The 71,436-nt window shown below is 40.9% G+C and overlaps 4 protein-coding genes and 1 non-coding gene across 12 annotated transcripts in view; 3 read left to right on the forward strand and 2 right to left on the reverse strand.

Annotated features, from left to right (window-relative positions):
* Positions 1 to 3,797: 3,797 nt before the first annotated feature.
* trnaq-cug (transfer RNA glutamine (anticodon CUG)) lies at positions 3,798 to 3,869 on the forward strand. Its single transcript has one exon. It is a non-coding gene; the product is annotated as a tRNA-Gln (tRNA).
* A 1,076-nt stretch (positions 3,870 to 4,945) lies between these two features.
* Positions 4,946 to 9,846, reverse strand: exosc9 (exosome component 9). The gene is made up of 12 exons (XM_061679738.1): positions 9,719 to 9,846; positions 9,422 to 9,516; positions 8,335 to 8,454; positions 8,141 to 8,243; positions 7,924 to 8,061; positions 7,641 to 7,723; positions 6,995 to 7,127; positions 6,789 to 6,877; positions 6,555 to 6,701; positions 6,302 to 6,465; positions 6,117 to 6,195; positions 4,946 to 5,306 (listed from the first exon to the last, which is right to left on the reverse strand). Exons 1-12 carry the CDS (start codon positions 9,782 to 9,784, stop codon positions 5,243 to 5,245), a joined length of 1,281 nt encoding a protein of 426 aa, XP_061535722.1. The 5' UTR covers positions 9,785 to 9,846; the 3' UTR covers positions 4,946 to 5,242.
* Positions 9,847 to 10,239: 393 nt separating this feature from the next.
* Positions 10,240 to 29,480, forward strand: clgn (calmegin). Of its 4 annotated transcripts, XM_061679568.1 has the most exons (16): positions 10,456 to 12,177; positions 12,757 to 12,978; positions 16,165 to 16,425; positions 16,512 to 16,585; positions 20,579 to 20,637; positions 20,793 to 20,934; positions 21,114 to 21,195; positions 21,401 to 21,593; positions 22,598 to 22,787; positions 22,896 to 23,009; positions 24,684 to 24,840; positions 25,671 to 25,886; positions 25,980 to 26,096; positions 26,177 to 26,321; positions 26,403 to 26,566; positions 28,308 to 29,480. In XM_061679568.1, the coding sequence occupies exons 3-16, from the start codon at positions 16,165 to 16,167 to the stop codon at positions 28,377 to 28,379; spliced, it is 1,986 nt and encodes a 661-aa protein (XP_061535552.1). In that variant the 5' UTR covers positions 10,456 to 12,177; positions 12,757 to 12,978; the 3' UTR covers positions 28,380 to 29,480. The 4 variants fall into 4 exon arrangements, with proteins under 4 accessions (XP_061535551.1, XP_061535554.1, XP_061535552.1 ...); XM_061679567.1 differs by lacking the exons at positions 10,456 to 12,177; positions 12,757 to 12,978 and adding an exon at positions 10,240 to 10,439; XM_061679570.1 differs by lacking the exons at positions 10,456 to 12,177; positions 12,757 to 12,978 and adding an exon at positions 10,240 to 10,439 and having other exon boundaries at positions 26,406 to 26,566.
* Positions 29,481 to 29,544: 64 nt separating this feature from the next.
* scoca (short coiled-coil protein a) lies at positions 29,545 to 39,376 on the reverse strand. Of its 4 annotated transcripts, none has more exons than XM_061680327.1 (4): positions 39,180 to 39,376; positions 34,881 to 34,952; positions 34,724 to 34,804; positions 29,545 to 30,859 (listed from the first exon to the last, which is right to left on the reverse strand). In XM_061680327.1, exons 1-4 carry the CDS (start codon positions 39,265 to 39,267, stop codon positions 30,717 to 30,719), a joined length of 384 nt encoding a protein of 127 aa, XP_061536311.1. In that variant the 5' UTR covers positions 39,268 to 39,376; the 3' UTR covers positions 29,545 to 30,716. The 4 variants fall into 4 exon arrangements, with proteins under 4 accessions (XP_061536311.1, XP_061536314.1, XP_061536312.1 ...); XM_061680330.1 differs by lacking the exon at positions 39,180 to 39,376 and adding an exon at positions 36,882 to 37,039; XM_061680328.1 differs by lacking the exon at positions 39,180 to 39,376 and adding an exon at positions 36,996 to 37,017.
* Positions 39,377 to 54,817: 15,441 nt separating this feature from the next.
* maml3 (mastermind-like transcriptional coactivator 3) overlaps positions 54,818 to 71,436 on the forward strand; it is a 141,132-nt gene continuing 124,513 nt past the window's right edge. For both annotated transcript variants that reach the window (XM_061679345.1, XM_061679346.1), the window contains exon 1: positions 54,818 to 55,923. In XM_061679345.1, coding sequence (XP_061535329.1) covers positions 55,546 to 55,923 — 378 coding nt within the window. In that variant the 5' untranslated portion in view covers positions 54,818 to 55,545. The remainder of the gene's footprint in view (positions 55,924 to 71,436) is intronic.

Consider the following 71,436-nt stretch of genomic DNA (forward strand, 5'->3'; position numbering starts at 1 on the left):
TGAGAATGAAATGATCTGGATGAATGAGAATATTCACAGGCAGTGCGAATGGCTTGTTTGTCTGGCAACCAGTCCAGAGGGTACCCGACCTCTCGCCAAAAGTCAGCTGGGATAGGCTCCACATCATCCAGCACCCCAATGAGAAAATTGATGGTTGAAATATTTACAGCACTTTATTTCTCAGCTTAATTTCCTTCTCTGTCAATGCGGTTTCAAAAACCAGTTTTGCATTCCTATCGTTATCATTTGTTTTACTTGAACGGGCCCTCCTGATGACCTCGTATTCATGCCCGCTAATCTTGAGCAGTTGATCTGAAATGTGACGCACTCATTCAGTCATTTGAAACCTGACATCTGGGTCATGCCGAGGCCTTCTTGGAGAGGACACAACCCCACTCGTGATATCTTTTCTGTACAGACCAAATCCTTTGAAACCCATCTAGACCAAGTTTTTATATTAATCTTAAATCCTTCCGTTTTCTACACTGCTTACAGAAAATATGACTACATTGTCTGCATAGAGACGATTCTGATTATTGGGGAAAGATGATTGAAAGATTGACGATTTAGTTTACATTTATAACTCATGATTCTATTAGGTGGCCTTACCATCGTTCCATTCGTTTTCTATACTGTACAGTAGTGCAGGTCCACGTTTGGCTCACTGCTAAATTGAAGCACATCCCATTTAGCCTGATCGCTCGTGAATCGCCATTCACACTCACATTCACACCTTCGGGAAATTTTGCGTCTTCAGTTAAGAAATGTAGAAGGCAGCTGGAGTACCTGGAGAAAAACTCACACAGTACAGTAACTTGACACGGCACGATATAATGAGTCATTTCTGCTGTATTGTGACAACAGTTGTCTGCAAACAACTTTGGAACCAGAGCGTGCCTGGTTCAGTTTTCTCCTATGAAAGAACAAAAAAAAAACAAGAGATAAACTAGATCACTGGAGACATTCCACTTTGCCATTTGGGGGCTGTCGAGGTGCTCCTAAGCAAGGTACCGAACTCTCTAACAGTCAAACTGCTCAAGGCAGTCTTCGTGCGTGGACCCTGACATCTGATCCATTATTGAAAATCCAGTTTGTGCATAGCTTCAATATACTATAACAGGGTGTCAAATTGAATTTCTCCTTGAGAGACTAATCAAGGGTTGTTGTTGGTTCTCTACGTGCAGATACAGAAGGGGGCTGCCACTGGTTTGTGATAGTGCATGCACACGCCTCGTGCTGCTTTGTCCAGTACTTTTCCATTCACTGAGCCACGCGCCTGCATGTGAGTGTTAGTATGCGTGCGCAGGAGGTGAAGTTGGGGGCAAGTGCGCCTCTGCGGGAAGAAAAAAAACCTGTTGTGTTTGCTATATGTTAGAAAGGGGGAAAATAAACGTTGTGATTGTCTGTGTTCTCAAGTTATCATCAATCAAAATGACATTCACAGGAAGTGTTAGGTTGGCGCAGCTGCATGCCTATCACTTTACTTGGCACTCTAATGGCACATGGGTTTGCATGTTCCATTTTTTCAACCAGTTCTCCGAACTTGACAATTGTGTAATTGCCGTACGTCGACGTATACCACAGGTGACACTCTCGTCCATTTAGACAAAAGCACGGGTAAATATAAAAACACATGGTCACTTTGTGTTTCTTTGAAATGTGTCATCAAGTAATTTCTGTGGAAACCTTGCAGGCTCATTGAAAATGATTTTATAACTATTTGTTGTGCCCCTGCCCTGAGCGTTAATGATTATTACATTTCTTAAGACGTACACAAGAGATTGACAAGCTCTTTCCTAAAACTGTGTAACAATAAGAGGATGTGGTGATATTTTATTTGGACATTTGGTACTCTTTTGCTGACGGAGCCCCAATTCAGATCAGCAAAAACAATAAAAGGAATGGTCACGTGTCGTGTGGTGGTGCGGTGGTTGAGTACCATCAATTCTACAGTAATCACACAAAGGTTGCAATCATTTGTTTGACATTTGGAATGAGTTCAGACAAAATGCAGAGATGCCCTTCATTTTACAAACCAAAATCTGAAAGTAAACTTTGTCTTATACAGCACTACATGTGTATCTCTTCCTGTGGAGGCTCACAATCTAATTGGTTGGGAGGCAGGCTGCACCCCGGACTGATCGTCTGTCAATCAAAGATTAAATAAAGAGAGAATATGCAGTCCCCCCACAAAAAAAAAAAAAAAAAAAAAAGCCTAACCTGTGATACTTCTAGACGAGTTCACAGCATTACTGTGCTTCCTCGGACTGCCCCAGGGTAGCTGCGGCTACACAAGTAACTGACCACCACCAGAGAGTGTGGCTGTAGAATGAAGGAATAGTGTGTGCAATTATGAAGTGCTTTCAGTGCCTTGAAAAGCACGATAGAAGTGGAATGCATTATTATTATTATTATTATTATACTGACATTTGTGGAATGTATTCTACATTACAACTGTGATATTAATAAATTCCTTTACATTCTGTTAAACAGGTAGAACAGAATAGAAGCCTATTGTCATTGTATGCTGCGGATACAATGAAACTGGGAAAATAGATTTTCTTCTATCTATCTGTCTATGTCTGTCTGTCTGTCTTATCTATCTAGCTATCGCTGTCTGTCCGTCTGTCTATAATGCTTGAGGCGGCTTTTAGCTTTCTAATATGTATCTTTTGATTATTCTTCCTTCCTCCCAGAATGAGTATGAAAGCATACTCATATTGTGCATAATTAAATGGCGTGTGCTGAAACAACCATTACCATTGCGTGTGGTCACGTGCATATAGGTGGCCTCAAATTCTTACTCAAGTCAAACCAGTTTCAGGAGTACCTAAGCCATGTGCAGCCTCATAAACATGTCATCGTGAATTGTAATATCAAATCTAATATACAATCATTCCCTGTTTTACCCTGAAGCCTGACTTGGGCTGTGTGCCACGCAAAACAGTACAGAAAATGGATGGATGGATGTGTTTCCGTTTAGAATTGTACATCATCCACTGTAGATTATTACTCCCTTGGGTGTAAGGTAGAATGTGCACATCAGTAACAACATTGCAGCTGTAGAGTACACTGAGATCCAACACAAGAGCAATATAAGAAATCTGCCTTGACAACAATTTTACCCTTTTTTCTTTTTATTTCCCTGGATGTGCATGACTCGCAGATTATCCTATCCTATGTTTTTCGCTTAAAAGCTCACCTATTTGCTGTTTTTGAAGCTCCGGTCAATGCCTTGTCTAATAGAAAAGTAATGCTTTGGCACCATCTTGTGGCATCTCGGTGCCAAGGAACAAAATGATGTAGAAGTGAGTCGAGGAGCTTCACAAATAGTGCTTTGCTGTCGTCTTGTGGCATTGATGTGCAATTATTATGGTCATTACAGAATTGAGGGACATTTCTATCCTCACCGGGAGTTTTCAAATAATCCATACACAAAATACAGAAGCATGCATTTCTTGCAGAAATTATATTGGTCCTGAGACAAAACTAGAACTGTATTCAAAGTAACTTCTAAATATTAAAAAAATGCGCTGCTCACATCGACAGCTGAGTGTGCAGTGTGTCTGTAATAAAGACGAGAAACGTGGGCAACAGGTAACCACCAGGAGGCCATCCAGGAGCCATGTGGCGGTGTCGGCGGCCAATGCCAGCCATGGCGTGCGTGCGGCTGAGAGCGATGGCAAAGAAGAAAAAGAAGTATCCATATTTGAACACACACAAAATCCAGGTACGAGATTCACGCATATACAACAGATTTTTATAAAGCAGGTGCAAGCGGCACAGCGCCCAGCCAGGGTTCCATGGTGTAATGGTTAGCACTCTGGACTCTGAATCCAGCGATCCGAGTTCAAATCTCGGTGGAACCTGCAAAGCTTCGCTTTTTCCCCTCCCCCCTCTTGTGTTGTGATTCAAGACGATTATTTTATTACTTTTTCAATTCGTTGACATTGTGTGGTCTTATTCATCCCGGCAAGGCTGCATTAAATAGACACTTTTCCAGCCACATTTTAAATCAAGGGAGTTGGTAGCTGGCCCTTAATTGTATTCTTATTTTCCTTACCAAGACCTTTTCGACAATTGGTTGCTTCCAACTTTGTGGGACGAGTCTGGTGAAGGTGCCCCAATGCATTGAGCAAGGTTCAAAAACGGCTTAACACGCATCATTTTGCCTAGTCCTTCGCTGCCGGTAGTGAGTTTTCCGTATCTGTGACCGTCTCTCTTTCCAAAGCCGCCTTTCTGTTACCGTGCACCGGGACCATCGTATCAATTGTCGAAATAAACTTAGTTTAGCTGTTGTAGCCGCCATACATTTTATATAAAAGACCCTGGCTTGAAGTGGGCCGGCTGGCCCGCTGCGGGCCTTGAGTTTGACACCTGTGCTATAGAGAGACTAGCTGAAAAGCCTTTCCCTGTGACAGCCGCTTTTTCAGCACTTTGGGAAATCTACATCATATCAAGTATCGTTTAGTCAAGTTTCCAAAGCAACTAAAAACACTTAATTCGAAAAAGGCTAATAACAGGTAAGATTTCTTTGTTTGAGAACAGGTCTAACCATGAGAACCTACAGCATTATGCACATTTTGGACTTCATAACATATAGTCAAAAAATAATTCTGTTTTTAAACATATCTTATGAGCGTTGCTACATACGGGACCACATTATATGAGTCACAAGATCAGCTCTTTCTATTTTAAAAATGATGTTACGAGTGTTGCGACAGCAAAAGACTGAGGCATTCGCTGATAATGGCAGCGACGTGCGTGCCCGACTCCAGTTTCAAAATGTTCCTTCCCTTTCCCGTTATGACACAGAAGTGACGCTCCCTGTCGACCATTCTTTGGAAAGCAGCGTGTTTATCTCCACACCCATGGTGGGATATTTCTAAACACTTTACAATGTAAAATGCTTACAAAAAACATCTGAGGTGGCTGATCATCAAACTGGAGATCAATTGAACCATTTAATATACAAAAATATGTGACATGGTTTGGGGAAAGTGGTCGTCTTCAACTGCGGTTGGCAAGAGTTGGATTCTCGAGTCGTTCCTGATGCTGTGTCATGAGAATGTGACTGAGCTGGTGTATTTCCCAACAATTTAAACAACAAATTCAGATGATTCAATCTGGCTAAAACTGCACAAGAGCATGTAGCAATTTGTTGCTCTTGCATAGGAGCTTCTTGGCCAAACCGCAGGTAAACTTTGTCCAAATCTCGATCGAGCTCTTTAAATGTATTCTCTCATTTTCTGTGCCGTTTCTTTGATGTCACTGGCCCCTTCTGGTGGGAACTTGAACTTGTATTCCTGTAAGCGAGGAAAAAGTATATACAGTAGATATGAGCTACAAGTCTACACAGCCTGTTCAAATGCCAGGTTTTGTTGACATAAAAGAGCCCAACGCAAATCATTTCAAAACTTTGTCCAGAATTATTGTGACCTTTTCCCTAGACAACTCAGTGGGGGGAAAAATGAAATCTTTTAGAGAGGGTAGGTAAAAATAAACAAGATAAAGTGGTTGTCCAAGTGTGTGCACCCTCTTATAAACGGGGAGGAGGCTGTGTTCAGAATTAACCAATTAACATTCAAAGTCATATTAAAAGAGGTCAGTACACACCAGCCACCATTTGAAATGCTTCTGATTAAGCCCAAATTAAATTAAGATGTTCTAGTTGAATTTTTCCCCACACATTTTTGTAATCACATTTTACAGCCAGCACCTTTAAGGACCCTCAAGGTCACCATACACAAATACTTAAGAAAATACAAGAAATCAAGCAATACAATGAACATAAAATGAATTATCATTATTTTATGTTCATTGTATTGCATTATCATTTTCATCCCTATCCTGGTTCAAAGCATGATTAATTTTGTCTCTTTTTTTTTTTTTTGCCAAAGTCCACTGCTGCTAATTTATATTTGTGAAAAAGTCAACAATGTAAATCCTGTACTTAAAAGTTCAATTACACACTTCGTGCCTACGAGTGCACTTTGGGAGTAAAAAACACTTTGCAGATATCTATGCTCTTCTTAAACAGAAAAGGCACTTTTACGTCTTGACCAAACCGTTTTGAAAAGTCCAAGCAAGCGCTGGTCAACACTGGAAACTCTTACTTATGAACTTTGTCTTCTGCCTCTGGTTGAAGTATGACAACTTCGTCCTCTTCACTGTCTGATATCTCAACCACATCTCCTGGAATGAAAAATAAATTCTCAGGTCAGTTCATTGTTTTCCTGACATTACAAGAACTAACTTTAGAGGCGGCTGCAATTAGACTGGATAAATATAATTTCTCTACCCTCCGCTTGTTGTATTTTTCCCACTTCCATCATTGTTTCTTTATCGTCATCACTGTTGAAATCTTCTTCATCCTCCTGTTCATCTTCCTCCATTCCCCAGCTGTTCTGAAGCCCTTGCCCTACCTGACCCAAGCCTGGGAGTGGCACCACCGGAGACGGACCTCTGGGGTTGGTTAGTTAAGGTTCCACAATGGTGAAAACGAAAAAGAAAGAAAGAAAAACGTTTGATTTTCATGCCATGATGTAAGATACGTCTGAGGAGTGACCTCGCTCTTCAGGAAAATGTCATTGGCTCGTTCGGTCGCATCTGTCATTTCTACAGGCGTCTCCTCCTTTTTTAGAGCGGTGATTCGCTCTTGAGGCATTGATTCAGCAAAGCCACATCTGCCACCTGCCTTGCTGGAAAATATTCACAGAGAATTATTATTACTGAATAAGAGCTGGATTTACACCACTTAATGCGCAAGTATGTGATCGTAAACTCACCGAGCTGTGTTGTCATTCTCCAGGGCTTTAGTGATGAGTACTGTGATTTCAGACACTTTGACGCTGGCTATTTTACTGCATCTCATTACCTTCAATGCCAGAAACATGGACAATGCATACATTGATGATCTGTTTTCCAATTTTATTCCATGCTATCAATTTACAAATGAAAAAATTCAAAAAGCTAATAACAGGAGTCCCTTAACCTGCTCTTTGAGCAACATGATGCCACCACTAGACTGGATGGAGCAGATTTCTCTGTGCCTGTTCATTGCTATCATCAGCAAGCCATCCATCACACGCTCCTCCCGTTCACATGGATCTACAAGCAGATAGGTCCTGCACAGAAAACAGGAGGCGCAGTCATCAGTACACAATTTTACTCTTAGTCTAGTAGTCTCAAAGTACACTGCTATATTTCCAGTGACTAAAATCTAATTAGAGTGGTGAAATGGTGAGTGGTGAACCAGTTAATGTTTGCAATTCATAATTCACGACTGACAAAGCTGTTAAACTGATTACATGATTATTTTTAGAGAGGTGACTATCACTTACTGATTGTCACTTTCACCTTCATAGTAGGAAGCATTAAATGTTTACTAGTGGGCTTTTAAATCCCCTCAGAAATCGCCACTAAGTTTGCATATACAAATTGTGCTGCACATGACACCAAAAAAAACAGTAAAAGAAAATCCTTTATAACCAAATATTACTGTTTTAGTACATTAAGGAAATGTTTAAAATAAATAAATAAAATCACGTTATTCTTCCTTAAAATACATTAATCTGTTATTCAAACAGACTGTGTCACTCGTGTTTATTGTATTTGGGTCTTATATGCTGCAGCCTTACCCTTGCTGGAAAAAGGCGAAGCTGACACTGATGGGCATGTGGTAGATACTAAGAGGAATGGGATCTCTTTCTTCTGGACTGTACTGAGGGAGCAGAACAAATTGTTTGCAGCGTATCCACAGAAACAGACAACACATTCTCAACACATTCACACGCAGAATAAATGATTAATCACAGAACTCGTGGGAAAGTGGAAAGTTCCACATGACAGGACACTGCCATGCATTGATCAGCTTGTTCAGTAAAAAGGGAATATAAACTGCCACGGCGATTACTGACTCACCACAGTGACTTCGTCTCCCTGTATGCCAACATCAGGGCGTCTGAAGTGGCAAAGAGCAGCGATTGCAGCGATACTGGCAGCATCCATCAGGTTCCCATCATGATTCAGCATGTGTACATCCACCCGAATTTGCCATACCTGGTCATGCAAATGTAGCACTGTCAGTCACCATCACCGCAGAGAAAGTTCTTTTTACTTTTCCACTGTTGAGTGTGACCTTTTCTCCGGACACTACACACAAGGACTCAGTATCAATGCACTTGGAGTTCCTTAAGCATCTCTCCAACTGTCGGTTTAGCTTCACTGACAATTCTGACTGCCTTCAAAGAAAGAAAATCACGAGGCATTTTTATTTTCACTGGAGAAATTGCATGATTAAATGAGATGAAAATGGAATTTTCTTTTCTTCACCTTCCCTGTTCAAATGCTGGTGAAGCCATGGGTGACAGCTCTATATTGAAGAACATGAGTCCCTCATTTGGTCTGTTCTCTTTGGGAGCCACCAACTCACAGGATACCTGGGCCATTACCCTGTATAATGAAAAGGCTTTATCACAAAATAGTTGTGAGGATATGTTTACAAGATCAGATCAAGGTAGACCGTGAACAGTATTTGAGGGAGAAAATCAATTTACAGTAGGGAATGTTTGATGCCCACTCAACACCTCAAGAAGCATGTCCAGCATTTTGAAAAAAAAACAAGAATAGTGAGTATTGTACGAGTCCTGTGCTTTCGAGAAATCCAGGAAGTAATTCATGAATGTATCAAGACGTGATTCGTTATGGGCAAGTGACATCACTGATGACGTGTGACGCATCACTGGCTCAGGAAACGGTTTGAGTGTTGACGTGATTAATTAACATACACTATGGAGCCAACTAAAAAAGTATTTGAGTTAGTGATGCACTGAAATGAAAATTCGTTACCGCAACCGAAAACTGAAACTGAGGAACCCAAGGCCGAAAACCAAAAGCCAAAACACCAAAATAAATTATTAATCAGTCAATCAAACTTTATTTGTAAGTGCTTTGCATACAAAAAAATGCAACACAAAGTGCTGTATATTAATTAAAATATAAAAATACATCAAACCCAGCAAGTATTAATTATAAAACTATGCCAATATTTAGTAACATTGTATTTACGGCTATGACTGCTTAGCTGCCAAACTATAGAAATTGAATGCGTTAATTTCATACCCTATCCTTACCTACACATTGATCAATAACAGAATAACAGAAGATCAAATTAAAATGGGATTATGTCAGTGATTATTTAAATGCTGACTGACACTGTTGCAAGACAGCAAAAAGCCCAAATTGAAATGGCCATCAAGGTTTTGTGTGTGCATCTTAATTTGAGAAACAAACATGTTTAGCTGGACCAAGAAATGCTTTTCATTTTTTTCACTCACAGTCAATACAACCAAAACGTTTGCCACGACAGAGTGCTGAATCAAACAGTTCAGAGTTTTCTTTTTTGTGGCCACTCGTTCACCTCGTTTTGCCCAGTTCCACGAAGCAGCATCCAAAGTCAGTCCCAAACATGACCTTGATTTTCCTGTAGTCATAAGTCTGCCGTCCATCCAGGCGCTGCAGAAGCAAATGCCAAGTCATTCTTTGCAGTATTTGATGTACACATGACTGTACATATACGATACAATACGTTTTAATCGAGCAACATTTAAACTTCGTTCATTTGAATTATCCAAAGCATAGCCAATGTTTTGACCACGACTAGATAGCGTTTCCAAAACAAACTGGCAATATTTATTATTAACTTATTATTATTTACCTTTTTCTCTTGGATGGCTTGAAGCAAGAAATCCCTCTCACAGTTTGACAAAGGTGTCTCCCTCATTCTGCTGTGTTAAAACTCAGACAGCATGTAACTAGAAGTCCGCCACCGCCATTATTATTGTGGTGAACTCTAACCCGGAAACTCAACATACGTCACACCTAAAAGTCTCGGAATTTTCTCGTGTGCTGTTGTTTCGCCTCTTTGTCTGGTTTGGCATGAACCAAAACAAAACAGAAGCGATTTTGTCAGAGATTTTCTGCATCAACACGAGTGAACCGAAAGTCACCAAAAACGAATTAATTCGCTATTATCCATATTCCATATATATATATATATATATATATATATATATATATATATATATATATATATATATATATATATATAAAATGTACATATGTATATTTGATCATGATTTAAATTAATATTAAAACGTTCTGTAAAGGACAGGAGTAAAGACGTTTGGGATAGCGCCGCGCGTCATCGGCACAAATTGCGCATGCGCGTCTTCACAGCAGCCTAGTCCGGTTGGAAGCTTTCAGACGTCAGCCGTTATATTGGGCCCGTGCTGTCATCTGAGCTGAGGATCGCGGCATTTCAAAGTGTATGCTCGCTACTTTTGTTAGCGACGCTCGCCAAACAATCGTCCGTTTTGTTTTGTTTGAGGAGGAGCAGTTGAAGGGGTAGATTTTCTCGGCGACAACAAGACGGCGAGGTTTGTGCGCTCTCATTCATTCTCCATCTCTCCTTCGACATCGCAGTATAATGTAACAATCTAACTGTTGTTATGTGGACGTAAAATGTTGTCCAAAAGCAAGAGTTTGGGCTTCTGACGTTGTCTCGCTCGGTTGGCTTTGAGGCGCGACATTTTATAAGATAAGCCTACGCTGGGCTGAATTGCGCTCTTTCTGGCAGTTTGTGATCAGCACGCACTGGCTGCAGAAGCAGGTGCTGCCGCTTCAGCAAGCGTTCATCTCCGAAGAGTTGGGACGTCGCAGTCAGTTTTCCACTGGCAGCCATGTTAGCGCAATGACCTGTCCCAGGACATCTCTTCCGTTGTCAAATGGCGTGCCCATTGGGCTGTGAAGAGGTGCCGGCCGGGCCCAGTGCACTCAGATCATTCATTGCAGGGCTGATTATTGCTGGTCACTCATGCACATTTGTGCTTGTAATCTACAGCTCTCTTTTATTTCCATTCTTTCACTCGTTTGTCAGGTTCAAACTCAAGTCACTAAACCAAATGCTTATCCCCTTTACTGTTAACTGTGCTTTCATATTACACACAAAAAAAAAACTGACTTCATATCTTTATGTCAAGCACCTTGCAAAATGCAATCGTGTGGAGCAGCTTGACATAAAAATGATTTGTGTAGACTTTTTTTTACGGTGTTCTATTTTGGAGGAATATGATCACCTCTATTCTACAAAATAGGCAGAAGGTAATGATGCCATAATGATGTCACGGTATTTCTACAAGCGGTATAACAATTGGATGGAAGGATAATCTTGCAAAATGCAATTGTGTGGAACATTCTTTCATCCATTTTCTATACTTCACTGCATTTCCTCACAACAGGTTAATTGGTCAGTTTGGAGCCTATCCTAGCTGACTTTGGGCTCGAGGATGGGTACACCAGCCCATCGCAGGGTTTGTGGAACAGTTTGACATAAAAATGTTTAGTACAGTAAAGTAATTTTGACTAGTTTTTGGAATATGAACACCTTTTTTTCTACAAAATGGGCTGATGAAATTATGCTGGAATAAAGTAATGGAATTCATGGACAATTACAGTATATCCCTTAACAAAGTGTTCAGATGAAAAAAATAATCAAAACAATTATGTAATGTAATCTTTGATGGGAAAGGGAAAGCCGTTTTGGGAGAAGGCAACCAATCCTATACTACTCCAGACTTTGAAATGCAATGTGATCTGTACAGATCAAGCCCACCTTAAATGTCAGATGACAAAAATGTTATGGGGTCAGTTAAAATTCATATTTGCATTTTTTTATATGTTATGTAATACATGCAAGTCACTTCCAGAAAGTTGTCAACTATAGTTTAGCTAAAAATGAGGTTTTTATTACGCGTATTGAGCACTTCCCGAACACACCCGAAGCTCAAGACACCGAAGTGTGGTTACTCGATCCACCGCAAGGGCTACCGGAAGTGACGTTACAATTGCCAAACACCGCACCCTATACTCGATACGCAAGAGCGAGCAATGTGTTGGCACATGAGGAGGAGGAGGATTTTGACATACAGGAGCACCCGACTGAACCTGGCATCCTCAAACCGTACATGTTTGAGCCGACCAGGAGGTCGGAACCCGACAGTGACGACGACGAGCAGCCAAGTAGCAGCTGTACAACGGACAAAGAGAGCGGCCACTGGGTCGATGTGACGGCACTGCCTGCAGAAGAGACGACACAATACCGCGCAGAGCAGACTGGTATGTTTGTGCAGCCCATAAATCCATAATTTACTTGCTCCGGTATCCTCACTTGTCGATAGAAACATAGTCATGAACAGACGCAGTATGAGCAGTCGGCCATTCATGTGGGATTCATAACGCGTTGGTTCGTCCATCCATCTCTGTACCGCTTACATTTGTTTGTTGTGATATGATAGATTATTTTATTTATTGTACGTGCAGTATCTACATTTGGTCAGTGTTCTTCCGGTTTCTTGGCAAGAACACTCTTGAAAAAGAGTGGTCTCAGTGCGGTTTAATTTCTGGTTAAATAAAGGTATTGTTTGGTTATTGTCACTGTTACAGTAACAATGAAAATCCATTTGGGATCCCTTCATAAGTAGCGGTGAAGTAAATGGTTGATTTAAAAAAAAAAAAAAAAAAAAAGCATGAGTGAACTATGAAAAACACACAGCTAAGCACAAGGAAATTATTTACAAGTTGGAGGATGTCTTGAGCAGAAATGCCAGAAAAGAATGTCAATGGGAACAAGTGAAATGTGAAAAGTAACCTTCATGTTAATGGGCTGATGATAATTCCAAATCATTTCCATTGCAGTTGTTCCTGTGGAGAAAGCCACCCACAGCCGACAGGGGGGGTGGAGAGTGTCTGTTGCCAGGAGTTGTCAGCAGTCGCAGAAAAGTTGACTGTTGGAATGAGTTGCATCATTGAACATGAAGGATTTGAAGCCAACTGTCAAAATCAGTATGTGCTGGAAACCAGCTCCAGGGAGTACACCCAGACAAATGGCCCAATCAGTGATGAAGACCCAGTAAATGAGTACGTTTTTCAGAGAGAAGACGAGGTAGACCAGTGGTTCTCAAACTAACTATTTTACACTAAGTAACACTGTAAAAAAAAAAAATACTTGGCTCTCCAAGTACCACCATAATGACCAGCTTTAAAACACAGTAGCATAGTAGGCCTATGTGTTCATCAGCTAAACAAGGCAGAGGTTTTATTCATAAAGAGTATTGTTAATATAACTGTAATACAGTCAAACATTATGCACAGTTACAGCATCATGACTGCGTTTGAAAATAAGAAAAGGGAAAAACTGCATTTCACTAACTTCCATCCACCATCCATTTTCTGAGCCGCTTCTCCTCACTAGGGTCGTGGGCGTGCTGAAGCCTTTCCCAGCTATCATCGGGCAGGAGGCGGGGTACACCCTAAACCGGTTGCCAGCCAATCGCAGGGCACATACAAACAAACAACCATTCGCACTCACATTCACACCTACGGACAATTTAGAGTCGACAATTAACCTACCTATGCATGTTTTTGGGATGTGGGAGGAAACTGGAGTGCCCGGAGAAAATCCGCCCAGGCACGGGGAGAACATGCAAACTCCACACAGGCAGGGCCGGGGATTGAACCCCAGTCCTAAGAATTGTGAGACTGTCATCCACCGTGCCGCTCATTTCATGAACTTGTTTTTCTTTATTCTTTTTTTTTTTTTTTTTTTTTAACCTTCAAGGTCTACAGGTACATTGCATACAGATGATTCACACGATGGATGTATCACATCCTGCGGAAGAGAAACAGAATAGTTCTGCCATCCTGTGTTAGTAGAATACGTGCTCAGTGGGAGAGTGAAAACTACAATTATTGTGGATTTAAATAGCCAAAAGTCTAATTAAACCAGAACTTTGTTGAACCTTGGTGGGTTCTTTTTTTTCACATACCACCTGCATCTTGTCAACCCTGTCATATTTCTCAAATTCTGTGGCACAGATATCTCACTTGCATCAACCCCAGCTGCCTCCAAGGTTGGAAATTTCTGTCTCCTTTGCGTTACTTCATCCAGGAGTCTCTGGATGTAGTATAGAACAAAAATGTTTGGGCAAATCTGAAGGTGCGAGTATTGTTATTAAACACATACAACCCTGACCATACTTACCATAGGTAATTGGCACCTTGACCTCCTTAGCCACTGGCAGCTTCCACAGCTGGGTCACATTGAACTCTTTTATGCCTCTGCCTCACACTCTGTGTAACTTCGGTCCCATAATGTCGCTTAACCTGAAAATGTGAAAACTTGTGTGTGAGTGAGTAAAACAGAATTGTTGAAAGTTTTGCAGGTTTATTAAAAAAGAAAAACTGAAATAATCACACAGCAATAAAGTATTCAGACCCTTTGCTCAGTATGTATAATAATATAATTTCAGGAATTTATTTTCTGTCAATATGGGGTGCTGTGTGTACATTAATGAGGGAAAAAATGAACTTAAACGATTTTAACAAATGGCTGCAATATAACAAAGAGTGAAAAATCTAAGGGGGTCTGAAAACTTTCCGTACCCACTCTAAGCACACAATGAGTCAGACTGTGGATAAGTATTTGCAGGCTTGAGTTTGACACACAGGAAATGTACCTAAGTGCAAATGATTTTAATCAATGGGTTATTTAAAACAATCACATTTTAGATTTTTTTAAACATAATTTAAATCACAGATTTCTACGGAGCCCCCATGGTGCCAAGCTATGAGAAAAATAAAATTCATTGATAAACTGTTCCAGATGGGGGAGACCAAGCCACATCGTCCTTACATGTAGTATTTACCGTTGTCCTAAAAAATATTGGCACCCCTGCAGTGCCAATGCAGACACACCTTTTTTTTTTTTTTTTCTTTTTTTTTTTTCTCTGACTGACATGAAATCAGACGAAACCTTTCCTGCTTTAGATTACCAAAATTATGTCTGTTCGCTAAATGCCAGAATAGTGAGAGGAGGATTCTTTTGTTACAATAAAATATAACAGGCATGCTCATTGGGTCAGACAGTTGAGGAGAAAAAAAGCATCTCTTTTTATAGTCATGGCTAGAAATATTGGCACCCCAGGGGTGTATACGTAATATATATTCAAATATGTTTCAGTGACACGGCACAAGCTTTTACATAGGATGCAGTATTCCTATATATTGTGTGCCCCTCGCTCGAGTAGGTTTCTAACACGCTGCACAGAAAGTTTTTGCCGTGTGTCTGTTGGCTTGTCATACAGGCAAAAATACAGACGACAGTACTGAAAAGTACTGCGTGGGTCTTTTTTTCCCCACTGCCCAGTACATAATAACCATAATAGAGTCGCAGGTATATACAAGGAAATCCTCACCTCTTGTCTGTGCCGCTTCGCTGCTGCACCATGACGGCTGCGAGATTTAGTTTTCTTGCTGGTGGTTGAGATCCCGGTGGCCTTAGGAAAAATAGTTGACACCGCAGCTGGTTTCAGCCTCTGCCTAACCACACCTAATGCTTTCTGCTAAATGTTTCTCAAAACACGGCGGTTCGAAGGGATCAGCACAGAGTTTGGAATGCTTGCTAGGCACCCATAGCTGAGCACGTTTCTTCCCCCGTCGATTGACTTTCCCTATCCACTGGTCACAGATTCCTTTTTCACTTGGAAAGCCAAAGAAACTCTTGCCACTGACTGAACCATTTGTACAACCAAATGGCACACAATAAACCATCGTGAAATCGCTGAATCATACGACAACAAGTATATAAGGACAGGAACAACATTATGGAACAATAGCACAGAACGCCAAATGAACAGGCTAGTGTTACGTCACAGTGGCGGAATAGAGCCGAAGACTGGAAGGCGCTAGATGCAAAAAGCAGAAAGCGCATTCTGAATCATATTTATCGATGTAACTGCTGCATATCTGCTATAGAATCGCTTTGAAATGGCAGATGTGCTTTGTAAAAGGGTTCAAGAGTTCTCAAGGAAATGTTTAAGATCTTTGTCCTCTGACCTTTATGTGTGCTTATGTTCTCAGTTGCTTCAGGACAAAGGCCATCAGCAAATAGAGCCCCCACTGATCTTTTATATGTGCTGTTATGTCATAAGCATTTATCCAGCCCTCTGTACTTTTATGCACTTGTCTTGTTTTACATTGTCATTGTTGCTCCCATCTCACACAACCATTTCCTCTCTTGTTATCACTGTTCATTTGTCTTTCAAGATGAAGCTGGACAGGCGCTGGATGTGGCGGATGCTGTTCCTCGTTTCCCTGACTGTGGCAGTGGTAATGGCCCAAAAGCAGTCCGAGATTGACCAATCAGATGTTGATGAAGAGATTGGCTTGGACAAGGACGCAATGGAGCCTTTCGTCACTGAGGAGGAGGAGGAGGAGGAGGAGGAGGAGGGGGAGGGGGACGGGGAGGAAAATAAGGCAAAGCAAACAGACCATAATACTGTAGCAAGTGACAAGGTCTCCTTCCAAGTAAGTAAAGAACTACTGTATGCTAAGAGTGGGATGGGAAGTAATTTTAAAATAGACCATTTTATTTATTTAATTTGGCTTTACAGGTAACATATGAGACTCCTGTGCCCACTGGAGATGTCCACTTTGCTGAGACATTTGATGATGGCTTACTTGGCAGGTAATCTCTCATCTTTTCGTGCAAGGTGGCAAGTGAACTTCTGATCTGCATGTAAACACATAGTGACAATTTGACTGTGTGTGTGGGGGGGGGGGCACAAGTAATTACCCCCGTTGTTAAATCTTGAATTAATTGTGGCTAATCACAATTTTTTACCATTTAAACAGAATCTGTCACACCAAAACCAAGTTGGACAAAAGATTTAAAAACACTAACAAAATCCAATTAGCATTTATTTAATGTATTCAGGACCTAAACCATTTCGTGATTTATAGACTAGTAGCAGAACTTAAAAATATATTCTAAAGCTGACTAGAAGCCAGTGTAAAGACTTTACAAGTGGACTAATATGCCATGACCTCGTTGTTCTGGTCAAAACCCGAGCTGCACCATTCTGAATGAGCTGCAGCTGTTTAATGCTCTTTTTAGGTAGTCCAGTCAGAAGACCATTACAATAGTCAAGTCTACTTGAGATAAAAGCATGGATGAGCTTCTCCTGGTCTGCTTGACAGATGCAAGCCTTCACTCTGGATATGTTCTTCAGATGGTAGAAGGCAGTTTTATTAATTGATTTGATATGACGGTTGAAAGTCAGATTGGAATCTATCAGAACACCAAGGTTTCGGACTTGGTCTTTGGTTTTTAAAGAGAGTGACTCCAGGTATTTACTAACAGCAATCCTCTTTTCTTTAGTGCCAAAAACAATTATCTCCGTTTTGTTGTGGTTTAATTGAAGAAAATGTTGGCTCATCCAGTTATTTTATCTGTTTTAGACAGCGACGCAACACCTCAATTGAACTGTCGTCATCTGGAGGCACTGCTAGATATAACCGTGTGTCATCTGCATAGCTATGATAGTCAAAATTAAAGTTCTGAAGAATTTGTCCCAAGGGTAGCATATACAGGCTGAACAGGAGGGGTCCAAGAACTGACCCTTGAGGAACACCATAGGTCATTGCCATTTGATGATATTGAACACTTCCAATGGTTACAAAATAACTCCTTTGCTCCAGGTGGGACCTAAACCATTTAAGGACTGTTCCATTTAGTCCTACCCACGTTTGCAACCTGTTCAGCAGTATATTTTGATCTACCGTATCAAACGCAGCACTGAGATCCAACAAGACCAGAATTGACACCGTTCCCGAGTCAGTATTCAACCTTAAATCATTTAGCATTTTTGATAAGAGCAGATTCTGTACTCAGAAACCTGATTGAAATTTGTCAAAACGTCCATTTAAGAAATTGCTGAGTTGATTAAAAATAACTTTCTCAACAATCTTGGGTATGAAAGGGAGATTAGAGATGGGTCTACAGCTTACTAACATGGAAGCGTCCAGCGTTCTATTTTTTAGCAGAGGCTTAATGGCAGCTACTTTAAGAGCTTTAGGAAACTCGCCTGACTGAAGTGACCAATTGATTATTTGCTGCAAATCAGCTAGCACAGACTTTCGCAATAGCTTTCAAAAAGTCAGATGGTATTGAGTTGAGACAGCTCGTTGATGGTTTCAGCTGCGTGGAACCGTTTTCTCTCCAGTTTTTTGGTCAACTGTATCGAATTCTGACATGGTAGTACAGTCTTTCCTGGGTGGCTTCAGATGTAGTATCATTTTATTATTTTGCTGATTTGTGCTAATATTTAACCTGATGGATTGTATCATTTCACTAAAATAACAAGCAAATTCATTGCATTTATCTGGTGTTAGGAGTTCTGCAACTATCTGATTCAGGGGGGCGACGGGGTTGTGAGCCTGTCAACCGCAGCAAACAGAGTGCGAGTATTGTTGACGTTCTTACTGATGATTTCAGAAAAGTGTTGCTGTGTAGCTCTGACTAACTCTTGGTTAAAATTATAAAGACTTTGTCTGTAGAGGTCATAGTTAATTTGGAGTTTAGTTTTTCTCCACTTACGATCTGCTTTCATACACTTTGATTTAGAGGTCTTTACCATCATTGTGCTGCTCCCCGGTGTTCTAGGTTGCCTCAAGATTGTCTAAGTTTTAATAGGAGCGACAGCATTCATGACATTATAGATTTTACAGGTGAAATTATCAAAAAGTTCATCAACTGTCTCAGCATTCACAGTTTGTGGCACAGCAATGGTCTCCATGGGGGTACTCTCGTTTATGTACCTTTTCTTAATAGACATAGAGGTTGTCTGAACTTTTGGAAGAATCTGTAATTCAAAGAATACACAAAAAATTCAGAAATATCCATATCATTAATGTCAATTGATAGAATTTCAACATCCTTAGAGATGACCAGGTCTAAGATGTGACCTTGAGTGTGGGTTGGACTCTTAATATGTTGAGAGAGGTCAAATGTGTCTTGTATAGCAGAGTTGTTTAGATTTTATTTCCAGGTTATTGTCAACAGGAATGTTGAAGTCTCCAGTTAATGACAAAATAGTTGTAGTCAGTAGAAATAACTGACAGCAGTTCTGTAAAGTCCTCCATAAATGTTCTATTGTATCTTGGAGGCCTAGAAATTATTAATACAATAACCTTTGGGTCACCTTTAACTAAAAAACTGAGCTATTCAAAAGAGCTAAAATCACCCAGTATAAATTCTTTACACTGAAATAATGACTTAAAAATAACAGCAATACCGCCAACTTTTCCCCTATTCGACACTTGTTCATAAAATTAAAATGTGCTGGTGTTGCCTCATTTAAAATGATATTACAGCTACTTGCTGTTAACCACGTTTCATTTAGTCACAAAAAGGCCAGATCATAGGTTGTAATGATGTCATTAATCAACATTGATTTGTTACCCAGCGACCTGATATTGAAAAGAGCTAATCTCGCAGAGAGAACTGGAGACAATGGTTTGATAAATTCACATTTTATCCTCACTAAGTTTGTAGTTCTACTTTTTATGTGCCATATTTCTTTACCAACTTTCTGTCCCTTGTAATTACAGGGATAACAAATGCCTGATCTCCATAGGGGTGTCACTTATTCTGGAAAAGACAGTCAGATTCGCAGATAAGGTTCTTGGTAGGTTAATTGAAGACTCTAGATTGCCCGTAGGTGTGAATGAGAGTGCGAATGGTTGTTTGTTCACTTGTGCCCTGCGATTGACTGGCAACCAGTTCAAGGTGTACCCCGCCTCTCGCCCGAACATAGCTGGGATCCAGCGCGCCCGCGACCCTAGTGAGGAGAAGCAGTACTGAAGATGAATGAATGAATGAATTTGGACTGACGAGATGAAAGTTGAGCTCTTTGGAAGGTGTGTGTGTCGTTATAGCTGGCGTAATTGTAGCATAGCATTTCAGAAAACAACATCATACCAATAGTCAAATGTGGTGGTAGTGTGATGGTCTTGAGCTGCTTTGATCCTTCAGGACCTGGATAACTTGCTGTGATTGATGGAACCATGAATTCTGCTCTTTAACAGATCTTCACAGAGTGAAAGATGTGAAAGATTCATTGCCAGTTATAGAAAACGCTTGATTTCAGTTGTTGCTGCTGAGGATGGCCCAACCAGTTATCCGGTTTAGGGGGTCATTACATTTTCCACACAGGGCCAAGTAGCTTTGAATTGTTTTTTTTCTTTTCCATAATAAATTAAATCACCATTTAAAAACAGCATTTTAAGTTCACTTTGGTTATATTTGTCTGGTACTTACATTTGTTTGATGATCTTAAATATTAAAGTGGGGAAACAATGGAAAAATCTAAGAATTTGAGAAGGGGGGCCAATACTTTTTCACAGCACTGTAACTGAACCAAAGCTGTGCAGGAGGGTAACTGCACTAAACAGATCATCAAAAAAATCTGTGATGCACTGAATCCGCAATACATGAACCGCGATATAGTGAGGGATTACTTTATACCCAGGAACATTAACATTGTTGGCGTTTCCTTGTTTAAAAAAAGAAAGAATGAAAGAAATAACAAAACAATGCAATTAAAAGCAGTACAAATATACCGAAAACAGGCGTGAGTTTGAATAATTTATTGTTTCTTTATTGTGGTGTTCTCCTTAGATGGCAGTTGTCCAAAACAATGAAGGAAGATGCCGATGACGACATTGGAAAATATGATGGTTTGTTTCTTTCTCCTCTTCAGCTAACAAAAGTAGGATGCGTTATGTGTGTGTTTGTGCTATCTAGGAAAAACTTTGTTTTCTGTGGGTCCCTTTCAGCATAAGCAGCCATTGTAAGCATAAGCAGCCATTGTGCTTGTGTGTGGTAAATGCAGGAAAGTGGTCTGTGGAGCAGCTGAAGGAGAACAAGGTACCAGGAGACCAAGGCTTGGTGCTCAAATCCCGTGCCAAGCATCATGCCATCGCCGCCATGCTGGACAAGCCTTTCATATTCCAGGATGAGCCCCTTGTCGTACAGTGAGTACACACAAATGCATACCTACTATACATTTGCCTTTGCTGTTTCTGCCAGTGGCATTTTATTTCTGTCCACCAAAGGAATTGCAGTTTGTTTATGAACAAAATGTTATTAATTCCACAGGTCAAAGCGTGTGGAAAGTAATAGGTTTGTCTTTTTTTTTTTTTTTTCCCCCTAGGTATGAAGTTAATTTCCAGGATGGAATTGACTGTGGTGGAGCTTATATTAAACTGCTTTCAGACACAGTGGATGTCAATCTGGTGCGTACTTGTGGTCTTGCTAATATGAGAGGGCACACTGTTCGCTAATTGGTGGCTACTTTTCGTAAAAACGTATGTTCGTGACCAAGGATACCTCTTAATACAATGGCTTTCACAGCTGTTGGTCTATCTTTACTTGAAGAGGTACACACGGGTTGTGTGCATTTGAAGTGTTAATAAAATCTCTTGATTTCCTGGCTTTCAGGAGCAATTCCATGACCGCACACCTTACTCTATCATGTTTGGACCCGACAAGTGCGGAGAGGACTACAAGCTGCACTTCATCTTCCGCCATCAGAATCCCTTGAACAAAGACTTTGAGGAAAAGCATGCCAAGCGCGCTGATGTGGACCTCAAGAAGTTCTACACTGACAAGAAGACTCACCTCTACACTTTGGGTATGTTAGTATGTAGGGCCCCAGCACGCAGTGCAGATTATTATAATTTTTTTTTTGGGTTGGGAACAGCTTCAACCTTGAAGCTGGTTTAACTTAGCAACATGACATTTGGTATGCAAGACTATCAAGTGGAGAGCCCCATCCATCCATCCATCCATTGTCTATACCACTTGTCCTCATTAAGGTCACAGGTGAGGTGCATCCCAGCTGACTTTGGGCGAGAGGCAAAATACACACAAAACTGGCCGCCACCAAATAGCAGGGCACATAACTGTATAGATGACCATTTACGTTTGCGGGTAATTTAGAGTCTTCAATGAACCTAACATGCATGTTTTTGTGGGAGGAAGCCAGATTACTTGGAGAAATCCCACGCAAGCACAGAGAGATTATGCAAACTCTCCACAAGAAGGCCAACATTCAAACCCAGAACCACATAACTGTGAGGCAAAGGTGCTAACCACTATCCACAAAGCCCGAAAAGACACCAATTTTAATTCTGGCCATCTTAAGAGATCCTTTAAAAGATTGTCTTTAAAAAAAAAAAAAAAAAATTACGATTGCAACCAAAGTTGGAATACGTATTGGAGAAAGAGTGGCAATGTTAAATTGTGAAAAAACGTTTTGGCATTATGTGTGGCTGGAGCATGTCAGCCATTGTTTGATGACCTGCCTTTAAACACCAAAATAGTAACTTCTCAAAGTCAGAGCTTGACCAAACGTGTTGGGTGTGATTGTCTTCCCTGAAGAGACTCTTAGGCGCCCCTTACTGGCAAAATGTATAGATGCAATTACAGTCCTTTGCGCCTTACACTCCAATATTCTCTGTGTACTTGCATTGAGACCTCCATCTGGTTACTTTGAGCAATTGCAGAATTTGTTTTGCCTTTCCCCTCAAAATATCAAATCAACCTTATTATAGCACATCTAAATAGTTAAGCTTCCAAACATATACAGTATATCAGTAATGCAGTCAATATTTCTGTGTGTTCCTCTGTTGCCAGTTCTGAACCCAGACAACAGCTATGAGATGTTCATCGACCAGTTCAGCGTGAGCCGTGGCAACCTGCTGAATGACGTGATCCCTCCAGTCAACCCGCCGAAAGAGATAGAAGATCCAAACGACTCTAAGCCGGAGGACTGGGATGAGAGGGCCAAGATTCCCGACCCCGACGCTACCAAGCCTGATGACTGGTGATTGTAACCTCCGCCGCACTAGTAGAACCAGCTTTTCCAGCAAATTGCTATATTGAAATGTTGACACACTGCTGTAGATTTGTGGTAAAAACTACTTTGTGCCAGGGATGAGGATGCACCTGCAAAGGTGGAAGACCCAGATGCAGTGCAGCCAGAAGGCTGGCTGGACGAAGAACCTGAATTCATCCCAGATCCGAATGCCGAGAAACCAAAAGACTGGTAATAAACATTGAAAACATTTCCAATAAACACAAATACGCACCCATAACAACCAATAACAGTATCTTGGAACAAGTATTAGCCCACCTGCCTTGACTCATGTATGATTTTAATGTGATATTCCATTCTAAATCCATATGGTTTCATATGATGTTGGTCTACCCTTTGCACCTATAACAGCTGCAACACTTGTGAGAAAGCTTTCAACAAGGTTTCGGACTTAGTTTATGGGATTTTTTTGCTCATTCTTCCAGGAGCATATTTGTGAGGTCACACACTGATGAGAGGAGAAGGCCTGGCTCACTGTCCACTTGATATCAACCCAAAGGTGTTCTATCGGGTTGAGGGCAGGACTGTGTGCAAGTTCATCCATACATAATTCTCTCATCCATGTCTTTATGGACCTTGCTTCTTGCACTAGTGCAGGTGTCCCCAACCACCGGTCCCGTGAGGCATTTGTTACCGGGCCGCATAGAAGGAATGACCAATTTATAAAAATAAGTCCGCAAACTAGCAAAAATTAGGAAAAAAACAAACGTAATAAAGCCACCTGAGGAGCCAGAAGAAGACCCTATGACCTCAAAGAAAAAGAGCTTCTTTTATCCGTTATGCGTTATGGTGAGTTGTATTTTTCTTGCATTTACCATTAGTTTTTAAGACTGTCATGTTAATTTATTTTTGCTGTATATATAATATATGTATATATAATATATGCCACACCTTGGCAGCCGGTCCGTGGGGGAAAAAATTGCCTACTCTAAACCGGTCCGTGGTGCAAAAAAGGTTAAGGTTGGGGACCACTGCACTAGTGCCAAATCCCAAACTGTTTGACCGTCCAAAATCTCTTGGTATGCTGAAGCATTCAAGAGTTCCTTTCACTGGAGCTCAGGGGCTAATAGTTTGTACATTTCCAACTTTGTGGGAACAGTTTGGAATTGGCCCCTTCCTGTTCCTACATGACTGTGCATCAATGCACAAATCAAGGTTCATAAAGACATGGACGAGAGAGTTTGATGTGGATGGAAACTGGCCTACACAACCTTGACCTAAACCCTATAGAACAGTTTTGGATGAATTAGGGCGGAGACTGAGAGCCAGGCCTTCTCGTCCAATATCAGTGCAACCTCACAAGTGCAGTTCTGGAAAAATGGTCATAAATTCCCATCAACACACTCCTAAACCCTGTGGAAAGCCTTTCCAGATGAGTTGATAACTGGAGAGGGGGGACTGATGTCATATTAAACCCAATGGATTAAAAATGGGATGTCTCTTGAATTGATTTGAGTCAAGGCAGGTGAATAAATACTTTTGGCAATATAGTATATATACTGTGAAGCCCCACATATTTGCTGTTCGTCATTCAGGAATTTTGGAATATATCCTCAGTTTTTTGCCAAAACAACTAACCTATTCAATGTTTCTGAGCTCACGCCAAAACCGTAACAGTATTGCTTTCGCACCATCTGGTTGCATCTTGGTGCCAAGGAAATAATTTAAAGTCAATTGAGGAGGTCTGTTTGGACAAAAATAGTCCTTTGCGGCCATCTTGTGGCATCTAAAGGCTATTACAAACCCGTTTGTGGGGTGGGAGTCACTTGCAGATTTTTGCTATTTGCAACAGGGCTCCGACCCTCTCCCTCGCCTGTAATTTTGAGCGCTCTCCTGTGTGTGCAGGGATGAGGAGATGGATGGAGAATGGGAACCTCAACAGATTCCCAACCCAGCCTGTGAAAGTGCTCCAGGCTGTGGGCCGTGGAAACGACCCATGATTAACAACCCAAAGTATAAGGGCAACTGGAAAGCACCCCTGGTAGACAACCCCAACTTTCAGGTAACTAACTGCTGCCTGACTTGGCCTTGTTTTCTTTGGGCGTAACAATGACTGTGGTTATTGCCGCAAGGAGGTAGTGTCGGAAAAATTAGAAGTGACAGGGAGAACTGCTCTTTTCCGCTCATGTAGAAATTTTGAAATGCCGGAAACAATTATCACGACATATCATATCATCAGCAATGTGAATGATCTAAGGGCAGATATGGAAACAGTCACAAGGAGTCATGCCATATCACTTATGACAAGACTCCTTTCATTTCCTTGCGTCTTGGTCATTTCAGCGCACTGTATAAGTGCTGGCCTCTCCCGGGACGTTTTTTCGGGTGTGCTCTCCCAATTTAAACGCATTGTACGCAGGGTGTGATGTCGATACATCCAGTTCCCGCACAATCAGTAAAGTAAATTCAAACAAAATAGGGCTTTTATGTGGTTGCTGGCTTCCCCAAAATTAGCAGAGCAATAGATGTCTTTTCTGTAACTCAATAATGTTGGTTTGCCTCTCCACTTCAAACTCAATCACCTCAGACTTTACTTGCGCGCTGTCCCAAATTTTCCATGATAAAAACTTCCTTAAAGCACAAAACGTTTGTTGCTGGATGAGAACGGTTGTCTTTGCCAAAAGATCCATTTTTAATTGCACACATGGCAGCCATTACCATCACATATACAGCAAACACTTCTGTTGTACACATTATCACACTGTTATAAATGTGGCACACACTTGTTGTGAACACATGTACTAGCAACTGATCATTACAGTCTCCACCAGTTTTAGACCTGTTGCCAACTGTGCGTGCAATCTGACATGTTGTTATTGATTTTCTCCAAAGGGGGTCTGGAAGCCTCGCAAAATCATGAACCCAGAATATTTTGAGGACCTGCAGCCATTCAAAATGACGCCTTTCCAAGCTGTGGGCTTGGAACTGTGGTCCATGACTGCCAATATCTACTTCGACAACTTCATTGTCACCTCCCATAAGGAAGTTGCTGACCGCTGGGCCTCCGACAGCTGGGGTCTGAAGAAGCTCGTAGCCAGTGCTAATGAGGTCAATGTTAAGCTTGCTTGCTTTATTAGAACAGTAAATCTGCATTGACACGCTTAGTCAAATTAACTATGTTCCAAATTGTCTGGCCACCAGCCTGGGATTTTTGCCCAGCTGATGATTGCAGCAGAGGAGCGCCCGTGGCTCTGGGTGGTTTACATACTGACGGTCTTTTTGCCCGTAGGACTTGTTGTGCTTTTCTGCTGGACAAAGGTACCATGAGCTGTTTAACTAATGCTTTTAAGTTTGCTTGCACAATCATAATCAAATTTTGTTTTATTTTTTTGTTGCAGAAACCGGATGACTATGTGTACAAGAAAGTGGATTTACCGCAGGCTGATATAGAAGAAGAGGAGGAGGAAGAGGCAGCAGCTGGAGCAGACAAGGATGACAAAGATGACGAAGATGTCGAGGATGCGGACGTTGAAGCAGCTGCAGGTGAGACGGAGAGATGTACACACACCTGTTATAATGTTGGTGTTCCCATTTACTTAAACACACTGTAACTTGCAACTATAGCAGAGGTTGAGGAGGACAAGGATGGTACAAATCTAAAAGGGGGCCAACCAGAGGGGGGTGATGACAATGAGGAGGATGGAGAAGAAGAAGAGGAGGAGGAGGAGGAGGGGGAAGAGGAAGAGGAAGAAGAAAGCAAAGCTCCTGAGAGAACATTGGAAGAGGAGGTAAGTGGAACTGGAATGTCTTTAACCTAGAAAAGAGTCCAGAAATTAGACTGGAAATAGATTGGTATAACTTGTATTTATTTGACGGCATTGTTCTAGCACATGCAGTGACAATTGCATGTAAACTGTACTGTACTGTATTTTACACGTTTTTTTTACATGTATTAATAAGGTCTCCTATTATGAGAAATAATCCGCTTCACTGTATTATAGAAAAATCTAGAAAATTAATAACACATGCACGTATAACCGGCCATGTGTCTGAAGCTTATCTAGTGGTAAGGAGTGGGTTATGTTGTTGTTGTTCTTTCTCCACGATATACTCCGAAAATGGTCAGAGCCAATTGGAAATATTAAAACTGTTGAATGTTTACATATCCATCCATAAACCTTCTCTGTGGGGTCAATACTGAGGATGTCAGAGCTACACACACTATTATTGTAACATGGAACTTTATGCATTTTTATTTATACAGTATATATTATATATTTTATCCATCCATTTTCTGAGCCGCTTCTCCTCACTAGGGTCACGGGCGTGCTGGAGCCTATCCCAGCTGTCATCGGGCAGGAGGCGGGGTACACCCTGAACTGGTTGCCAGCCAATCGCAGGGCACATACAAACAAACAAACAACCATTCGCACTCACATTCACACCTATGGGCAATTTAGAGTTTTCAATTAACCTACCATGGATGTTTTTGGGATGTGGGAGGAAACCGGAGTACCCGGAGAAAACCCACGCAGGCACGGGGAGAACATGCAAACTCCAGACAGCCGGGCCGGGGGGATTGAACCCCGGTCCTCAGAACTGTGAGGCTGACGCTCTAACCGGTCGCCCACCGTGACCCCTATATATTTTATTTCACACTTTTTTAGTTATATATTTGGACAGTGACCGCTTTTTATGGGTTTGAAAATAAAGTGCAGACTCCCAGCTTCAATTTAAGAGGTTTTGACAAAATGCAGCATTTAAAATTCAGCCATTGCAGCCATTTACAGTACGTTCAGTACGCCGTTAAATGCGGAACGTCACATAACCAAAACCGGAAAACGGGATTGCTGCCTTCCTGTGTATGCTGTGCTAACGCGCATGACTATGATTTAAATACATGATTGATTGAAGCCAAATTTCCTAAAATGTTGTTTTATGGCTGGTGTCTACGGATGAAAGTTAAATACATGTACAGTGATTATGATATATAGAAAAATGGGGAACTGGAACGCTGCTGGTATCCCTGTATTCCCTGGTGCTCTTGGAAAGGTTAAATGGTCATTAAAAAAAGAGGTTGGAAACAAATTCCAGATCCCAGGCACTCACTGGTAAGGAGTGTTTTTTTTTTTTCCCAACCTCTTTTTTATGATGTATGTATGTAAACACTAATGAAGCCTAAACATTGAATATTATAATCTTTCGGGGCCCTATGGTGACATTGTAGACATTTAAAGGTCCTATGTTTGCATTGTCACGACCCCCTTAGTCATTCACCCGAACCTGGAGGAAGTGCTTAAACCTGTTTTGCCAAATGCGGAAGTAGGTTGCACATATACTGGATTGTGAAGTGTCTGAGTTTGGGGACTCTGATAACATTCAATCCAATGCCACATATCTGATAGGACAACACTTCACAGTGCAGATGAATAATGAGACCATTGTCAGCCCCTGTGACATTAAACGCCGTTGTGTACATTATTAGCGTCTCATTTTGCTGATGGTAACAATCGGCGTCCTGTATTCCAGATGGATGGAGGTGGTGACACTGTCGAGAGCAACAAACATGCTGTGAGGAAGAGGAGAGTAAGGAAAGACTGAGGTGACATTTACACCGACTGTCTCCATATTCCCTCCAGGGACGACATGGAAGGGCTCCTGCCTGAGCCTGCAGGACAGAACGTGCATTTCCTCCAATTTCCCGGTAGCCCCCAGTCTCCCTGGTTGCCCCATTTCCATCTTTCATCCCTCTGGAACAAAGTACAAATGTGCTCTTTGTCTCATCTTTCAGAGGCATCTTAGACTTTGTGCATTAGTTTTTCCCCCTCATTCTTCGTTCTACTTCAAAATATTCATCATTCTTTCCCTTGTTCAACCCATTGCCGGTCAGCCTACCATGCATCACTGTGGCTCCTGTTCACCTTGGCTCTGTTCTCTCTCAATTCATCAATCTGCCCATCTGTCTCCTTAGAGTAGGGGCAGTGTAAAGCATCTGGACAGTCAGATCTCATGTCCTTTGCTCTCAGGAACACGTATAATATGGACACAAAAGTTACTTCTTTGTTGAGTTTTTCCACTTCAAAGGGTTGCAAGTGGAGACAACACCATGCTGTGTGAAGAGGTGACTGAAATGTGACTGACTACTTGTGGAAGAAAGAGAGCCTTGTAGATTTCTCTTTTCTAAATTGTACTTTTTCTGAGCATTTACTTTTGTTGTCTTTGTATTTAAAAATGTAGAGATTATGATTATCTTTAGTTTCAAATGTTATGCTAGTATGGATAGATGATTAACTTGAAGAGCACACTGTAAAGAACAGCCCTCTACTTAAGCCACTGCACTACATTTTTTTTTTTCCGCTGTTAATCGGATCAGACGCTAAACCTACCTTAGTACATTGTGCATTCCTTTTAACATGTAATCATGTAATGTGTGGAGCCTTGGTGGGGGTGATTTTAGCACCAACTGTGAATGTCTTGCCAATTCTATGAACATGTTTTTGCAACAACTAAAAGGCTGACATTTACAGCAGAATAACTACTCCACTAGTAGGTTCTGACCCTCTATTGTTGCCCTTGAAACACACCTTTTTAATGTCTCAAAACTTTTTTGAGTTTCTGCCAGACATTGGCAAATACCATATCCCTGTTTACATTTGTTTGCAAACTGCACATTGCTTTTGAAAATTAAAAAATTAAATATTTAATATGAAATTGTCTGAGGTGTGATCATTAAGATATGCTTAGGACACAATGAATCCAGAGTGAGTACAGATCTTAAGCTTTTATTAAAAACAAAATGTTTCAAAGTAACAGTGCACAGTATCTTCACATAAGATGGCTGCTGGAGTGCATATTGTACTCAAAAATATTTTCATACAACTTAAACATAAAACAATTTTAATAAATTACAACTTTGTCCCTTTTTTTTTTTTTAAAGAGTAGCATTTCCACCCACTGTTAAGCCATGAATTTGTAGTTTTCCAAGCAGATAAGCATTTCACAAGAGAATAAAATTTTGCTGCAAATTCAGTCTTGAAAAGGGACACACCCTTCATTTTGCAGTTCAATGTCTCAGCACATTTCCGGTCCTGCTCTCCCTCAGTGGATCAATAGCACTCAAATGCACTTAATTGCTTTTAAGTAGAACGCATCTGTTCTCCAGCTTCCTCGCCCAGATAAACACTTTTATTCAAACAGCCTGCATCAAAAAGTCCTATCTTTCATTGTCACGACTGACAAAACTCCAGCTGTAATTCATTATATAAATGCTTAACTAACAATGGGGGTGATGAGGTGTGCGTGCTTACAATTTTACAGGAACACTGTTCTGCTTGGCAGTGGAAAAAAAGGACATGCAATGTGTAATCATGACAAAAACATGACAAAAGTCAACATTTTTCATTATAGCCTGTTTTGCATCACCCCACTTACATGTCAGGTTGTTGAAGGTTGAAACAGGAAGTTGGGATCATAGTCTTTAAACAGAAAACCAGGTTGTAACAATGATGCAAGGTTATGACTTCAGACATTCCAGTAAAGTTGAGGTGACACATGACCCTTTAATGGACTATATAGTCAGTCATGTGGCACGTCTTCCAGGTCCGTAGTGTGGGGAGCAAGTACTTAACACGTGGCGAGAGTGTATTTGTGTAGCTAAATTATTTTGTGTGAATGTTTATTAAAATCTACTTTGGCTGTTTTAAGCTCCACAGTTAACTGCAGACATTTGCAACCACTAAAGTACCTACACCTTTCCATGTATGCTGTGCACACAAGAATTAGAACTCAACACGTCTGCCAATAATTTTGCTGCAATAGTAACCCGGAACAAGTGCCAGATGATAAATTAAAAGTGAATCGGCGCTGTCAGAGTAAGCAGAACAGGTGACAAACGTTTTGAATTTGGACCCAGGTCTGTTGAGAGGAGACCCCCCTCCTTCACTTGCGTTTGCTCTTGGTGTCGGTGGTCTGAAAGACGCTGGACGCAGACATGAGGTTCTCGATGTACTGACCAAGTACCTGGTTCTCCGACTTCAACTTCAAATTCTCCTCTTTGACCGCATCCACCCGTGCTGACAGGTCTGCCGCAAACACATAAATTCAGTTTAGCTTTTTTCCATGAGGAATTGCCCACATGGAAAATTACACTGATAAATAAAAGGCATCCAAATTTTGAGAACTTCAATCGCTGTATAAGCTGTAGAGGCTTCAAATAAGAGTAGAGACCATGATTCCTTCCCACAAAAAGTTCATTATAGTCTGCTCTCATGTGAATTTTCAGGATAAACACAAAATACACTATAACCTTTATAACAAGTGAACTTCAGTCGACCTTCTGTAAACCTTTGAATGCCAACTGTTCAATCTTTCAGTACTTTTTGCACAACTTGTGTTAATAGGCTTGTAAATGACCATATAGTTGACATAAAATGTTTAATCGCAATAATAAAATAACAAGCTTTTATGCTATTTTAGCACCCGTCTACTGACGGATGTTAGCTCATTCAGTGTTGGCGAATTGTTGAAGATCCTCCAAATTCTTTGGCCTTCAAGCAAGGACATTAACCTTGCGCTCCCTCCACAGATTCTGGACAGGATTGAGGTCTTGGCTCTGAGAGAGTCACCCACAACCTTGATTTTGGTGTACTTCAAACATCTTCGGACCGGTTTTGATGAATACTTTGGGGCATTTTCTTTGAAGAAAACCTAGAGTCAACCTAAACCTAGACGGGCAACTCAGCTCAACTTTCATACCAAAGGGCCGACTTCCAAAACTCATTCTCATGTTTTGAGAATTCATTTGCCAACTTCAGTGAGGCTTTGATGTGCTGCTGTGAGAGCAATGTTTTGTTTTGTTTTTTTCCAAGCATGATGACAATGAGTGCTCAGCCTGCCACCGGAGCTGCTGAGACAGTTCTACACAGCGGTCATCGAATCGGTCCTGTGTTCTTCCATCACAGTCTGGTTCGGTGCTGCTACAAAAAAGGACAAACTCCGACTGGAACGGACAATCAAAACTGCTGAAAGGATTGTCGCTACCCCCCTACCCACCATTGAGGACTTGCACGCTGCCAGAACTAAGACAAGGGCGTGCAAAATCCTCTCGGACCGTCTGCACCCCGGTCACCAGCTCTTCCAGGCTCCTTCCCTCAGGTAGGCGCTACCGATCGACGCAAACTAGAACTAGTAGACATTCCAACAGCTTCTTCCCTCTTGCGATCAACTTCTTAAACACCTAACCTATAATTCCATTACAACAAGCTGGCAATTTTTTGACTTGAGTTCGTTGTCACATTTCTGTGGGGCCAATTATGTATTACTCGTGCACTCACTGTAGTTGTCTCGCCATGCTGCACTATTTGCATATACTGGCCACTCATGCCAGAGTAGCATCTGCTCCATTTGCACACTGATTGAGGAGTATCTGTAACATTTGCACAACCGACATTGTCCCAGATGATCGCACTACTCGTCACTTCAAACCGCATACACTCCTTGAAGTCTCAGCGCCCTTTGCACAATGGTCATTGCACCGGACTATTGCAATATTAGTCGTTCGAACTGCTCTAAGTGCTAGAGGACTCTGCATCTTTTTGCACAATTGTTTTTTGTCAATGTCTTTATGTCCCCAAAGTGTTCTGTAAATTGACTGTTTGTTGTACTAGAGCGGCTCCAACTACCGGAGACAAATTCCTTGTGTGTTTTGGACATACTTGGCAAATAAAGATGATTCTGATGAGGTAAGTCCACCGTGGTGAAAAGTCCTCACAACAGGCTCACATGAAAGATCAAGTCCAGTCCAGAAACAATCATTGTTGCACAGATCATGTTATTCTTACTGACATCAGTGACTAGTCAGCTTTTCAAAGTTTTGGAATACTTGCAGTTTCAAACCTTGCCTTGCTTATTTTTGACATCCTTTGCTTTGAAATGGCAGTATATTCTTCTCCCTTAATATAAGCATCCACTGTCTTATGTCTGTTTTCCAGACAGACTTTTCTTTTTGGCATGATGATACCACTTCTATTCAAGATTTTGTAGCAACTCTAGTGTGTTGTAGTCCCTTTCGATCACATAGACAGGTGACACTAACTCAATTTCTTTGGGTCACTCAAAAGACATTTAATTTTTATCATTGTGTGGTTAAAAAATATAATGCAATGTAGAAATAAGTGAAAAAACACTAATGTAAGGAAATAAAAAAACAACGGTTTATTGCTCATTAATTTTAACTGAAGAGGGAGACAAGGGGAGGACAACAGTTCCTTTGTCATGATCAGTGTTTTTTTTATTTACTTTTGCATTATTTTGATTAGATTTAGTTTCATTTTTTGCTGTGTCTTCTTTTCCTCTCTCTCTTGTTCACATCTAGTCACCTCATTACGTATTCATTTCCACCTGTTCTCGTCAGCATTATTCCTTGTCTCTACCAATCAGCTCCCTCCAGCCACTTGCGTCTTGTCCAGGTGTGCCTGTGTTGTCATGCTTTTATTTAGTTCCCTTGTTTCTTTCAGTTTGGGCTTAACTCATTTCTGTAATTGCAACTTCCTAGCTCCTCCCACCAGAAATTCCATCGAGGAGAGAGGATGACAGAGGACCGAGGCAGGAGGAGGTAGGTATGTTTCAGGGAATTGAGACGATTGTTCCTCTGTGACATCATTTAATGGGGACGTCTAATGAAGATGACAGTACGTCATTGACGCGTGTCACAAACGAACCGTCTGCATGGCTGAAATATTAATGTCCGCTTTATCTTTCAAGTGGGATTAAATCAGTCCAATATAATTAATACTGTTACTCGTCACAACTTTGCAGATGTAAAAACAATCGTGATTGGTCTATCTCAAGCCCGGCACGTATGAAATGTTGATAGGCTGCTTATGTATTACTGTATGTTGAATGCAAAAACTGGAGAAGCAACAGAACGTTTTTATTTTCTGTATTTGCCCAAATGCATTGGACAAAATGCAAGTCTAATGAGAATACTAACTTTAGAAATAGGTCGTTGGTTAGGCATACGTAGTAACCATTAGCCGGTGTAATGACGTCATTTTGGTATCAACAACTGTCCCAAATTGAACAGACAGAGAGCAAACTATGTATTCAAACTAAAATAATCAAGGAATGACAAAAACATAAGATGAACTTAATTTAATTTGAAGTGCTGATATGTTTACAATCCAGCTCATGCCCATTTTCATACGTTACCATCGTTACTTTTTTGAAGATTCATGCTGCCTTGCCCCTCTACTTCCCTGCATTTGGGTCTTGCATCTGTAGGCACCAACTCCACCATGCAAACCCACACGTATAACATTTTCCACTGAAGAAGACTCTTCCATAAACACAAGGGAGTTTTTTTCTTTTGGCTGTTTCTTTTCTAACTCATTGCTTGGTTTTGGCACAACAAACTGATCCTGTCTTTTTCTGTTCAAAAAGAAATTCATAAAGTGGGACATCACATTGTCATTTAAAGATTATTTTGGTATGTTGGCCAATTTGTTGCACATTACTTTATAATTTTGTTATTGTTTAACATATCTAGATGTAAATACCGTGAATTCTGAACTTTTGTCTCATATTCATCTTTTGATCTGAAACCCAAATGTATTCAGTATACAATAAAAACAAATGAATTGACCTTGCCATTCCCATACTTTTGGAGGAGACTGTATAATAGACAAAGTCATGCTCAAAAATGCCAATATTTTTTAGCACCACTGTGTATCCTTCCGTTCGTCCATACCAAGACCGTCTGCAAATCGAAGATAGTACGTAAATAAAGGTTATTTTTCCATTAAAATTTTGGCGTAACTCCAACAGTTCGTAAAACGGGTCGTTTGTAACCTGAGGTTCCACGTTACTTGCAAGACAGTTAAGAATGTTAAAATGTTACTTTATAAAGGTTTTAGTATTAGGAAAACAAATTATGTTGGTTATGTTACCTTCCAAAGTATGCTGAAGTTCCAACACCTGATTTATCAGCCTTGTCTTTTCCTCCATCTCCACCTGGTTCTCCATGTCCCCTGAAAGAGAACCGAGGAGCATCATTTTCACACTACACATTTGTTCTTGGACACTGTCAATATGGAGTACACATACCATCTATATCGCAATTCATGACGAAGAGATCGTTCTCTGGCTTAGTATACAGGGCTGCAGCTTTGCTGTCCACTGTAGAGGAATGACAGACACTGTTAAGTAGGGAGGGGAATTCAAAAACAATTATTTTTGAGAATTGGTTGCCAGTAATTTGATTCCTAGGAATCATTTGCTTGCTTGTCTGATGATTCCTCTGATCAATTCCTCTTATGTCGCAAATGAGTGTTGATGTCACGCACAAGAAGTGTACTGTACTTTGGTTCTAAACAGTTCCAACATGGCGTCAAACCAGAAGCACTCTCAAGTTTGGCTAGATTTCATGCAAAAAGATGATACCGGTGCTACTTGAACACTTGCAAAGCTTAAATTTAATCAAAAGGGGGAAATACCTCCAATATGTAGAGACAGAGCTGTGCGATAAAAAAAAACCAGACCCCCCCCCCCCCCCCCACTACAGGTGAAAATCCACACAATAGAGTAAAACCTTTTTTTAAATATAATTTTACCCCTGCAACACACTTTAAAGACGTGAACTTATTTAAACACGTTTTAAATGGGCAACTATCATATAACATCACAGGAAACAAAAAATAGAAGACTCGCTCATACGGTTCTCCAAATAAGAAGCAATGTGTGTTTGCTTCAACCCGTTTGTCACTCTGTTCACTGTAAAACTGAAAATAATTCAACATTGTATATTTAAACAATATTCAACTAAACCATATACAGGTAATTTTGTCCAACGAAAGTCTCCTAGGCCTAATGCTATCATATGTGAAAATGGAAATTAGCTTAGACATTACGCCAATGATAACCCTGAAAACAACTGCTACTTTAACACAGAGTAGCACCACATATCAATATAGCATAGAGCAATACATGCTCTGCGGCAACAATGAATATTAAAACAGTAAAAAGTGGTACTGCTATTACACTAAGGGGTGTCCTCCTCTTGCGCTTAATTACATAGCATCTCTTCCAGTAGATCTCAGTGCTGCGTAACATGTTACTGCACAACTAGTACTACACTGAAGACACGCGACTCTAAATTCTGACTTACCTTCATACTGTAGAAAACCCTAAAAACGAATTTAAGCATCAATTCACAATTGGGCACTTAGACTTGCAGTGTAAAGCCAGCCTTTGTTGTAGTATAACATGAATAAACCTACATACACAGTTGCATGGGTGCATCGGTTATGTGATGGATGGAGGCTTTGAACAGCAGATGCCGCACCCTGTTAGTTGCTTCTTCTGACCCTTATAATTTTCTGGTCAGGTTCTTCTTCATGCATCTGGACTACTACTGGGGTTCTTCAACAACAACAACAACAACAAGCTTCACTCGTTATCGATAAATAAGCACGTTACAATTTAACAAAAAACATTGGCTTGCGTGGTGCAGGGTTTTAAAACTGGAGCAACACATTAGGCCCGAGGATCTACTGTATATTATAGTTCTTAATCATTTAGTATTTGGTAAAACAGTCTTGTCTAAAGTCGACCTCGAAAGCCTGCAAATTACGTCAATTTAGCTTGTAGGCCGTCGTTTACGCCGCTGTAAGTAAACAAAGCCAAGCGAATAGTTGACAGATGGGAAATTAACACATGGGTCTCACGAATATACAGTGGCAACTCGTGCACTACATCAACTTAACAACAACTGACACTAATGGGTTTTTCCAAATCAATCCACGTACGCGCCCAAGTTAGCTTTGCTAGCTAACTAGCTTTTGCGACAAACTACGAAAACACGACGCCTACGAACGAAACTACAACAGTGTAGCGTCTCACTAAACGCACGACAACTCAAAAGTGGAGGTGGTCAACTGCTCAACGCCGAGGGCCTTACGACAATAGTTCTATGAAGCCGCTCTATCGATCGCTTTTGGTCACTGGGAGGCGGCTAACATTAGACGCTAACCTCGCGCAACCGGAGGCTGCATATTCAAAAGCGGAAAATAGCGGCTCACAAAACCCAGTTATCGTGTCCCCACTCACCAATATCAAGACTGTGTACTCTCCGAAACACGGAGTGTCGTTGTTAACGCAAACACACGCGCAGTAGTTCAGTAACGATGACGACGAGAGAATCTGATGAGGAGGATTCCTCACCTCCGCATGTGCGTGACCACACCGAGTGACAGGGGGCGCCGCAACTAGCCATCCATCCATTTTCTCTATTTATGCCAGCGAGGCATCGTGACAGACAGAACAAATAAATGCTATTCTATTAGATGGCAGGAAGTACAGTACATTCATAATTAGTGTATCCACTTTTCGTGACATTTTTCTTTGTTGGTGTGCCGTGAGATTTTTCATTTGTAACATATGTGCCTTGGCTCCATAAAGGTTGGAAATCACTGATCTACAGTTCGAGGTTTGGCGTTCGGATCTCGGCTCCAGCCTTCCTCATGCCTTTTGAAATCCCTATAAAGTCAAACAAATATTGTCTTGTGCGATTTGACAAACCACAGAGAAGGGTGTTGTTAACAACTGCGCCAAGTTTGAATGATTTAAGAAAAACAAAAAAGTATTCAAAATGAGCCTGAAAAATCATGCCCCTGTCGCTGCTCTCAGATTGTGGGCGTGTCCGCCGAATGTGCTGCAACCACAGCGTTCGCTCAAGTACCACACGTCATCACGTGCCTATTTTTATACAGTGGGGGCGGGGCAACTCATGCCAGACGCCCTAGTGCGTCACTGGGTGCCGTTTAACCCCCTCACAAATTCAGGAAAATTGAAATGGAGATTATTCTCGTATCCCCACTCACCACTTCCTCTGATGAGCTCATTTCAGTTATACACTCTATCTGCACAATTGACTACTACACAATTCTCAATCTTTGCATACGTGTCTTAAAACATGTAAAACGTATTTAGAAACAAATCTCTGCATTCACTTTACCATTTATTTTTGAGCAAAGTATGCCATATGAGCATTTGAAATCCTACTACTGAGCTGAATTGGCCATATATTAGTATTCTCTTTATCCTCATTACTAACACAATTCAGTACACAATAGCAGTAGAACAACTACATGTTACTGGGAGAGAAAACAGCACTAGTTGACAACTGTGCGCTCAGTGACATTATAAAATTCTACTATTTAAAGGTCCCCTTCCATCAATTTTTAAAAATGTCCTTTTGTCAGGTCTGCAAGATAATTTGGGTTGAAAATACTTGAGATGGCTCTCCTGTCTGGTATCTTTTGTTGCACTCCGAGTATGTGAATGAATAAAGTAATATGAATAATGCATACTTGATAGTATCTTCTTCTACTTCTCCTTTCAGCTTGTCCCGTTAGGGGTCTCCACAGCGCGTCATCATTTTCCATGTCAGCCTATCTCCTGGATCCTCCTCTCTAACACCAACTGCCCTCATGTCTTTCCCTCACGACATCCATCAACCTTCTCTTTGGTCTTCCTCTCGCTCTCTTGCCTGGCAGCTCCATCCTCATCATCCTTCTACCAATATACTCGCTATCTCTCCTCTGGACGTGTCTAAAGCATCGAAGTCTGCTCTCTGTAACTTTGTTCTCCAAAACATCTAACCTTGGCTGTCCCTCTGATGTGCTCATTTCTAATCATATCCGACCTGGTCATTCCAAGAGAGAACCTAGAGAGTCTTCATTTCCGCCATCTGCAGCTCTGCTTCCTGTTATATGTATTTTTAAATTAGTAATTTAAAAGATTCGAACCTCGGAACTTTTCAGGCAGACGTGCTAATCGCTTGGCTAACGTGCTGGCACATACAGAAATGTCTTGACTAATTTTAAATACACAACCTGATAACCTGAGAGGCCAATCATGGTCAAAGGTGAACAAATGTGTTTACGCTGAGCCTCTAGCGCATCGTTTGCATACTATTTCTCATTGAACACTCATGGATTAAATGTTCAATGTTTAATACATGAATGTTCAGTGAGAAATATGATACAAACTATGCACATGTCAAACGCTGCAGAAGAGAATGTTTTACCTACAGATAGCGGTCAAAATGCAAATAAAAGGAATCGAGTTAGAGTTTTTGGTATTTCATACAGTGACGAACCAATACAGCTTTGGAAGGTGTTACATACCACAGTTGTGTCTTTCTCCAACAGCAATTCTGGTTTTACCAGCTGCCATTGCCTTCATGCCTTGTTTCAATTTTACAATCTAACAACATTTGCCGCCAAGAATAATGGATTTAATCAACTGCTTTGTTGGTACTTACTTACAGGTTAACTTTAAAAGGAGACTATAAACTCCCTTTTTATGTTCGCATGGACAAAGGAAGGCTTTGTGAGACTTTACCTGGGTCGTCTTCCAGCGAGATGTTAGTAAAAGTCCCATCTTCCTCCCCCAAGTTGGCCTCTGTGGCCTTTCTTTTCTTTTTCTCCATCAGCTTGGTTTTCTTTCTTTTTTTTTATCTCAGAAAAGCAACCGTGATTTCAGTGTCTCTTTATGTTCATTCACGTTCCTCCTCATATTGGCCCTTCCTCCACACTCACCTGGTGCCTGAATCATTTACATCATGGCTACCTGTCCTACCTGACTGGTGACTCGAGTTACAAGAGTTGTCATGGAAAAAGATCACTATGGCAACAAGCGCACTAAAAGGTTAAAAAGACCTCCCTTGCAAGGACATCACAGGTCAAAGTTTTAGTACCAGCAACAACACATAAAGGGGTTTATAAACCCACAAAAAGATGCACATACTCCAGTCACACATTAACCTGACGTGTCAGCGAGGCAATTTTTTCTATCAGCGTGTGTCATAAACCAAAAACTTGCTATACGATACTATTAACTGGTGCATCAGTCCTATTTTGGACTCCTGGTCCGAGCCTGTTGGTTTGAGAGGACATAAGGGGGGGGGGGAATAGTGTAGTTAGATCTGTGGTGTTAGACTGCACTCTAGTGGTTGATAATGAACACCGCAAAACAACAACAAAGGCTTAACTGTAGGTTCAGTTGAGGGCAGCTTCCAGTGTAAATGTCCTACACTCACATCACCCATTAACTCTTTGGAGCCCTATAAAGGTTTGAAAAGTTGCCTAACCTTAATTATTTAAGTCTATAATGTATCATGAGGAACTGCAGCGAGGACTGTAATGCACGCATGTACCAGTATGCGCAGACATACTGTATCTCTCCTATGAACTGAATCACGAACCAGATGCCCATTTTGGCACCCTCGCTTTTCCAGTGTTATGCAAGACATGGCTCCAAACTTATTACACATACATAGAGGGAACAAGCTATAAAAGAGCACCAGTCCATCTGTCCATCTCCTGGATACTTTGGTATACTGAGCACATCAATGTACAGTACAGTACAGTACAGTAGCAACTGTTATTTGTGGCACTTGAGGGATATTTTTTTAGCAGATGAACTTCAGACAAAAGTCATACTGTCAATCCTGGCTGCAAAACCTTGAAACTGACCACAACACACAAAGTTGTCATGCATGTTGGTATGGTAGCTAGATTGTATGCATACTGTACCTTTGAGAACACACAACTGCCACTATTTAGAATAGCAGTGCATACATTTTGGCAACACCTACAGTATGAGTGTAATTTAAAATAAATAATGACATCTGTTGCCTTCATGACCTAAATACAAGCCAGAATGTTTATGTCTTTAAAATCAGGCATCAATGTTTTTCATCATAGAAAACAGACATCTTAGAAGGGTTCACCCTCAGACAACATTTGTTGTATCTGCAGCCCCCCAAAAAGTGAAGTGAGAACATAGAGTTCAATTTATTTAAAGAATGATTAGAAAAGATTGGCACCGGCCTAAGTTTAGCACATATGCCTAACAGCTCTTCGGTGCAGGATTCAAATCTCTGCTCCAGTGTTTCTGTGTGGAGTTTATATTTTCTGCAGGCACTCCGAATTCCTCCCATATGCCAAAAACATCCATATTAGGTTAATTGAAGACTCATTACCCTGTTATTGACTGGCAACCACTTCAGGGTGTATCTTGTCTCTCGAACAAAGTCGTTTGGGGTTGCCCTAATAAAAACAAGTTGTACAGAAAATGGATCAATACATATTTTACATAGTTTATCTCTTCCTATATGGGCTTCTTGGAGGTTGAGTAGTTGTCTTAACGCCTCCGTGATTGCTGGGTCCGTGGTGGCCAGAGTATTCTGTCACGATGCAATTTTAACTGGACCCAGAAGCAGGCGGCGGCTGAAGAAGTTTTGTGGAGAATGGTTTATTGAGAAGGGCTTTGGAGGTGCTGATTACTGGGAAGAGAGTGCGAGAGGGGCAACGCGCCACCCAAGCTCCAACAACGGAAATGCAGGACACAGCTCATGACACAAATTTGTCTATGGAAAACTAAAGCAGCATTTCAAAACTAAAGAACATTCTATCAAAGTCGAACCTCATTTAGATTACTGCAAGTCGCTTTTTATGTTTTAATAAGGACTTTTTGAATTGCTACGAGACTGTACAAAATGCTGGAACGGGATCACGTGACTCTTTGCACTAGCTTGCAGTCATATTTTGCACTGATTTTTAGATTTGTAGTTTTCACTTTTAGAGCAGGCTGGCATGGTGAATGAGTGGTTAGCACATCCGCCTCACAGTTCTAAAGACGTTGATGACCATGTTTGCATGTTCTCCCAGTGCTTGTGTGTTTTTTCATCTTCCTCCCAGATTCCAAAAGCATGTTGCTTAGGTTAATTGAAGACTAAATTGTAACTACGTGTGAACATGAGTGGTTTGTCTAAATGTACCCCTGCAATTGGACTGTTACTACATGACCAAACCATCTGCGATCTTTTGAACCCAACACATTGCTCTCTTAGGTGCTAAAGTCAGAATCTGTTCGCAGTAACAAAACCATGTTATAAGACCAGTTATGAGCTCTCTTTTCAGTCTGTAGCTCCTCGTTTATGGAATAGACTACCTGCTACATTGGCTAGCTGAACCAGCTGACTCTCAAGAAACAGCTGAAAACATTATTTAGACAAGTTTTCGTTGACTGGTTGGCTCCCTTATGTCTTGACTTTTTAAAAGTTTCTTTTTTGTTGTTCTTGCAATTTTAGTGTTGAAATTATTAAAGGTCAGATGACACAGATGTTATGGGGTCAGTTAAAATTCATATTTCCATTGTTTATGTGTTATGTAAAACATACACGTAACTTCCAGCAAGTTCTCAACCATAGTTTAGCTAAAAATGAGGTTTTTATTACAAGACACCGGGGTGTGGTTACTCTATCGACGTGCAGGAGCACCCAACTGAACTTGGCATCGTCAAACTGTCCATGCTTGAGCCGATCAGGAGGTCGGAACCTGACAGTGACGACGACGAGCAGCCAAGTAGCTGCTGTACAACAGAAAAAGAGAGTGGCCCTGGCTTGATGTGACAGTATGTCAAAAGCATGTCTTTTTATACAGTCATGGCTAGAAATAATGGCACGCCAGGGGTGCCAATATTGTTTAGCACGACTATACAACTACAGGTAAAAAACACACACGATCAATGTTATGTTAATCCTTATCGTTCATAAACATTTATTATTATTAACGTCTTTATTACGGCAAAAGTTTGACATTTTATGGCGCAATCCATGCTGGGAGCACACGGCTTCACAATTCTGCTGCATGCAAAATACAGTCATGCTGCATTCCAGAAAAGTGGGAAGTCGGATTTATCCCACTCAGATTGTTCCGACCTCAAAGCCTTCCAGGCAAATGTAAACAACAAAGATGGCTGATCGTGATATATTGTTTTCTGTTTTGTGTGTTTGTAAGCTATATACGCCAATATACAATCATAATTTGCTTTACTTATGTAAATAAAGTACAAGTAATATTTTACAAGCATTTCATACATTTCACAGAATAACTTCATGCAGGCAGAGGGGCATATCCTCACATAGTCAGTGCCAATTACGTTGTGTTATGTTAAGTTATGTTAAATAACTAAATAAAGATAGATAAATATCTTTTTACAATCTAGTAAATTATGTTTTATCATTCACAGTCTGTGTCTCCATGGGGGTCGCCATTGTCGCGTGACGTCAGATTAAAGCAACTCTGTGAAGTCGGGGTAAGTATTTGTTCTCCGACTTGGCCCTCCCATTTTGGGTGGCGTTCCAGTGCACTTTTCCTGGTCAGAGGTCGGAAAACTGACTTCCCACTCTTCTGGAATGCAGCATAACTCTCTGTGTGACGTCAACCAAAATCCTGTGTTACAGTGGAAACTGTAGTTAATTACTATAAAATCACTTTCAAGTATTTTAATGTAAGGTATGTTTTAAATAATTGTAGCATTTACAGGAATGTCTAACGTTGCATCTGAAGTTTGCACATGCATTCAATTGATTTAGAGAAGACCGGGGAGAATGGGATGTCAAATGAGACCAAAATTGAACTCTTTCAACTGAACTCAACTCATGTTCGGAGTAAGAGAAATGCTGTTTTTCAGTCCCATCATGAAACACGGAGGTGGCAACTAGATGGTGAAGCTCTGCTATAGGACGACTTCATTGCACATATTGTGTTCCCTCCAGAACACTGATGATGGGTCTATTCCATTCTCAACACCGCTTATCCTGTTCATGGTCACGGGGCGCAAGAGCTTATCCCGGCTGACTTCGGGCAAAAGGCGAACTGTACCCTGAATTGGTCGCCAGTCGGTCAAATGGCACATATAGACACAGACAACCATTTGCACTCACATTCACACCGTCACTGAGAGGGAACTGAATCCACACTGCCTGCACCAAAGTCAGGCAAGTGTACCACTACACCATCAGTGACGCTCTGATGATGGCTTCCAGTCCTAATACATATACGGCCAGTAACTTAAGCGGTACATTTAAGATGATGGGGAGGTCTTGCAATTCTGCAAACCTTAATCTTGTAGAAAATTTGTGGAGGCAGCAAAAGCCATGAGTTGCCAAGCGTAGGTATTTGTTTGATCTAGAGAGGAAATGTAAAGATCCCTCCTGAGATGTGTGCAAACTTGGACCTCTGTGCTGCTAATAAGGGTTTATCCACCAAGTACAAAGTTAGATTTTGCTCTGGGATCAAATATTTATTTCCCTTGATCAACCATAATCTATCTCATACCATGTACATACTGTATAGGTTGTTTTCTCTTAATGTTTTAAAAATTATCTCTCGCTGACTGAATGTGAGCGTGCATGCGTGTGTCCGTGCCTGTGCGTCCTTGTCTGCATTTGTAATGCTAAATGTGTTCTGCTCCAGTAAAAGTCCGTTCCAGGCTTTGCCGGCAACCAGGAAAGGGTACAGTGTTAGTTTCTGATCGTCACCAAACATGCCCCATCTCCCTCCTCCCTTCTCTCCCTCTCCACTACTGTATCTACCTCTCACTGTTATTCCTTCCTCTCATATCTCATCCAATTTACACACACTGTTCTAGGGGGCACACACACTTTCCTATAGGAAAAAAAAAAAAAGGTGTTTAGTTGTTTCCCGTGAGCCAAATTATCATTCCTTTTGACTCTGCCAGGACTCAAAAGACATATTACCGAGACAGCTTGACCTGCTCCGGTGTCGAGACCAAAACACGCTGACGCTACAAACTATGGTTATAAAGCATAGAAAGGAATGTACAGAGTAGAGTAGACATATCAGACCTTTCTACATTTTTTTTCCATTTATCATGCCCATCTACTGTAATACTACAGTATCTCTCATCAAACTACATTAACTTTTGATCAGTTCAGTTTGTTTCCATTTAGACCACAATTCATAAACAACTTACTTCAATGCATCTGTGATCAGTAGCGGTTCTAGGGGGTGATTAGGGCGGGACCATTGCCCCACCAGTGGTGTGCTTGGCCCTTCCTGTGGCCTCCCCAAATTCGCCCCCAACCCCTCCATCAACAAAAAACGTTTCTGACAGTCGCACCCCCACCCCCCATAACATTTTTCCCTTTTAGCCCTTTCGGCGTCTAGCTCCCCGCATGCTCAGCCTATATATCCCTATCCACCTGAGTGTGTTTTCGTTTTACAGTAACTATATTTTCATAGTTTTTTGTTTTGTACTTATCTTTGCTTACTTTGTCGTGCACCCTTGGTTATATAAAATTGTTCATTTGCTCCTAATTTTGTGTTGGCTCTGCTTTGGGGTTCAAAGTTCTGTGCACGCGACTGTGACAACTTCTTAGGTACTGATTTATGTGAATGGCTACCAGTATGATATTCATGACAATGAAAAATTTGCTCAAATGACTTTTTTTTTTTTTTATACGTGAAGACTGATCATGTTAATTTCTCACACTAATTAACAATATTTTAACAAGGTAAGAAACAGACACGCAACACTTTATTTCTATAAATATCTGTTTTTTACATTTTCAAATGATCACTGCGGAGATAAATTCCTTGTGTGTTTTTTGGACATACTTGGCAAATAAAGATGATTCTGATTCTGATTTTACAATTCCGAGGAAATCACATTGTTCCATCACTGGTAAGCTAATTTATTTTTAGAAAAGGCCCACACGCTACTCATGTGGTCCTTGGAGGCTAGCTGGTTCCTGCTGGGACAATACTGGTGACCCCTGCACTAGGAGTTTCATTATTAAAGTTTTTTTCAATGTTAATGTGATGAAAGTCAGTTCAAAGTTGACTAGTGTGTAATGATTTCAATAATAAAAAAAAAAAATTCATCACAGCGGAAGGAAATGTCTTCACTGACAATGGACAGCTCATGTACAGAATTTTCACAGAACAGCAAGTATGTCAACAAGCAGCAGCAACTTGGCTGTTAAATTTTACATAACATACATGTTAGAACAAGAGCTTTGACATGGGCTCGGGGAAGGCTTGCCTGCTGTCGCAAAATGGTATTTCCAGCCAGAGAAAAAAGAACTTCTTGCTTATTGGGACAACCAGGTAACGTTTGTACAACTTGGCCAACAAATTCAGAATTCCATTGGGAGAAAAAGGTACAGTACAACCCATGCTGCCTCTGCAAATGACAATTTCCCTCTGTTCTTATCCCTGACAAATAGACCAATAAAAATTAAATGGAATTACAGGTTGTCTGTCACCCGTGGCTTATGTCGGACTGACTTTGTAATCAGCGCTATTAGCAGCATGGAGAAGCACAGGAGATTCGTCCCATTCCGTAAACGCAACAGTGTAGATGAAAAAAAATAATTTCTGTTGTGAACAACTGCAAGGTTGTTCTAAGATTTGTCCATGTTATTTGAAAAATGTCATCTCAATTTTAAGAAAATGAGCCAAACCAATGGAGAAAAACTAAAATAATGTAACTTGATTAATTTAATTACTTTTGGCATACTCTAATACCAAATGTGCTAGTAAAAAAGGTATTTTCTGTCTTATGAATGTTTAATATGCATGGTTTTGGAATGCGGGAGGAAGCCGGAAATCCAAACTCTCAGAACCTTCTATTGGAACATCAACCTCTCAACATGGCCGCCACGTAAGCACGTCAGTTAGGCGGGCTGCTACAGCACGCTGGCGAATCTAATGTTCATTCATATCTATGCTTCTGCCACATTGTACTGAGCAGCCATTTTGCATTTCCAGTTCGATGGAAATCATCACTTTTTTCCTCTTGGACACCACAGGTACATTTCTTCTGTGTTGAAATACTTTCTTTAGAGGTTCACTGATATATGCAAAGGAAAAATATAAAATATAAAAAAAAATATAATATATCTTGAGTGACATCATGCTAGACTTGTTTGACTTGCAAGACTTGTTTGAACCAAGGTGTAATTTTTCCACAAAATTTCAGTCACATTCCTAATCGTACGGCGTCAGGGGCATACATCATCAAAGGTTCCACTGTACTTGAGCATTACTCCAGAAGCAAAGTGCCTGCTCTATGGCAACCAGTGTGTCACGGGTGGGGAGTAGCTGGACCCAAGAGCAGGCGGAGGCAGATGTAAAATGATGAACAGTTTATTGAAGAAAGGTTATGGAGGCGGTCCTGGATGTGTTGGCAGGCGCGGCGTGGACAGAACAGGCGGCTGGTTTGGTGGCAGGAATGACGTGGGTCAGGAACACAGGGGAGCACTGGGAACGAGGAGACAAAAGAGCTAACAAGGGAAGCGAGGAACAGTATCGCTTACTTGACATAAGGTGGGCCGTGGTGCCGCTAGGAGAGTCTGCAATACTTAAGCGCAGATTTCCAGGAACAGGCAGGCTCATATACACCGGTGGTGATGAAGCTGATTGAAGACAGGTGCTGAAAACAGAGAGGGGCGGGTGGAGAGAGAGGACACAAAGCGCCCTCCCGGCTCCAATAATGGAACTGCAGGGCAGTATATGACACAGTGCCGATTTATATTTTTTATTCAGTAAATGTTTGTCTGACAATTTGTCTTAAACCTATGACCTTCCAATCCCCACAGCGACATTTTAAATTAACGGACTCTTTTGTTGTATTTTCTTCCCTGGGTGGTACAGGGAAGGAGTATGTCCATGTGGAGGCTCCCGTTTGACACCATTTTTCCACATAAACTGCGGTTTGCATCACTGCTATGACCTTGGTGGAATAATTTCGAGTGGGCAGAACGAACCTTCGCTTTCACAATAACAATCAGTGTTTCCTTGAGCAACCTTTTCTCTGACAGCTCCTCAGGACCCTGTTCCCCTTTTATTCTTTCATTTCTCATCCAGGGTCCTCAATATATCAGCCCTACTCCTGTACACATCAAATATTTAGAGTCATACCTCCTTGCAACAGCAGAATAGGTTTTATCTGCTACCTCTCCTTCTTTCAAAGTCCGAAGGGTATGAGACCCTTTTTCTCACTATAGGTATCTGAGCGTGTGTCCAGGGTCATCAGAGGGTGAACAGTGCAGTCTGAATGTCAGAACGCGGTACAACTCAATGAGGCGAACACAGAGGGATGTAGCTAGGTCACATGGAAAATAAGAAAAGAATGGGAAAGATTTAGCTTAAAGATATGCGGTGTCAGTGAGCAAGGAAATCCTCAAGTAAGTCTGACACCATTTTGTTCTCAAACGAGCACCACAGTGATATATATGATTGTTATCCCTGTCTATCTTTGCAGCATTAATACCTCCAGCAAGCCATCAGCATGTGTGTGTACCTCTTGTATAAACTCATTCTTTACCTCCACTCCTCGAGTTGTGAGTAGACAAACCGGCATGACTGCGAGAAGACAAAAGAAATGCATCTGTCTGTGGTTCAAGAACAAACATGCTGTGCTTTTGAGAAGCAAATTATCTTTTGATAATCACTTAGCTTCTCAAAACAACTGCCCTCTTAAACAGGGTTCACTGGCTGACTCAACAGCAAGCCCTGTGTCTTCTTTAATCAAATGCAGAACTCAAATATAATTCAAATTTTCCTGGTTGGACATATTCCCATGTTTCACAGGCTTGAAAACATAGGACTACCCCTAATATCATAGCAGGCTGATTGGTCAATGTATATTCTGTCTAAAACAAGTCAAATAAAAATGTGTTGGTGAGGGAAGAAGAGAAATAGATGCGTGTGCGTGCGTGCGTGCGTGCGTGCGTGCGTGTGTGTGTGTGTGTGTGTGTGTGTGTAAAATAACATTCCATTCATTCTTTAAGTGCTAAGCTGGCCATATTGCGCAGTCGCACTAGCACTAAACAACAACAAACACTTACACAACCACACACAGACTCGGACACACAGCTGAGTCTCTTTATCAAATGTGCCTTCATGGCACTAGCTCATCAGTGTATGGCAAAATAGTGATTTGTGTGTGCATATAAATACTACATATTTAAAAACAATGGCCTCTGTTAAAACACTGAACAGCAAGACACAACATTAACCTGTGCACACATTAGTTTAGTAACAATACTTTGTATTAAGTGGATATAATTTCTCTAGTCGAATCAGTAGTAGCCCCACTATTGCTATACACTTTTTTTCAAAATTATTAGACACTTGCTCTTTTTATTTATTTAAAATAGTTAATGCGATTTACAGTGAATAAAAGGTTTTGGTCACCAACAATTATGTAAGCTTCTTGAAGACTCGTGATTTTAATGAACAAATGACCACAATCATATTTTTTTTCTTTGCTTAATTATTCAAAATCCAGTGCATTTTGTACAATAGTTAAAAAAAATACCAGGATGTTAAAAAAGATCTTATATAATATAATGCAAAAAAAGTGTTTTATATTTTTCACGTGATATGGAAAAGAAAAGAAAAATCATCTTTGCCGATCAAATTACATTAACATTCTTTAATATACAATTAATCCATTGAAATTGGATGTTCATGGTAAGTTTATGCCTGTACTTCATTTGAGGATGCACGAATTGCATCTCAGAGATGTTGCTTGGATGGATACTGCCGTTCCCCCCATAGGTTCTCCAATACGGATGAGGTTAGGAGATAATGGTGGCCACACCATGAGTTTTTCTCCCTTTATACCCACAGCAGTTGTAGCTTCAATTGTATTTTTGGGGGATGGTGCGTTGTCTTGCATGATAATTATTTTACTGCAGAAGGCATGGCTCTTTATACCATGACAGGAAATGGTCAGTTAGATACACATATTCATATACAGTCCTATACTTTGCAGAGGTCATTTTGACACCTTCAGGCACCGTAAAGGGGCCTACCATCTCATTCCCTATTATTCCAGTTATTCCAGCCAAAAACATCATTGCTACAAGTGCTATAGAAAATGGGTGCATGGATAGAATAATGGGGAGTGAGATGGGAGGCCCCTTTTGGGTGCCTGAAGGTGCAAAGTATGTGATTGTGCATGAGTATGTCTATGAATATTAATATATATATATATATATATATATATATATATATATATATATATATGTGTGTATATATTATATTTTGTCATTATATTTACAATTTTTCTCTTTAAATTATGAACACAGGTACCCATTTGTATGTCTTCTTTTATTTTATATATATATATATATATATACAGTAAAGTGCAAAAGTCTTGGGCCACTATAAAATGTGTTGTTTTAGCAATGTCATTATGATCATATACAGTAAACTGTAACCAGAATGTCCCAAAGAAGAGCACAGACCTCCATCAAGGCTGAAATAGAATACAAGTGAAAACTCGTAAAATTCATTGAGCTTTGCATTTTGATTTGATTGTCCGTCTAGTTAGAAGGCTACTTAGTGGTTAATGGAGGATGAAGAACAGATGGGAGGTGCCATTATGATTCTGGGGTGAAATTGTTGCAATGATACCATATTGACTCACATGATTAAAAAAAATAATGGACATTTGTATAGATCATTACTAAAATGGATTCAAATATAAATGTTTGTTAAAATGTAATTTATTGTTCCTTCATGCACCATGCCACTAAGTTTTTATTCATTATTGGAAACCTGCTGTGTCCTAATAGTTAATGTTTTACAAGCCATAATGACTGCTGTAGAAAAAAAGGTTTATTATAAAAACATAGCTTGTGGTGACCTAAGACCTTTTACTCTACTATATACAAGTATATAAATGTATTGCAAAACTGCTATGCATTAAAAGTAGGATTTGTTGTATTAATTTTCTTTTTGCACTTACATAACAGCAACTATGCTAAAATGTTTGATGGTGGTAAACATTTGACCCCTGGAAGGCATGAATTTTATTTTCCCTATTTTTCAGAATCAGAATCAGAATCATCTTTATTTGCCAAGTATGTCAAAAACACACTAGGAATTTGTCTCCGGTAGTTGGAGCCGCTCCAGTACGACAAGACAGCCATTTGACAGAAAATACTTTTGAGACATAAAAACATAAAAACACAGTACGGAGAGTCACTGAGGAATAAAAGGTTACCAGTAATGTGGAAATGCGGATACTTTTTTGTCTTTTTTTTTGTGTGAGAATTGTGCAAATGATGCTGAGTCCTCTAGCGATTTAGAGCAGTTTGAAATGACTAATAGAGCAATAGTCTGGTGCGCCATTGTGCAAATGGCGCAGAGACTTCAAGTAATTTAAGCAGTTTAAAGTGACAAGCAGTGCGATAATCTGAAACAATATCAATTGTGCACATGGTGCAGATACTTCTCATCCACATGAGTGGCCAGTATCGGTCAACAACAGATATGCAATTAGTGCAATGTGGTGAGACGACTACAGTGAGTGCATGAATAATAATAATGTAATAATAATTGGCCCGACAGAGATGTGACAACAATCTCAAGACAAAATTGGCAGCGTGTTACAATGGAATTGTAAAATAACTGTTTAAGAAGTTAATGACAAGAGGGAAGAAGCTGTTGGAATGTCTGCTAGTTTTGCATTGTTCAATAGCGCCTATGTGAGGGAAGGAGCTGGAAGAATTGGTGACCAGGATGTGGAGGGCCCAAGAGGATTTTGTATGCTCTTGTCTTAGTTCTGGCAGCGTGCGAGTCTTCAAGGGTAGGTAGGGGAGTAACTGACAATTGTTTCAGCAGTCCTGATTGTCCGTTGCAGTCGGAGTTCGTCCTTTTTTATGGGAGCACCAAACCAGACTGTGATGGATGAACACAGGACTGATTTGATGACTGCTGGGTAGAACTGCCACAACAGCTCCTGTGGCGGGCCGTCCTTCCTCAGAAGCCGCAGGAAGTAAATCCTCTGCTGGGCCTTTTCGAGGATGGAGTTAATGTTGGTCTCCCACTTCAGGTCCTGAGAGACTGTAATTTCCAGGAACATGAAGGTTTTGATGGTTGACACAAGGCAGTATGAATGGTTGTTTGTCTATACAATATGCGCCGTGTGATTGGCCGGCAACCTCACCTCTCACCAAAAGTCAGCTGGAATAGACTGGAATTCACCAGCAAAAAGCAGAGACGTAATACTGAGGTCACCAAACCGAACCCCCTCAAAGCCTCGGCTGCGCCAAGTCCGTAAAGGAAATAAAGAACAGAATCGGTGACAGAGGGGCAGCCTTGGTGCAGTCCAACCTTCATCGAAATGAATGAATGAATCCGACTTACTCTCTGCAATGCCGATCAGACCCTGACACGGGTTCTACAGAGACTGAACAGCTTGTATTCAGGGGTCAGGTCCTGATTCCTCATAGGAATAAGAAATTGAGGAGGTCTTCGAAGTATTCTCCCCACCGACTCACAGCATCCTGAGTCAAGGTCAGCAGCGTCCCATCCCTACTACATACAGTACCAGCTTTCATTGTTATCGACTGCAAGTCCCCCAGCAGAATGGGGGAATCCTCAGAAGGAGCACACTCCAGCACGACGTCCAAGGACTCCAAAAAGGGTTGCTATGGGCACAAACAGTAGTCAGGACCCGTCCACCCACCCAAAGCATCTCTCACTGGGGGCCACTTCAGAGTGGAATAGAGTCCAAACCCTCTCAAGAGGACAGATTCAGGTACCTAAGCTGTGTATTGAGGCGAAACTGGCTATATGCATCTAGTTGGAACCTCTTGACTTTAGACACGAGCTCTGGTTCCTCATCCCTGAAGCCAGCTTCTGTACCTGGGGATAGGGCCGCCAAGGCATTGGGTCTGACAATGCACCCAACCCCCCTTGGACCCTCCCACAGGTGGTGAGCCCTTGGTAGGGAAACCCACATTGTCTTCTCGGCTTGTGCCCTCATACATCAGTCAAATGTAATTATTCAGACAGCATCAACATTCTACATATTCACAATACAATAAAAAAGCTGTATCATGAATTCTGCCTTCATGAAGATTATAATGCAACTTTCAACGTTTTGCAGTGGATCGCGCTGCATAGATCTCGCTTACAGTTGTTTCTAACGTAATATATAGTATATGGGTCATTCTAGAATTGGAGGGCATTTTCTGCAACACCCAAATAAATTTCTACTTGAGACCAAATGTATTTGTAGCTGCAGTTAAAGTGATTATTTAAAATACCAAAAGGTTTTTGGACACACCCTAAAATGGCTTTTTTTCTCTTGCCCCTCCCTCTCTGTGTCTGTGCCTGTCTAAAATCCCAGCCATGCCAGCTATTTCTAGCTGTCATTGTCTCTTTAGCATTCAGATTTTCGAAAACGCTATCTGCTAGTTCACGCTATGCTCCCGGAAGAAAAATAAAAAGTTCAAGTTTCATTGAACAAGAGGCACTACTGCCAAGCATTGCTTTGGCCTTGGTGTCAGGCTTCAGTACAACAGTGATCTTGGTTTTGTTTAGTTTTTTTTACATTTTTCACAGATGAAGACATTTGATCTCAATGGATCATTGCCATCTTCATGGACAAGTTTTTTAGCATAACACTTCACACCCTGTGTAGCTGGCATTAAAAAAAAAAAAAAAAAAAAAAAGAGGACATACAAGAGCCAGCTTCGAACGGGTGTTTGGGAGACAAGACCAAGACCGCCTCATGAGGAAAAGAAAAAAGACAGCACAGACACGTACAGCAAAATTTCTTCATGGACCATGACTATGCCGTGGATCCTGTACCAGCTATTGTCAACCTGGCACTAGACGAAAACAACTCTCTGAGAGGAAATTTGCCACCTGAGAGAGCAAGTTGAGAACCTGACATTGAAGCAAAGGTTCGGCATTCATTGTTTTGTGTCCCCAGATAAAGACATAGGCCTACTGTTCTTCACCAGGTAAGACAAGTTTAAAGTAACATGAGTAACATGCATAAAATTAATGCATCCAATGTTACTTTGAAGTTGCTTCATTGTGTGCAGGTGCATTGTCGTGGTGAAGCAGCTACTAGTTGTTGTTCCTTTACTCTCGTCTCTTCTCGCGCAGTGAACGAAGCAAAGGCAGCAGAATCTGTTTGTAAACGTGCTGGTTTGATCTTCTGCCCCACACTGAGAGGAAAACTTTGTAGTTTGTAGTTTGGGTTTGAAATATATCCTTTGTGACACAAGTCCTTAACTTTTCTGAGACACCTTGTATTGTCAATTGCTGTGATCATGGGTAGGTAGACCTTAAAGACTCTAAATTGTCCATAAAATGTGAGTGTGAATGGTTGTTTGTGTATAGTATCGTAAGTCCAGTCTTGTATTTTTCAATGTTGTCAGCCCTAATGGAGTGTGTCACCTAAACCAACTAAACCCTGTTACTCATATTAAAGACATAATAATATCAGTTTTTCTTTTCTCTTTATATAGCCATGTTTTTTCTTGACCAGTTAGCATACCAGTTTACAAAGATAGCATGTACTCGTGAGCAAAACCTCCAACATAACCCTGTTACTTGGAACCTTGTTAGTATAATTAGAGTGATACAGGACTCAAATTAAAATAGTGTTAAAATAAGATTTAACATTCTTGATTTGATTGTAAAGGATTAATTAGTTTTAGTTTTAAAATATATTTTTCAGGTGCCCATGTATTTGTACCAGGGTTGCGCCAAACACAGCAAAATATATGATATGACAAGTAAAATATCTATAGATACAAAAAGTGCACTGCTGATGGTTGAGCTGGATGAATTAAATTATATGATGGTTTATTTACAATTTTTTTAAAAAATATGATTAATGGACAACCAGTTCAGGGTGTACCCCGCCTCCTGCCCGATGACAACTGGGATAGGCTTCAGCACGCCCGCGACCCTAGTGAGGAGAAGCGGCTCAGAAAATGGATGGATGGATGATTAATGGATGGTCTGTTTATCAAAAATGTTGGATCACTAAATTCTCCTCCAATTCTGGAATGAGCCAAATATCTTAAGTAGCCACCTTAAATAGACATGTAACTGTTCTACAGCATTGTAAATAGGCCTCATAATAAGCCTATCCACAATTAATAAAACTCTGACAATGTTACTCAAGTGGCGTATGATCTCTGCGAAGGTAGACTTTATAATGTAATGTATTTTATAGTGATTTTGTATTGCACATGCTTTGATACAGGTTGTCGTGGCGGAACTATACCGCAAGTTCTCTCAGGGATCCTCCAGTGGATCCGCGCCTGGTTTTCCGGGTGTCCTTCGGCGGGCTTCTCACAGCCTCGAGCTGGTTTTACTCAACTCCTGTCCTGATATCACTCCGCTGGCATGGTGTTGAGGCTGACTTGATTATTGTGATGGTGGCAGGCGTCAGCCAGTGACTACACACTTCCGCCACTGCTTCCCATATTCACGTTTTGCGCCGTCTGGACTCTTGATGCCTCCCAGCAGAACTAAGCGACATCCTTACCGGGATTCCTTTCAAACCAATAACCATATGACATGCAAGTTCACTTGGAAACTCCGGAACCCGTTCGGTTCAAGCATCAAAACTTTTTCTCTAAGGACAACACCGTAAAGCGGCGAGTGGACTGTTGCTGCTCGGCGGGACCGTTGGTGTCTGTTTGACCGCTGGGTGCCTTGTGTTCACACCGCGGTCGTATTGTTGGCTTTCCGGTGGAGTTGTTGTTTGTAGCGGAGAGACGCTTCATTGTCAAAGCCGCTCATGTTAGCTCTTATTTGTGTTCTCGGGAGCTGTTTGTTTTGGAACTGTGTTGAGGAGGGACGAAGACGAGGTCACTCGCGAGCTCTCCGCCGTACGACTGCAAGGCTCGTTGCCCTTTAAAGCTCCCGGTTGTCGCTCACTTCAGAGGCTGTTGCCGGTCCGACCTCCGGGCTGCAGCCTCAGCTGGCCGGCTGCTTGGGACCGTTCGCTACGGAGGACAGAGAGGGGGTGGACGGTAGGTAGTGGCGGGGGCGGCGGGAGCTAGTGAAGGCAAGCTGGACGTTGGAGAAAAGTTCCTTCAAAATAGCAGCCACTCGGCCCAGTGATGGGGGACTTCGCCTCCCCCGCTGCCGGACCCAACGGCAGTATGTGCATCAACAGCAGCATGAACCCGGGCGCCGGGAACGCGGTGCCTGCCGGGGCCGCGGGCATACCTAAGCACAGCACGGTGGTGGAAAGGCTGAGGCAGCGGATAGAGGGCTGCCGGAGACACCACGTCAACTGCGAGAACAGGTACCAGCAAGCACACGCCGAGCAGCTGGAGATCGAGCGCAGGGAGACGGTCAGTCTGTATCAACGGACTCTGGAGCAAAGGGCCAAGAAGTCGGCGAGCGGGAGCGGCGGCAGTAAGCAGCCGCAGATCAAACAGCCGGACCCGGACTCGGCCTCTTCCACGGAACAGAGAACTAACACGCTTATAGCGGTAAGGACGCGCTCCCCGTGACAGCCAAAGACACCCCTCTCACTCACACACTTCCGTAGACCGTACACTCAACATCCATGGAGCACAAACAAGCACCTTAAGCGCTGCATGACTACTACAGGACTAACTTGTTCGCTCACAGTTGTAAGAGTTGACAAAGCGGTCACTCAGCAGCAGTAGTTGTTCGCCTCGCTTATACAAGAACTCCCAACTAAGTGCTTTTGTTTGCTAGGGTAACAGAATGCTTTATCATTAATATTTAACAGCGGAATCTTTGTCTTGTTCAGGACGTTTTAAAGTCACTACCAAGTGTTTTACTATGAGCCCTCAACTAACTTTTTGCACAGCCAAGCCACTTCTTCTTTCTTGGGTTAAGTGTGTGTTATTCTGCAAGTAGGCATCAGTGTTGTAATAATTGCTTCCCTACGCTCAGCAATGACAGTTTAGGCTACAGATTTGTGACATGCTTTCTAAATCAGCAGCCAGTCTCCCCAGTCCCAGTGTGTTTACATGGAATATTACAGTATATTGTTATGATTAAGTATTTAAACGGCACTTTGTGATTCAACAAGTACTAATTGAATGGTAGTAAGAAAAACAATTATTGATACTGGTACTTTACAATATTGATGACTGCAGAAATAAACACACACACGCACACGCACACGCACACACACACACACACACTTGGCTTAGAGGTAAATGCCACTTCTACGGTATGAGATACGGTATGAAGTTCTGTAAGCAGCTTATAATGCCAAGAAAATGTGTGTGTGATTCGATGCCCATATTATATAAAGATGTTCCAGAATGGTTAGTTTTTCTCCAAACACTACATCATATTTAACTGTAGTGAAATTAAAATAAGCACCGTTGTCTGACAATGTCACTATTAACCGTCAGTGATGTAATGCTCAGGCACCTGTTCATTAAGGACTAAGCAGACTTGAGATTGTTGCCAGAGTAGTAACAATATTTTCAATAATCCTTTGACAGAACAAATAATAGCTAGCAAGAGCAATTGAATCTTTTGGGAGCCGATTGAATGGCGACTCTGATTTCTGGTTGGGGGCAGTGGATGAATATGGTCATTACTATTATACTTGTGTACTTTGTGATTGTCACAGTCGTTTTGATTAGTAAAAAAAAAAAAAAAAAAAATCACACGAGAACATGTGTAATTGCATGTGGACATAAAGAGGGATAGAACAGACACAGACTAACAGTGTAGAATCCCTGTTTGCACTGTATCTCCTGTGGGCAGGCTCAGGTTTCCTGAGAAAAGACCAAAGGACTCATGTCTGGAATGTCAACAGTGTCTTTCCTTTTGTTGCTGCAATGAGCCCAGGTCCTCTCCTTTTGAGATGCAAAAGAAGAGTGTCTTTAATTTCTGAACCAGTTGTTGTTAAGGAGCCTAGCTCGAACTGTCGGATGTATTACTTGAGTGCAATGCAGGACCTTCCAGCAGCTCTTGTGGACCTTTAACTAAATGTCTGTTGGTAGATGGCTGGCTACAAAAGCTCTGAGAATGGAGGAGCTGCTCTGTTACAAACAATGACACTTCAAATGGAAACAGTGTATTCAACAACCGTGTGCTTTGGAGTGGCAAATCGTGAATCGTTAAGAAGAGGAAGGGAAATGAGAGAAGCATGTCCTATCCTTTTTCTATTTCATTGCTCTGAAGAGCAGAGCTGCAGCTAGGTGGCTGTATGTAGTCACAGCAGAAGCAGGCATTCTAGGAAAGCAAAGCTTGCTGTTGCTCCAGCCAAACCCATTGTGTACACACATGCAAACACAAATGCCCACACGGTTATGTTACAGTCTGTTCTTCAAAATACAATGTGTGGAGAAGGTGTGTTTCATGCATAATAGGTTCAAATCTAGGGTAGAGCAAACACAGTATATTAATTTGTGATGTAGCTGTTGATAGCCTGCCTTCTTGGTCAGGTCACCATTGCAAAATAGATGTTGTGTCTCAACTAGACTTTTACTTGGTAAAATAAAGGTAAGATGAATAAATAAAAGTAGCTGTTAATAGATCATGTTAAACAGTAATAATTGAGTGATGGCACTTTATTTTCCAGTTTATGATGTGAATTTATGGTTTAAATAATGTCTCCATTCAATTGAACGACATACATTATATTAAAATTTTTATGAGAACCAAGTGGGACGGTGGACGACTGGTTAGCACATCTGCCTCACAGTTTTGAGGACCAGGGTTCAAATCCCGGTCCTGCCAGTGTGGAGTTTGCATGTTCTCCCTGTACCTGCGTGGGTTTTCTCCGGGTACTCCAGTTGCCTCCCACATCCCCAAAACATGCATGGTAAAGCAAAGCAAATGTATTTGTATAGTGCATTTCACACACAAGGTAACTCAATGTGCTATACACGATTTAAAGCATTAAAAAAAAAAGCTTATAAACATTTAAAACAGGGGGAAAAAATACAATTAAAACAACGTACAGTGCAAGAAATATAATTTAAAAGTAGAAATGCTCTAAAAAGCATGGGGAAAATGAAGAGTTTTTAACCTGTACTTAAAAACATGCACACCGGGGTGCTGACATCATTTCTGTTGGAAACTTATTCCATTTGTGTGCAGCATAATAGCTAAATGCTGCTTCACCATGTTTGCTTTGGACTCTGTGCCCCACTATTTGACCTGAGTCTGTTGATCTCAGAGCCCTAGTGGGTTTATATCCCATTAGCATTTATTTCTTGTATTCAGGACCTAAACCGTTTAGTGATTTATAGGGCAGTAGCAGAACTTTAAAATATATTCTAAAGATGACTGGAAGCCAGTGTAAAGACTTTAGAATTGGACTAATATGCTATTACCTCTTTTTTCTGGTCAGAACCTGAGCTGCAGCATTCTGAATGAGCTGCAGCTGTTTAATGCTCTTTTGGGAGAGTCCAGTCAGAAGACCATTACAATAGTCAAGTCTACTTGATATAAAAGCATAGATTAGTTTCTCCTGGTCTGCTTGACACATGCAAGCCTTCACTCTGGATATTTTCTTCAGATGGTAGAAGGCAGTTTTAGTAATTGATTTGATATGACTGTTGAAAGTCAGGTTGGAATCTATGAGAACACCAAGGTTTCGGACTTGGTCTGTGGTTTTTAAAGAGAGTGACTCCAGGTATTTACTAACCGCAATCCTCTTTTCTTTAGTGCCAAAAACAATTATCTGTTTTGCTGTGGTTTAATTGTAGAACATTTTCGGTCATCCAGTTATTTATCTGTTTTAGAAAGTGACACAACACCTCAATTGAACTGTAGCCATCTACAGGTAGGTTGATTGAAGACTCTAAATTGCCCGTCGGTGTGAATGTGAGTGCGAATGGTTGCTTGTTTATACTGTATGTGCCCTGCGATTGGCTGGCGACCAGTTCAGGGTGTACCCCACCTCTCGCCCGAAGATAGCAAGGATATGCTCCTGCACGCCCGCGACCCTAGTGAGGAAAAGCGGAATAGAAAATGGATGCTGCTGTAAAAAATACATTTACCTTAAACTTTGAATTTTTAAATTTTTTTATTTTATTATTATTTTTTTTAATTCCATTTTGTATGTGCAATAATGTTGTATTGCGTTGTCGATCCAAGAGTTCAGTGCACATTTTCATGGTTCTCAGACACCCGCATATCAAGGCAGGGGAAAACGTCTAATTATGGAAAAAAAAGTGTGCTTGAGTCCCTTACAGTTGCACAGTGGGAATATTCACATTTAATGATTCAGCATAAGCAGCACCTGTGGGTTCCCTAACCTTCTCAGGGATACTGACAATTCTGGGTGAAAACTTAAAACATAAATTCCGTTTGTGTTTCCAAGAATAATTAGTTTTAAATGGTCGGGTTGAAATATGGCCTCGCCTGTGTGGAGTTTGCATGTTCTCCCAGTGGCTGTTGTATGCGTTTTCCCCGGGTACTCTGGTTTCCTTCTCCATCCCCAAAACATGCATGGTCTGTTGATTGAAGACTCTAAATTGCCCGTAGGTGTGAATGTGAGTGCGAATTGTTGTTTGTTTATATGTGCCCTGTGATTGGCTAGCGACCAGTTCAGGGTGTACCCCGTCTCTCTCCCGAAGATAGCTGGGATAGGCTCCAGCATGCTAGTGACTCCAGTGAGGATAAGTGGTATGGAAAATGGATGATCTGATCAGGAAATATTTGAGAAACTTAAGGCCAGGTTTCTGCCACTGAGCTCTGTATCTTTTATTATTAGTATGAGTATAAATCCATTGTATACAAGTGTTTTTTCCTGAAACTTACTTTTGTGTCTCTGGTAATGTGTAAGGCATTGGTTTAGTAGGTGAATGAGAAATGGCCGAAAGAGCTCATGTAGCATGCGCTATTATATTATCGTAGGGCACCACAACAAACAGGATTTAGCTGCAATTTGTAACAATTTTGTTATTATGGAAACAAAATCGCCGGCACGGTGAACGACTGGTTAGCACATCTGCCTCACAGTCCTGGGGACCGGGGTTCGAATCCCGGCCCCGCCTGTGTGGAGTTTGCATGTTCTCCCCGTGTCTGGGTGGGTTTTCTCCGGGCACTCCGGTTTCCTCCCACATCCCCGAAACATGCGTGGTAGGTTGACTGAAGACTCTAAATTGCCCGTAGGTGTGAATGTGAGTGTGAATGGTAGTTTGTTTATATATCCCCTGCGATTGGCTGGCAACTGGTTCAGGGTGTACCCCGCCTCCCGCCCGAAGATAGCTGGGATAGGCTCCAGAGGCCCGCGACCCTAGTGAGGATAAGCGGTAAAAGAATCACACATCAAGTCCTAAAGAGATGAAAAGTAAAATGGTCAAATTCAATTTTGTGTCCTTGACGCAGCACATTTAAAGTTTATGACCGTAAATTTGTTGTGGCAGGAAAGTTCTAGTAAAGGTGGAAACTACTGAATAAATACAGGAATGAATGAAGTTCTCGCAAAAAAGTCATTGATCTTTAAGACCTACTCTCATTCAATTTTGATTAACCGTGAAAATATCATTCAGCATTCACGTTGTCACAATACCAAAATTCTGACTTTGACACTATACGTGTTCAAGATTAGATTACATTAGATTTCGTTTTTTCAGAGAAACAATTTCTTTCCAGTAAAGAGAAAATCTTACCTTTTTGACAATTTCATTTGTCACTACAGCCTTCGTCAGAGCTCTTCCTACTCTACCCTCCCCGCCCCGTTGCCGTTAAAGAATGATGTCCCTCGTCCCTGTTAGTGGTATTGTCTCCACACTTCCATATCTCTATTGCCTCCTTTATCCATTGTTTGTATTTATTGGTTTCTGAAGTAATGACCTTCCAATTTTCCCAGTCCATGATGGATAAAGGAGGCAATAGAGATATGGAAGTGTGGAGACAACACCATACGGTGTGTTGGGAAATTCAATCTGATGCCTTCACTCTACTCTTAGGGTGTAAATTACAACAGCACTCCGAGTTTTTCGTACAGTCCGGAGTGTAGCAGAGGGCGCTCTGTAGATATTTCCGAACACACCCTATCACGTCTTTTGTCTTTCATGTTGAATTCTGGGTAACGCAGTAATGATACCCATTTGTAGTGCTGAATGGGATGTCAGGTAGATATGAACGGTCACAAACTTATAATTCCTACACCATTTACCTGATTTGTATGTACTGTAAATACCCTCATATTAAAGTTGTGAGTCTGCAGTTAAAGCTCATCTTGTTTGTTTCAATTTAAATGCATTCTGGTGGTGTTTAGAGTGAAAAACATAATAGTGTCCATGTCACATGAATGAAAAGATGACATTTATTGAGTGAACTTTGTGCATGAGCTATTGATGTTTGAATATCTTCAGGTAGATAATAGTAATACATATAATTATCACTCCTCTACCCCAATTGACTTATTGACTTAAAGACTTATTTATAAACTTGAGCTTTTATTTAGGAGAGTAACAATTATATCAGTGTTTTACAACCTTTGTTGAGCCAAGGTACCTATTTTACATTAGAAAAACCTCACGGTACACCACCAAACAAAAATATAAAGGATATAAATACTGAAATAATGATCTTGTCTCAATTTAGTCACAAATGTATTTGGTGTCAAATCTGGGCTTCTTTAGTTGAACATAAACTGATATATTTGCAGGAAGCCATGACTTAATCTTAATCTATCTATCTATCTATCTATCTATCTATCTATCTATCTATCTATCTATCTATCTATCTATCTATCTATCTATCTATCTATCTATCTATCTATCTATCTATCTATCTATCTATCTATCTATCTATCTATCTATCTATCTATCTATCTATCTATCTATCTATCTATCTATCTATCTATCTATCTATCTATCTATCTATCTATCTATCTATCTATCTTCACAATAAAGTGATATTTTGGTTTCTATAGAAAGGCAATACATTTAAAAAATATTTTGTTTTTCATTTTCCAACAGTGTTTAAGACCAGAAAGCTTTGGCTGGATTACCCCTATGGGATGTGATGTCTTATTTATCATATGCTTCATTGCTTTAGCCAACGACTTAACAGCTAACATGTTTCCTAGTAATAGTCAACTTTCAATAGTGTTTTATAACCAGACTGGTTTGTGCTCAACTCCCTTATTGTGATCCGAATTAAAGGTCCTGTATTTTGGCTATTTAGACCTCCATAGAATGACTCGCTAACATGGACTTATTATTAAAGTGTCAATTTCATTTAAAAAAAATAAAATAACACATTGGTTTTGTCATACGATTGCCCAGAAAAGGTCCCTCTGACAGCTACTTCTGTTTGACCCAGTTTTAGTATCCGCTTTGTCCATATTTGGCTAAGACCTCCCCCTTTCCTTTGATTGGTTGCCGCTGTGTAGAAGACCCACTTGTGAGCGTACATGTGTTTGTTATGTTGACAGCGCTGGCTCGGGAGCGGAGAGATAGGCAGAGACCTTCGCTAGTGACGTAGATAAGTCCGAGACATTCGCATGACCTGATTTCAGGTCTCTTGGCAGAGGGCGCTCTGATGTCTGGGACTCAGGAATGTGTGGACGATTTTAATTTACATTTCACATGTTTACTGAGGTACCATTGAGACAATATATTCATCCAAAATACTAGAAAAAGTTGGTTTGGCAAAATATGTCCCCTTTAAAGCATTCACAAAGATTAAAAGTGACCTATCCCTTTTGAACATGTTTCTCAACCAACAGGCCACAGTGTTTTTTTTAGAAGCACAATCGTAACATGTACCTTTGTTCGACATAACATGCAGTCAGATCTGATTACCTACTCGCCAGCCAGAATACAGCTGTGAGGATGATGTGCACTGTGTGGGGCGCGTTAGTCCCAAAAACATTGTGACCTAGGACAACCTGTTTTTGGTTGTATTCGATCCTTGGCGTCCACCTCGCAAAGGAATGTCTTTCTATCTCTCTCACACACACACACACACACACACACACACACACACACACACACTTTCTCTCTCGTAGCGTTGTCTCGTAGCTCAACTCCTAGCAGCCTAGGCCAGAGTGTGGGCGGCTGAGTTTTCATGAATCTGAGTGAGGCCTTCCTCCTTCCCTCCCTCCCTTCCTCTCCTCCCTCTTTCCCCTGTGTTCACCACTTCTCTGGGTTCAGCTTTAGTAAAGCACTAATGTAGTATCGATGATCTTGGTGGCAAGAGCATAGTTAATGTCAGCTGGGACTGTTGCCCGAGTGCTATATTTAAACTACTGAGCTGACACTCAACAGTATGCACAAGCATGCACGTCAATTTACACCCGTGACATCACTGCATGTGGTTTGGACTACACACTATTTCACTGCTCCCTACTTTTTTCTTTGAGAGTTGTACTGTTCATCTATTTGTCTTTGCTTTTTTTAGTGTGGTGCCCTTTTTGTATAACTTTTTACCACTCTTATGTCTTCATTAGCGTCCTCTCACCCTTGCCCCTCAGTTCCTCTGCACACACAGTGGTTGTTTTTAATCTGGGGTGGCTGCAAACCACATTCCCTCCTCCCACGCTTGTTCACATGTTCTACAGGAACACACACACAGTGCAGGCCTTTACAGTTATCCCTTCTTTGAGAGTGTTGGAGCAACACCTCATTACGTTGTGTTAATTGAATGTAATCCATGAAAAACAAATGTGTCACTACAGTAATATGAAATAGCAATGCTATTTGTGTGTGTGCGTTGTACCCTTTGTTTATGTACACCATTAAGGGCCTGTATAAATCCTTGTTCATGTGATAGACCGTGTATGTTTGTTCCGTATAAGACTGCACAATTATGATCAAAGTGACAATTACGATTATTTTGATCAATATTATAATCAAAATTATTAATTATTCCTCATGTTAGGGAAAAAAAATATTCCTCATGTTAGGGAAAACATCTACTTTATACAGTGCTTTTCAACAAACAATATGCAAGCAGTTTTCAGTGCAAAATAAAACTGAATAAGAATAAATGATAGATGATAAAAATAAATTACCCAAGAATTTCAGATTTACCAAATCACAGAGTGCAACTCAATGGAACCAAATACAGTTTATACATAAAAGGCACACAGGGCACATAAAGCTTCAAGCAGCGACTTTTCATTTGAAACTCCCCGTCAATATAGTGAATTGTCAAGGACGGTTACAGGTCCATTTTTCTGCTTGACCATAGGTCAGTCGTGGATGCATAGAACTCTACAGTTCCTCCTTTACTCATGGCATTTTTTATTCAGTGTAAGTAATGCCACTTTGGAGAAGTAATTCAGAGAGGGGATCATGTATTTGTTGTCCTGTGTTTCGACCATTTTTCTGCCACTTTTTTTTTCTCTCCAGATGGTTGAACAGTTGTGTTACCTTGCATGACTCTAGACTGCACTCTTTACATATGACTTCTTGTTGAACATCACTTGCCCTGAATCGAAAAACATGTCCAGAAAACGGATGTCGATCCCTTTTCAAGACACTAACTCCTCAACATGATGCTCCCCATTTCCAATCTTTGCTGTACTTTCTTCTCTCGGCATGATTCACTCTTATCAGTCCACCAAGTGACTTTAGGGCGTCCGCTGCAGGCAGGGTGCACTCACTTTTTTTTTTTAGGCAGCTTAATGAAGCCTTAATCATGTGTTCCCCCAAGGTGGATGACTGACTACTGGAAGAGCCCGCATTTTAAATGTAAAAGTCGCTAATGATCAGTTTAATTTAATAGTGGCAACCAAACTCGTGATCAAGATTAAAATTCGATTAATTGTGCATATAGTTCAGGTGTTTTGTTACTCTGACATTCTGGACAAATTTGCTTCCTACTTGACAGGGTAAAAAAAAAAGAAAAATAAAAGGTGATGTAACACAGTGGTAAACATGACCCTGTCCCAGCTTTTTTGTAACGTGTTCTAAGTTAATGATTATTTGCTAAAAACAATAAAGTTTATCAGTTTGAAGATTAAATATCTTGTCTTTGTAGTGTATTCAATTACATATAGGTTGAACATGATTTGCAAATCATTGTATTCTGTTTTTATTTGTTTAACACAATGTCCCAACTTCATTGGAATTGGGGTTGGAAGAAGGGTTTTCCAGAATTTTGAGGTCAACTTTGGGGAGGTGTATTTTACATGGCTGTGCATTATACACGAGAAATTACGGTAATTAAATTACTTTACACACACCAAAACCTTAGCGTATGATTCGACAGAACGCCGGCATGTTTACATACAACTGTTAGTGCTAGCACTAGCTTGTTAGGGTACATTATTTTTTGTTGCCTGCTTGCGAGCCGTATCGTATTAAAAGTACGTGACCATACCTCAAGCAATCCTCGAATGAAAGTCCTCTCCCGAGCACCGATGACTACACACGTGTTTTTCCCCATTTTCTTCTTGTAATGCACTCTGTGCGATCAATTGTTTTTGTCGTCGCCATGGTAACAAGTGTATACGGTGGCGTTTGAGTTGACAAGATAAAGCCCAGTGATCGTAAAAGATGGGATGCGGTGGTATCGCATCCCATCTTACAATATTTCATTGCAGTAGTCTGACATAGTGCAATCGTGAAAGACCAATTGACTGTCTGTTGTCGTACTAGAGCGGAGACAAATTCAAATTCCTTGTGTGTTTTTTGGACATACTTGGCAAATAAAGATGATTCTGTTTCTGATAAGGCTAAAAATAAACTAGCTTTTGGATTCAAATATACTGTACACGATGGTGATGCACAGTAAATGTATTTTGCAGAGCCGATCAATGACGTCATTGATCACATCAGCGAATTATGACATTCAAGCTGATCTGCATAAAATGCTAATTATTGGCCGATACCGATCAAGCTGATCAGATCGGTGCAAAGTCTAATACATACATACATTTTCCATACCACTTATCCTCACTAGGGTCGCGGGCGTGCTGGAGCCTATCCCAGCTATCTTCGGGCGAGAGGCAGGGTACACCCCGAACCAGTCGCCAGCCAATCGCAGGCCACATATAAACAAACAACCATTCGCGCTCACATTCACACCTACAGGCAATTTAGAGTCTTCAAGTAACCTACCGTGCATGTTTTTGGGATGTAGGATGAAACTGCAGTACCCGGAGAAAACCCACACAGGCACGGGCAGAACATGCAAACTCCACACAGGTGAGGCTGGATTTAAACCCGGGTCGTCAGAACTGTGAGGCGGATGCACTAACCAGTCGTTCACCGTGCCACTATTTTTATTATTATAATATATTCAAATTATATTTGGAGGTAATTTGTTTAAATGTGTCACATTTGCTAACCTGTCACTCTTTGAATACTTTATATATTTGACATTGCAGTTCAGTGAGGTGTTTGTGCTTATTGGAGACGTTCCCGCGCCTGGAGTGTGTCACCTTATAGCAAGCTTTGCAGCCAGACTTCAGGGTATCTTTCGGCTTGCCCTGACTGTCGGTTGAGTTAAGCATGTGTATTTCTGTGCCTGTTTTTTCTTCACGTGCTGCAGACTGTCCGCAGGGCAGTGGGAGCTTGTGGCCATCTCTCTCTCTCTCTCTCTCTCTCTCTCTCTCCCTCTCCCTCTCCCTCCAAACACATGCTTTGGGGAGTGAGGAAGGCCCTGCCCACTACAGAGACAGCCGTGGCTGCAGATGCACAGACTGCTTCCTGCAGTCAACTCTGTCACAGTCACTCTCAAAGTACCAGTACTAAAAAAAAAATTTTTATTTTTTATTTTTGACTGCGAGGTATCGCAATACTTTTCTACTACAGTACAGGTAGAGTGTACTGTACAACCCTAATCCAAATATATTATTATTAATCCATTTATCCGTATTAATCCATTCTTTTTTGTGCTCGCAGTTACTTTTAGCAGTTTCCATTTTTCCATTATTGATACCGGATAGAGGCGAGGTCTTTGTTCCTGTCATTCTTCATCCACTCAAACACACACACAAGAATATGATAATGGGATAATATGGATTAGGTTGTTATCATGAATGCTAAGGTTACCACATGTGTGTCTGTGTATGTGCACTTGAGGAAGAAATATTGATAGTGAGATGATGATTTCTATACTTGTCACATCCTACAAATGAGCGGAAAAATACAATGAGTAACATTGTCAACATACAGTGACAGTTATTTTGTTCATCATTGTTTTGGCTGTTTTAGATGTGCAGCAGCAGCCGACTGTTTTGGAGTGGAAATCTCTTTGCATTCACAATTTGGTGTTGCACTTCCATGTAGCACCTTCTTACATTCCACAAGTTATTCAATACTTGAATAATCAAATTCAACTGCTCGGTATTGTTTACATCTGCATTGCAATGCATCCAATTATCGATTATTTCTGCTATCCTCAATAATCATCCCTTGCCGTGTCTAATACTCAAGCAGTGGAAAAGGGCTTTTACTCAATGTCACCTTCACTTTAATTTAAATTTAAATTGATAATTGAAGAGCACCAATTGGTGGGTCAAGTGGAAAAGTGGTCCAACATTTGTAACATTACTGGTTGAATTTACAGTTTTCTGTCCACACTGTTGAAGTATTTTTGATCAAGACACTGAAACCTTAATTTGTCTTGATGAAATGTCTTCAGTGTATGAATAAGCCTCTTACATCTTTGACAATATACATCGTGTGACTGAGTCATCCACATTATAGAATTGGTTTCAGTAGTTAAAAATACTATGTACAAAGTTCAAAAGAAGGAAGTGGACAGCTCTTGAGACAAAACAAGGATAAACATATTTAAGGGTGGTGTTCGTCGCTGTCCAGCCAGCCACCGTCACCGTCCTTATTGGGTCATCAGGTACGTTTATCACCTCGCTCATGTTTTTAATATAATGTACATTCCAAAAAATACAATAAAAAAACACTAGCAATGGCTGAGATTGGCTTGTTTACTGTTCACGTTCGTACAATGCATGCATTTATGAGGGTCCCGGCTTTGGTCAGAGACGCGAGGATGAGAGAGGAGTGAAGTGAGGCTACTTTCAAATTTTGCTTGCAGTTTGAAAACAAACACCACCTTTAAATGAAAACAACTAATTAACAACGATGGTTTCGCTTTGTGTTTTTGACAAGTTTTGCACAACAATCACTGTTGACACGACATGCAAAAACTGAAAATGCTGCATACCAGTACAGGAGGCAGGATGCATGTACACTGCTTGTGTAGAACGCCTTGTGACAAACCTTCTTCATGTATACTGTATGTGACAAGTATGCTGGAAACTGTAGCTGTGCACTAAATGGATAAATGTGGGAATGGCTGTATTAGAACATACAAACCGCTTGAAAACACTGAGCTTGATTCAGAAGCTGCAGAGGTGCTTAGGGCAAAACACCGAGATTTATTAGTCTTTTTCTGTCTTTTCTTTTGGTCTGCAGCACTGCTTTAAGTTCAGTGTTAAGACACACTGTTGTATTGAGAGTGAAGTTGAGTTTGTCACAGGTTGGTTGCTCCAAGAAATACATCATTGCAACCTGCTTACAGGAAGCTGCAGCACAGCATATTTCAGAGATGGTCGATATTTCAGAGGAGCGTGACTCTGCACATCTAGAATGGCGATAGAAAAACACAGATCAGAATGGCACAGCTTCACTCTGCAAAGCCAGTCATGTCCATGGCTAAACTTAATCCATGGGAATGCATTACAAACTTGCACGTATTTAGTCACGTATAATATTTTGTTTCTTGAGGTAAGAGTTCATTTAATACAGATAGTTCCAGAAGTAACTGGACAATGACAACTTTTAAGACACCATTTTTAGGGCACTTTTTTAATGGGCTCACTGTTCTGTGTGTAAAGGTACCAAGGTGGGATACGGAGTTGAAGTCTACCCGCGAACATGCTATCTTCCCTGGTATTATCAGGGACGGAACATCACCAGCTGCAACCAATGTGTAACTTTTAACAACACAGACACACTGAATATGCCCTTTAGTGTCGAAAGGAATTGCCAAATAAATAACAAGCACATTCAAATTGACTTTATTTACTTCAGATGCTTTTGCATTGATCTTCATGAGGAACAAAAAAAAAATATATAAAATGTCTTTAAATTCGTACATTAAAAACAAAAAAACCCTCACAAATATGACTTTTTATGTCCTTGGTTTTGGATTCTATTTTACAATACTTTTTTTGGGAGAATCATTTGGAATGTTATGCTTGTTCCATTGCCAGTGTCACATTGAGTGCTGTAATGTTGCCTTGAGGAGTCGTGCTTTAGCAGAGATCTGTGTGGATCTCAACTTGCCACAACTAATGTGAAGTTGTTCTTCTTTATACTACAAAAAAAGAGACTGAATCAACAGCACTTCTACAGGTTTCAGTCAAGTACTGCTGTCGTATTTTTTAAATCAACAATCAAAACCACACAATTGACAGAATATTACATGATCAAGTAATCTATTATGTACATACATAGTCTGGATCATCACCTCTCCTACCCCCCCCATTCTTCAAACCCTTTGTATTTCTCCCAGAATTCTCCTTCTTTACCTTTTGCTTCAGCTTCTGTGTTCTCATCATCGTTTCATTCCATTTGACCTTTGATTTCCTTTTTTGTAATCTGCCCGATCACTCAGACACACCCATGATTCTCTTTCACTCTTCTCTCCTTCATCCCTCCCTCCATCTCTTGCTTCTTGTCTTGGTTGATCCCAGGTTCAGTCTCAGCCAGGAGGCTTAGCACTCTAAAGCTTTCTCAGCGCAGGTTCATTGCAACGAGAAATCCTTTGCTAAGAGGGAATTACCTACCACATAGACTCCAGCAGCATGGACACAGACACAAAAGCTGTACATGGGCTAAGGCTCTAGTATATGATACTAATATACACACAACATTCACACACAACTTTTGAGAGTATATAGGGAGTCTCCTTTTTAATGCTGCATATACGTTGTATAATGTTGTTTTAATGCTGAGTGATATGCTAAGAGATAGCATCTGCCTCTTCTCTCCTTTGATTAATGACATTTGTTGTACGGTCTAGTGCTGACCGCCCCAGCATGCACGCACGCACAAGTGCACTCACACACATACGCACACACACATACACACACACACACACCTGCCTATTGAGCCGGCGTCATGAATTTTTTATGAATGTTTGTATCTGCAAGTGTGTGTGTGTGTGTGTGTGCGTGCGTGTGTGTGTGTGTATGAGGCCCTCAGCTACATCAATAGCCATTAGAGCAGTAGCAAGATAATTGTGCCACAGTGGCTGCAGTGAGAGGGAAAGAAAACGCATTATCTGATAATACTGCAGAGTGCAATACAGTGAAGCGCATCGAGTGAGAACACAGGGGTGGTCTGTGAGACGATCTGTGTGTTAAAACAGCAAGCAGCCTTTTCTGCTGTTGGGTACTGCAGACCCAAATTACACTACAAGTCAAAATCTGACTGAAAGAAGACAATCTTTAAATACTGCCCCCTTTCGCCACAGTGAGATTTGTACATAATTGTTTGTTGAAGTTTGATCTGTCAACTTCTTCCAGTGAGGGAGATTATGGGATGTATATTATGGGAATAGAAACAGAGACTGTATTCCCTTGAAAGTGTGTAGTTTACTTGGGCACACATTGTTTTTTTTAGCAGTTTGTAAAGGTTTTTGCATTATGTCCTCAAATTATGACTGACACGAAAGCCTTTAGTTATTTACGTATTGCCTCTCTGATGGAGACAAGCTCATATCCTGCCAATAAATCCACTCAGAAATAGGGATGAGCTTTTGACTAAATTTCCCTGGCTGATTTTGGGGAAAATTTACGATTATCCGTAATTGAAGTCGCACAAAAGTTGTTTTTGTGTTTAGTTTCTAAATACAATAAGTATGTTTGAAGGTAAATGCTTAAAAAATGTGGAAAGACAGAAAAATGTAGTACTCTATTGTTGAGATACAGTATAGCTGAAAACTCTTATTCACCATCTCAATTAGCCAGATTTTCTTTGGGGCGGGGCTAAAATTGGTTTGCACTGATGTCACCAGGGAATAACATGAGTCAGCCCTCCCCTACTATATACAGGGGCTGAAAT

This window comes from Phycodurus eques, chromosome 6 (assembly GCF_024500275.1).
Source record: "Phycodurus eques isolate BA_2022a chromosome 6, UOR_Pequ_1.1, whole genome shotgun sequence".
Lineage (NCBI taxonomy): Eukaryota > Metazoa > Chordata > Actinopteri > Syngnathiformes > Syngnathidae > Phycodurus > Phycodurus eques.

What these genes read in the sequence shown, in the direction of transcription:
- exosc9 (XM_061679738.1), bottom strand. Translation starts at nt 9,784, where the DNA reads ATGAGGGAGACACCTTTGTCAAACTGTGAGAGGGATTTCTTGCTTCAA. An exon ending in GTGGAACTGGGCAAAACGAG is followed by an intron (nt 8,455 to 9,421) that starts GTGAACGAGTGG and finishes TTCATTATACAG; the next exon opens with GGTAATGGCCCAGGTATCCT. An exon ending in GTGTAGTGTCCGGAGAAAAG is followed by an intron (nt 8,062 to 8,140) that starts GTCACACTCAAC and finishes TTGCATGACCAG; the next exon opens with GTATGGCAAATTCGGGTGGA.
- clgn (XM_061679567.1), top strand. Translation starts at nt 16,165, where the DNA reads ATGAAGCTGGACAGGCGCTGGATGTGGCGGATGCTGTTCCTCGTTTCC. An exon ending in TAGACAACCCCAACTTTCAG is followed by an intron (nt 24,841 to 25,670) that starts GTAACTAACTGC and finishes TTTTCTCCAAAG; the next exon opens with GGGGTCTGGAAGCCTCGCAA. An exon ending in TGCTTTTCTGCTGGACAAAG is followed by an intron (nt 26,097 to 26,176) that starts GTACCATGAGCT and finishes TTTTTGTTGCAG; the next exon opens with AAACCGGATGACTATGTGTA.
- scoca (XM_061680327.1), bottom strand. Translation starts at nt 39,267, where the DNA reads ATGGAGAAAAAGAAAAGAAAGGCCACAGAGGCCAACTTGGGGGAGGAA. An exon ending in CATGAATTGCGATATAGATG is followed by an intron (nt 34,805 to 34,880) that starts GTATGTGTACTC and finishes GTTCTCTTTCAG; the next exon opens with GGGACATGGAGAACCAGGTG. An exon ending in ACTTCAGCATACTTTGGAAG is followed by an intron (nt 30,860 to 34,723) that starts GTAACATAACCA and finishes TGTTTGCGGCAG; the next exon opens with ACCTGTCAGCACGGGTGGAT.